The following is a 72,089-nucleotide window of genomic DNA, read 5'->3' on the forward strand; positions in this document are numbered from 1 at the left end:
TCAAATTTCTGACTTTAATTACTTGTATTTCTCCATTGATTTTTCTGGGTATTGGTTTAATTTTTTCTGGTTTGTTCAATTTAGTTGATTTTAAATTGTTAATTACAGAGTTTTTTTTAAAAAAGAATTTTGGTCAGACTTGTTGATATGTATTATTGGGTATTTTTGTTTGAATCTCAAGTATATGTGTTGCCAATATAATTGGTGGTGAGTGTTAGTGTTGGTGGATGATTTTTTTTCTAGATTAGTGGCTGGTGGTGTTTTTGCGTGGGTGTAGGCTGGTGGTGCGCGGTGGGCGTGGGTGTGGGCTGGTGGCTAGTGGTGGGCGTAGGTGGGGGCTGGTGGTGCGCGTGGGTGCTAAGTGGTGGAACAAGAACAGGAAGCCAGCAACACTTTGTATTGATTTTATTTATTTATTTTTTGATGAAAATGTAATATTACAACAATTCATTAATAAAAAATTTATGTTTATACATATGCTAATTGTTTGTGTATCAATTTAAGTGAAAAAAAAAAGCAAAAAAAAAAAAAATTATTTTTTATAGCCAAAATGGGCAGCGATTTGGCGCCAAAATTGTTTCCCATTACCTCTAAATGAGAAGCGGTTTGAACCGCTTCCCATTTAAATTGGCAATGGCAACCCCCCCAAGCCCATGCGGTTCAAAACCGCTTCCCATTAGGGGTTTGAACCACTTGCCATTTACGTTTTTCTACTAGTGCCAATTTCTATGAACCAACTTCGTCGGCTTCCAAAATTTCTTATGGACACTCATGCTGTAGATGTTCCTTGTGTTCAAAAAACTTTCTCTTGGAAACAGTGTATTAACAATAGAGTAATTTATTAAAGATTAGATAGGGCTATAAGCAATCAATCTTTCAACCATATGTTTCCTAATAACTTGGTATCTTATGGTACCTTTATGGTGTCGGACCACGCACCTCTTTTCTTTGATTCTTGCTATAACAATGCTAATTTTGTGCCACGAATGTTTCGGTTCCAAAATTATTGGACTCTAGAGGAGAAGTCTCACTCTATAGTTAAAAAAATATGGTCGCACCCTATTAAAGGTTCGTGGTTTTATCGTATCCAACAAAAGATGTCTAGAATAAAGACCGAGCTTAAGACATGGGCACATAAAAGGTATGGGAACAATAATAACAAATTATTGGCAAATGAAGAAAAAATAAAAGAACTTCATCATGCCTTCGATCACAACCTTTTAATCTTATATTAGTAAGTCATATTAATAGAATGATTCGTCAGCATGAAAAACTCCTCCTTTTTGGACAGCGACATTATGGCTCTCTAAATCAAAAGAAATGGCTAACTCAAGGAGATAGGAACACTCGTTTTTTCAATGAGGAAAAAAATAGTCTCAACGACCATTCATAGGCTAAAAAATGAAAATAATGATTGGGTTGATTCTTGTTATGAGATTAAAACCCTCCTTTTAGACTCATTTCGCTCGAGATTTAAGACATCACGTAATACTACAAGACAATTAGACGTATCCTTTATAGACCCTATAACGACAACTGAAGAGTGCAACTCTCTTCTTGCTCTGGTCTCTAAAGAAGAAATTAAAGACGCTTTCTTTAACATGAACCCAGACAAAGCCCCTGGCTCTGACGGGTTTGGAGCTAAGTTTTTTCAATCCTATTGGCAAATTATTGAAAAAGACATCACCTTGGCGATCCAAAGTTTCTTTTCACATGGATGTCTTCCACCATCATTAAACCACACTATCATTACTTTTACTCCTAAGACGGAAATGCCTGAGAATCCTAACCACTTTCGTCCGATCAGCCTAGTGAACACATTGTATAAAGCAATTTCCAAGATATTGGTCAATCGTTTGTGCCCTATTCTTCAAAAACCAGTGAGTTCGCTTCAAAACGCTTTTACTCCGGACCGTTCTATCCACGATAATATCCTCGTTGTCCAAGAAATTTTAAACACGTTCTAGAAATCTAAAAACAAAACAGGTTGGTGCGCCTTAAAACTTGACATAGAAAAGGTATATGATAGAATAGAATGGGATTTCTTGTGGGGATACCTAAAAGCTTTTGGTTTCCATTCCCAATGGATTGCTTGGATCCAAGAATGTGTTACTAAAGTTTTATACTCTTTAAAAATTAATGGTGAAACAACTGAATGGTTTAAACCCTCTAGAGGTCTTAGACAAGGGGACCCATTATCTCCCTACTTATTCATCCTTTGCATGGAAGTTCTTATTAGGAAACTTTCTTTAGAAAGTTCTAACCGCAAATCTGGGATAGGTTTCAAAATTTGTCCTAGGTCCTTTTCTATTCCTTGTTTGATATTTGTAGATGATAGCTTGATTTTCTGTAAAGCTACCGCCTCTGCTTGTACTAATCTTAAGAAGATCCTAGATTCCTTTTGTGACATCTCAGGACAACTAGTAAATTTTCACAAATCTTCAATTATTTTCTCAAGAAACATCCTTAATGGCCGAAGGACATCCTTAGCCGCACATTTTAACATGACCCCTAAAGCCTCCCTTGGTGATATTTAGGCGTTTTCTTTAGTTCTTATTATCCAATGAAAAAAGATTATAAAAATGTCATGGAAAAAACTGAACAACGAATCCAACATTGGGAAGTCGGTTTCTTATCAAAGGCAGGTAGTGTAACACCCTAGAAATTCCTTTCTTTTAAAATACCTGTTTTGCCCTGTTTAAAACTTTAAATAGGAACATCTAAGATATTACCGCCACCGTAAAAACGGCTAAGGCAACTATCAAAGACACACATCGGAAGACTCTCCTTTAAAATATTTTAAAACGACTCAACTTAGAAAGTCAACTCACGAAAGTAAAGTCAAATCAAAGTAAAACAAAGTCAAACCTACAACTTGGAACCATTGTAGGCCCTTAACAAAACAATCCAATTTAAAACCTTTACGTTAGTCTCGCAATAGAAATATCATAAAATAAATAAAAGCAATAACACATCATATACTTATGGAAACTAGCATGATTCGCTCTTCACTCATGCCCATCATGAATATGTTTCATCACCTGAAAAGCTTCTCTCTACTTGTTTCCACTACTCTCCATTAAAAATGGGTCATCATAGGGCCAAGGTAAAGACAAGGCCAACAAACACACAAACACACAATCAGCAAAGCTGAGTACATAAGCGTAATTAAACACACTAACATGCATTTACCTATCAACACACAACTTACCTTGTTGCACCTGTTTTTCAAGCATACAACATTCAACAAAACTTCTCAACTAAGTAACTAAATTTGATTACGCATCGAACGGGTTTCCCCCTAACCTGCCCCAATAAAGGGGTACTAACACGGGAGCTAACCGTGCCAGTATAAAAGAACCACTCGTAAGTGGCGGAATTCTTGCACATAATAATAAAAGGAATGTACAGCGTCCTATACTCCAGTAGAAGTTATGGTTAAATATAAAGTCGCATAACTCCCCCCATATGTTCATACTCAAGGTATATACGTTCCAAGAGTTTTGGTGTGTAATCTCTTTCACTTTACGTTCTTTACCATTTATTAAACTTGGTGATGACTCTCAAATCATAACAACATCAAACATCATGATTATTCAAACAATTAAACACTTTAATTTAATTCTTGAATAATTAGTGACCACATAATATTTAGTGTTGAACCCTTTTTAAATCTACCTCGGTGCCAAAGACACCTTCGCCAAAAATCCTATCCCTCGGTGTTAAAAACACCTTAAGTGCACTAAGGCACCAACATACAATTTATTCCTCGTGTACATAGACACTTACCTAGCTCCTTTCTCATGCTTAAAGCATCAAGAAAAATTATATGAACCATAATAAAATTCTCTTTTAATATTTCAAACCAAATTAAACATTTAGATTAATTAAACATGCTTTCTATCATGGCATAAATAAAAGTGTGGTTCATATTCAACATTCCAATCTATTATTTCCAATCATTAATCCATCACAAATAAATCATGCTTCATAATTCAATCACCAATAACAACCAAATTATAATTTCCATTCCAAATCTAGCATGATACTACTTATAATCAATTAAACACATTTAGCATGTTACTACATCAAAATTATTCTAAGTACGCGAACGTACCTCGAATACGATCTTAATATCGCCACAACTAATAGAAATCACTCACTTCGAAGTCTCCTACAATTTAAAATCATAGAAGAGTATTGAAATCCTCTCTATACAAATTTTCAGCAATATATACCATTATTAAACCCCTCATAATTTAATTAAAATAAGCTGAAATTATATTTAAAATATCATACTTTAATCCCAATTAATGAGTAATTAAAATTCCTTAAAGAAACTTGATTTTTAATGCACTACCAAAAATTCCAGCATTATATTTTAATGAAAACTTGCTGTAATTAGGCTTTAAAACACTTAAATCAAAGGTTTAAACCATCCTATATCATAATCTTTCAATAATTAATAATTTATTAATCTAGGGTTTCAAAATTGGGGCTTTTTAATTAGAATTAAAATCTGAAAATTAAATTACATACTACTTATAATCAAACATCATAATATTAATCATAAAACCCATATTTAATAATTAGATCTAAGGTTTAACAAAAATTAAAAAGAAAGATTAAGTTTTTTTTTTCAGAAAGAAGAAGAGGGGCAGCCGGACAGCTGGCCGACCACCACTACCGGCTGCCACCAGCTGCTGGTGGCTGCCGGCTGGTGCTGCTGGTGGGCGGCGGCCCACCGGTGGTGGTGGTGAAGGCCGAAAAAGGGGAAAGGGAAAAAGAAAGAAAAAGAAAAGAAAAATAAAGAAGAAGAGAGAGAAAATTTACCTTGGGTTTTCTCCACTCTAGGCAAAGTTTGATTTGCCCCAAGTGTTAAATATTTATACCCCTTTCTCTAGAAACCCTTCTTCCTAAACTTTCCCTTTTTAATCTTTCCTAATCCCTTTCCTAATAAAACTTTACTAAAATAAAACTTCCTTATATTAAACCCCAACTTAAATAAAATAATTAATTAAACAAACTTTCCTTTTATAAAATATTTCCAAACTTATTAAAATAAATAATTAAAATACTATAAATAAAACATTTCAATTTATTTAAATACTTCACAAAATACTTATTTCAAATAAAATACGTATAAAAATACGGGGTATTACAGGTAGACATACGCTTATCCAAAGCAATTTGGAAGCTTTACCTAGTTACCTATGCTCATCTTCCCTCCTTCCTAATGATGTAGCTAAAGAGTTAGACTCCCTTCACCGAAAGTTCTTTTGGAGACAAGAGAAAGATTAGCATCCCCCTTATCGCTTGGGATAAGATTTATAGACCAAAAAGTGCAGGTGGGCTAGGTCTTCGGCGAACAATGCCTCTTAACAAGGCATTCATTGCAAAGTTAGGGTGGAAAATTATCTCTAAACCTAATAGTCTATAGGTTAAAATCATTAGAGATAAATATCTTTGCAACAAATCCTTCTTTGAATGCACTCCAAATGTTAAAGATTCTCATATTTGGAAGAAAATCCTTGCCCAACAGGAAATTTTAAGAAACGAAATTCGATGGAAGATTGGAAATGGAAAGGATATATACTTTTGGATTGATAATTGGGCCACCAACCAAAGCTTACTTGAAGTACTTCATATGGATCCAAATCAAGTTGAATTAGACACAAAAGTGTCAGACTTCATTCTCCCCAACAAACAATGGGATAAACAAAAGCTATGTTCATTTCTCCCAGACAATATCGTTTCTCAAATATTAGGAATTCCATTACCAAGAAGCACAATGCTAGATATGCCGGTGTGGGGTCTCACTTCATCTGGCAATTTTACAGTAAAAACCGCCACATGGCTTGCCCATAATCATGACCTTGATGATAAATGGGAACATTGTTGGATATGGAAATTAGATATCCCTCCTAAGATCCAAATCTTCTTGTAGCAAATTCTGCATAATAGTTTAAGCGTTTGTGATACCCTTTACAAAAGAAACGTAATCCCTTTTAGTGACTGTGGTTTATGTAATGTTCATAGTGAAACAGTGAACCATCTTTTTCTCTCTTGCATACATTTTAAAGATGTTTGGAACCATACCTTAGTTAAGAATTGGTTGGATTGCACAATTCCCTACGCTGATTTAGTTGAAGCACTTTTATGCTTAAAAAACACAAACTAACTATTAGGAAATTTATCTTCCTTATTTGGAGTATTTGGAAAGAGCGTAATTCAATAATTTTCCGCCAAGAACCCTTTGATATTCCTAGAATTTACCATCGAGAGCAATTTGCGTTCAACGAGTGGCACTACAGAATTCTCACCGATACCTTTTCTTCATCAGGATCTCCTATAAATCCTCATCTACTCCTCATTCTCCAACAAACAATATCATGGTTTTCTAGGAGGCGCCACCAACAAATTTCTACAAACTCAATTTGACGGTTTAGTATTCATCAAGTCAGCAGCAACACGGATTCTCATCAGAGATAACAGTGGGACAATTAGGAGCTTGCGCTTTCAACCTCGGCACCACCAAAGTTTTCATAACAGAGGTCATGGCTCTTCATAAAGGCATTCTTCTAGCTCTTGAGTGTGGGATCAAAAATATTATAATTGAAGGTGATAATCTTTTAGTAATCAACTCCGTTAAAGGCATCTGGTCAACACTATGGCAAATTGATCATATTGTTAAAGACATTTGTTCTCTTCTTAGCAATTTCGACAACTGAAACATTCGTCATATCTTTCGGGAGGCAAATCAAGCAGCGGATTGGATAGCAAATATTTGGTCATTTAGTTGGTGATAGTATGGATATATTTCCTTGTAATGATTCTTCTTTATTTTCCATCCTTATGTCCGACACATTAGGAATTTCTCTCTTAAGGAGGGTTTCCTAATGTTTTCTTTTTTCTTACCATTGTAAAAAAAAAAAAAAAAAACGTCATAGGCCGAGCATGAGCACGTTGAAAAGTATGCCAAAGATACAACCGGCCAACTACTACACCTTCCAAAATCCTTTCCATTCTATTTGACTCCCTTTCCTACTATTCTTCTTCTTCTTCCTCTTTCCTTTCAACTAACCACTTACCCTGAACAAACTACAAACCCCGCTCATTTTTCATTTTTTCAAATTCACTTCTACTTCTTATTTTTGCAATTTCAATCATAGTAATTATGCAATTACATTCTTCTTCAGTTCTTGGATTTCCTCATGATTTGACGCTTTTTCGATCTCGCAGTTCTCCAAGAATTACTAATTCTATTTTGTTTTCTACGAATCATTGCCGTTGTCGTCAGGTACATTAATGTTTTGAATCTTTGAATTCCATTTTATTTAATTGCATGTTAATCTGCTGTTTCAATTTCATCCGTTATAATTTTAATGTGTTGCAAATTGTAATATACTGAGACATGTTTTTTTTTTTCCTTTTAGAATTTATTTTATCTTAGTTTAATTTATTTTTATTATTGAGATTCATACTATAAGTTATCTGATGGATGAACGGGAAAGGCAAAAATTTTAAAATGATGATCGGTTGTTACTCCGTATGATGGTTAATTTATGTTTTGATGTCTTAGTTCGTGCAATGTACGAATTATTTGATTTATGTCATGACCTTAATGGCTCCGATGCCAAATTTTGTTATTGTATCGACTTAAGGCGAGTCAAGAAGTGTGATGAATTTGAATTGTTTGGGGTAATTAAAGTTGTAAAAGAGGTTATTTGATCAAAAGTTCAGTTGATTGTTGGAGGCTTTGATTTTAAGTTTAACTAATACTTGTATTTAACTCGTGCAATGCACATGTTAATGTATATAGCCTTCACAACTTTGGTGCTAAACTTTTGGGAATATCATAGTGTCAATGAAGGAGGAGAGAAATTTATAAAGGATATCGTGAGGAAAGAGAAGATGTTTAAGCTATTGTAGTCTCTGGCCTTTCCACATCATTATGACGATTGCGTATGATGATTCATGTTAGCCGACTCCAAATCATTTTGAGACTAAGACTTTGATGTTTTTGTAGTCTATGGCCTCTCCATTTAGGATAATTCAAGTGTTTTGTTTTTGGAAGAGTGATGAAGTTTTTGGGGAAATAAGCGATAGTGGAATGTGAATTGATTTGATAAGATTGTTTGTTGTGACCAATTGACCATTGTATAGAGACGATTTTGGTTCTTGCTTTTCTAACACCATGGAAGAGAATGAATCTATCTACCTAGTTAAAAACTCAAACCAGGCCAATAACACCAAGTTTCCAAGTGTCAAACCAGGCCCTTTATATGTAGTGATGTTTCTTTCAAATCTCCCATAACTCAAAACTGAGTATCTTTTATGAATATATCTCAATGTTCACCTTTCCTCTCCCTACAATTAACTTTGCACGTAGTAATAGAATTCATAATATTTATTTTCCCGGATTTACTTTATACAACCTATGCATGCCAAAAGGCTAGTGTAATTAAAAGTTTAACCCCATGGTTGAAGGTTTAGTTTATGGTTTTTACCTCTTATGATTTGATTTTAACTTTGGATTTAAAATGAGCCTGCTACTTTACTAATCACTGACAGACTGACACAACAGTAATCACTAATCCGCATAATTCTTTACCTCTCTCAATCTCTCATCATTGCTTTGAGAAGCTGCCCCAAAAACCCCATCATGACATCAACTTCAGAGATTAACAATTAAACGACATGTAGCAATCAATTCTACAATTTAATTTCTGCTCTATTTTTTTAATCAAAATATTGTTACTTCACTAATTACTAATTTTATAATATCGTAATTCGTAAATAGTCAACTTGTGATATTCTTCCTTCTCATTATAAGTTTAACAGTCAATTTTCCTTGACTGGAATTTCTGATAGTTATGTCATACGACATACATATGATAAAAGATTCAAATGGGATTTTGTAGATTTTTTTTATTGATGCATACTATCAAATTTCTTAAAAATTAATAATTTGTAAAAATTAAGGATAAAAGAAAGTAATGGTCTAAAGCATATCTTAGAAATCATACATAAATAATTCTGTGCATGATGTGTATGCACGCCTGCACGGTACTTCTGGTAATGTATTTTATGGCCCTCAAATTAAAAATTCTTAAGATCCAAAATTGTCGCCTTGTCATGTGTTTTATCCAAGTGAGGATCATGTATATTATACTAGTTTCTTTTGTTAATCAACAGTTACGGGATACTAGTATTTGGAAGCAAGGATACAATTTGAAGCATGATGTGGTTCAGCTTAGGTCCATGGATGAGGTATTTAGTGTCACTCTTTCGTTTCAAAGTCCTTCTGAATGGTGCTAGTATGGCTTGATGACTATAGGGTCAGTAGCAGAGGACACCTTTGAAAGTTTGTGTTTCATTGATAAACTGCATTTATTATTTTCTAGGATTCTGTAGGTATATCCTCATTTGATGACTGGGGAAACAATGAGGGCACTAGTGACTACATGATTTTCTCAAGTGATGGAGAAGATAGTGATGGGGAGATTCTGGTGACACCCATGAACGATGTTGATATGCCACGAGTTAAAAGGCAGTTTGTTACTGCAGAAGATGCTTTAACTGCCACAGCTTCTAGACTTGCCTTGCTTGGGAGAATGCATAAAAAAGACAGGTACAGAGCCTAGTATCATTCTATATCAATCACCAATAATATACCCTTCTATCAGGAGGAGAAGGATTGGGCCAAGTAATAACAAAACCACCACCACCACCATGTAGTGAGAGGGCCTGTTAAGGCGGGGTCAGTTTATGATTTTTGTATATAACCTAGGCTCTAGGGGGTTTCTATGTCTTTTCGTTCTTGGGCTTCCTTTTCATTTAATGTTTTGGAATTTTGGATTTAAATATGTAAATTTAGCTTGAAGGAAAATAGAATTACAAATGATGAGGCCTTCAGGTCATGATAGAAATCCAAAGGCTTGGTAAGGAGGACACAGATTAATGCATTTTTTTTTGTAAGTGACTTCAAAGGAATTGAAAGGCAATTGTTGGAGCAAATAGGAAGGGACCATTTCTATATTTTTACTCCCTTTTCTGGGTTGCTGCAGTTGGGATTGACAGTGGTTGAGTACGTGAGTGTTTGACATTTTGATACTGTTGTCATGGAGTACCATGTAGGAGATCTCGTTAGCCAGAGTTTAGCGATTTATAAATAGACACGGTTCACATTGAAAATCTAACTTTTCATTCATCTTTAATTAATCCCACCTTTGGATTAATTCAAAATAGATCTAACTTTTGGGGGATGTATTCCTTATTTCTTATTATAGTTTTATGTGCTATTAAAACCTGATTGTACTTCTAGTAAATGTCCAAAAAAATGCATTCCCTCCGTCCCAAATTCTAGTGTCTATTTTTGCATGATCTTCTAGATGCATCTTTGGCCATTTATATGTTTAATTATATATTAGCAAAAGTTATAAAAGTTGATATTTTTACACTTCAAAATGAGACGAATCTGACGATGTCTCATAGGAATGTAGGATTATGTATTGTATATATATTAATGATAATCTTTAGTCAAGTTTCTAAAACATTGACCAAGAAAATAGAAATAGGCACTGTATTATGGGACAGAGGGAGTAAAGCTCGGATCACTTGTAATTACTGTCTGTACATGAACGTTGAACTCCAAAGTTGGGTTTATTCTGAGTTATTTGAAAGGTATTCAGATGTATAAATGGTGAAATTTTTTGGATTTGTTATGCTATATTTGTACAATAGATGAAGCCATGAGGATTATCTTCTCTGACAGTTTGTTTTGTGACTGTCTGAAAACTGGCTAGTTCAGAAATTGACTGCACTCAGAAACTTATTCGCTCAAAGTTACCATATCTTGCTATGGTGCCTATTTTTCATGGTACTTTTGTTTTCCTCTTGCCAAAAGATTCCAAGGGAAAATATCAGCTGAAAATTTAGATGTATCATAACTTCCATCATGTATTATATATGGGATAATAAATTCTGAAAATTGGTATCCATTTAAATGACTTGACTGAATGTGAATCAGTTATCAGTGTTGCAAAAACTTGCTGCAGACATTTCAAAATTATCTATAACAAGTTCTAGCAGTCCCATGCTCAGAGTAAAGGTTGAGAAAATATTTCTTTTTCCTGTGTGAAGACCTTGATTTTAGGTATGTGATATTTTCTAAAATTATATACCGTATGACGAAATAAATATTATATCTAGATTAGTCTTGGGTAACTTGAAGGACCATGTCATCATCCTCTGTTGCCAATAAAGCGACGTCATTTTCAGTTGCAAAGTAGGAACTTCAGATGGAAATAGGAATTTGGACATGTTATTACTTAAATATGTTGTGTCATTCATGTGGTAATGGGACTCTTGACACTTTTTCCAATTTTAATTCTATAGACCATATGATGACAGTTAAGTATTCCTTTAATAGTATTCTTGGATACCCTAGAAGGATCATGTCATAATCATTTAGGGCTAATAAAGTGAAAGCATTTGGGTTGCATGGGTTGGGGTATGGGGGAACAAGGGGTAGAAAATTATGGCAAATGGAAATCAGAGAAGGTGATTCAAGTACATATTTCTTTCATTAACTAGTTGATAGAGTAATTATGAAACCTTTGCAGGGGAATGGAAGGAAAGGATCATGGTTGGACAGTACTAGAGATAGAATCTGGGTTCATGTAGACGACCCCATCTTTGGGATTAAGGCTTTGATAGTTGTTATTTGTCATGAATTGATACAGCTTGACAGTGATTTAATGCAAAAAGATGGTGATTATGATTTGTGAACCAGAAATGTGAACAAGCAACCAATAAACACAAGCATTCAAGAGGTTTGCACTCTCCCATAATGCAATATAAAGTTATAAGAGAACTCCATAACATTCGTCATGATGAGCTCTTTCTAATTTTTACTTGTTTATAGAGCAAAACTCAGTGCATGCTTTCTCTCCAAGCTAATCCTAACAATCATATTATGAGCTTCCTATAATGCATCTTCCCTTAGGCTGGGTTCATGACATTATTCTTGGCATAAGATTATAACAATTGATTATGCTGCAAAAATTTGTCAGGGCCCATCCATCTCCATTAATCTGGTCAACTTATTCAATATATATGTTGCCACCTCAATTTTTGTAAAAGATGATTTCGAATTTCATTCTTCTATTTCCTTATAAACCTCATGAACTTATCTATACATCTTAAGGAATAACTTGGTGTTGTGCACACAACTGAAGAATAAAATTCAGTTTCTCTTACCACAATAGCTTTCTGTTTTTTTAGGATGTTTTGTGAGTTTCCCTGCCGAGATAGGACAAGATGTCACCAAAGCATTTTTAATCCAAAGTCTCAACTGCACCCATATGAATAGAATGACAGAAATGCAATGCCCTCATTAAATACAAGTTTTTCTTATCAAACTCTGTGAAATAGGATTGTGAAAAAAAAAAAAAAAAAAAAAATAGAATCGAAATGCTTTACTATGAGCCAAGTTATGTTCTGTTTGGATCTTGTAGACATACTTAGATTGGATTCCGTATCTATTTGGCTAGGGGACAGCACCATGTAAGGAGCCGTTGGCTGCTAACAAGTTGAGAGATCAGAGAAGTGACAGTTTATAATGCACTGTCTAGTGTCAATGATTGAGTGATTATCAGGGTTTTTTTTTTAATTTTAAATGCGCTTGGATGTCCCTAGGACTTAAGGAAAGCAATTGAAATCATATTTTTATTTTTAAAGGTTTATATTTGACGGTGATTGTGACCTGAAGCTTCTCCCTTATGCTGATAGATCTTTCTTTTGGATGCAGGATTATATATGGCTTTGTTAGCAATTTTGGACTGATCAGCTTCTTGACAATATGCCTGGCATTTGTAGACTGGCGTGCTTGGCGCATTGTTAGACAACCCTTAAATGCCTTTTACTTTTTGTCACCCTTTTTAGCCTCTGCATCTTTAGTAGCATTTGCAGGCTATGTCTCTGTTCCAATACTTAAAATATTTAATATTCGTCAGAAATTTCGAAGAAAATGGCCTTACAAGTATAACTCTAAAAAGGGAACGCCGACCATTGGTGGAGTGTTTTTCATACCCATTGGGGTTGCCGTTGCGAAATTTATGGGTGGTTCTTCAACTGAATTTACCGGCATTTTATTAGTGACTCTGGCATATGCTGTGATTGGTCTTTTTGATGATACAGTAGGCCTTATAAAGCCTTGTAATTTTGGATTATCTAGAGGGACAAAGCTTTTATTGGAGGTGAATACTTTAGAGGGTTCTTTTTCTTTTTCTTTTTTTTAAATTGGTTTTTCATTGGAGTATCATAAATGTCCTCTTTTTGTTTGGCTATTCTGCATTTTGGAGTTCGCTGTTGCTCACATGATTTTCTTCCACAGGTTGCTGTTGCAGCATGGTTTTCATTTTGGCTGTACACCCAAAATATATCATCACCTTACGGCATGTATACTTTCTCATTCTAGTCTAATGAATTTTTAGCTGATGGCAATTTAAATATTTTCTTATTGTAAAAGTTTCGAGACTAAGCAGTTCTTTGGATCATTTTATGGATCCGTGCAAGGTTTTTTTTTTTTTTTTTTTTTTTTTTTTTTCCTCCGTTTGTCCACTCTACATAAGTTTCATGGCATGATTCTTGAGGTGAATCAGTTACACAAGATATAAGCGACATAATGGTTTTTTTAATTAAAGACATTTACAAAATTTGGATTTTGTAGGTATTTCACGATTTGGTATAACTAGGATCTAGTAAGCATGAGTTATTTGGAAGATAGCACATCCTATAAGAATTGAACAATTGATAAATTTATGATTTGGAAATATTGTCAGAACTTTAAACAATGTATGTGTATACTAATGTTTAAGTTGCTGTTTTGATGATTATTGAGATTTTATTGAGAAAATTTGAATATCGAGTTTTGTACAACGATTAGGATCATTCTTGCTACTGAGTCAATATTACAGTTCCCTTGCAATGGGGCGTGCTTGTGAGCATATATGACGTTTTTGTTCTCATTGGTGATTAGATGTTAGTCACAAGCCTTTTCTTGCAAATCATGCTTTTATTTTATCATATTCAACTGATTTATTTTTCTGTTTGTTGCATTGAGATGCAGGAAAATGCTGGTCCCATTACCTGCACCTGTTGGCCTTTTGAATCTGGGAGGATATTATCTCTTGCTGACTGTATTTACATTTATTTTGATGACCCGTGGTCATAAAATTATTGATGAACTAGATGGATTTGCTGGAGGTATTGTGTTATAGACCAGATTTCTCACGCACAATTAATATGAAATGAAACAATAATTAAGGGGAAAGCTCGAGTATTTGATTGATTAAGGGTCGAATTACAGATTACAAGTGATAAGCATAACTTTAGGCTATGAGTCTCTCAGTGACTTGAGGTCACAACTCTCACAATGAACTTGTCTAATTTCTGCATAATCTGTCTAACATGCTACTACACTACTTATACTCAAAGCATAGCTAATACATGTGACATTTTAATTAACCAAAATGGAAACCCACAAAGAACATGATTAAAGGAAGTTGCTTTCTTTCCTATTTTCCCATTAATTAACTTTGTCCTGTTCCCCTTTGTTGCTGGGTTCTGCTGCACCTTGCTGCTTCTTCTTGGCGCGCCTCGTATACACCAATATTGGTGGCTGTCTTGCGATGTTGACCCCGTTGACCCAGTCCATAACATCACTCCCCCCTTTGAGTTTCACCTTGTCCTCAAGGTGGAATGACGGAAACCGCTGCTGGATAGCTTCATACTCCTCCCAAGTTGCTTCAAAGTCAGCCAAGTCCTTCCACTTAATTAGGACGTCCAGACCTTGAGTCGTGCCCTGTTGCTTCAGTCGAACTGCCAAGAGTTCCTCTGGTTCGACTATCATCTCCAAATCCGGAGACAAGTGGTGAGGGATGAGGGGTTGGCTGGTGAGATCACCTAGAGCACGCTTCAATTGCGAAACATGAAATACAGGGTGGAGTTTACAATTATCAGGAAGTCGAAGCTTGTATGCTACCCTTCCAATTTTCTCCAAGACTTCGAAAGGGCCATAAAATCGTGCCGCCAATTTCTCAAACGGCCTCCGTGCAAGGGATTTCTGACGGTACGGTCTCAATTTCAGGAACACGAATTCCCCTTCCACGAATTGCTCTTCCCTTCTACTCTTATCAGCGTTCCCCTTCATGATTTTCTGCGCACGATTAAGATTCATACGGAGCTCATCTAAAATGCTATCCCTTTCTCTCAATGCTTCCTCGAGGCTGCCAACCACCGTCTCATTCGCTCCTAAACGCCACAACTTAGGAGGATCTCTCCCATAAACAATCTTGAATGGAGCCATCTTAGTCGAGGTGTGAGGAGATGTATTATACGAGTATTCTGCCCATGGCAACCACTTAGCCCACGTGCGAGGTTGCTCCGCAATAAAGCACCGGAGATAAGATTCCAAACACTTGTTGACGATCTCCGTTTGACCGTCGGTTTGGGGGTGATAGGCCGTACTTCTCTTGAGGTGTGTTCCTTGTAACCGGAACAACTCTTTCCAGAAAGTACTCATGAACACTTGATCTCGATCGGAGACAATGGAAGACGGAAAACCATGAAGCCGAACAACCTCCTTCACGAAATAATCAGCCACCTTAAGAGCGTTAAAAGGATGTTTGAGCCCAATAAAGTGGCTGTATTTTGACAACCGATCAACCACCACAAGCACGGTGTCGATTCCTCGTGACAGCGGTAACCCCTCCACAAAATCCATTGATATGTCTTCCCAAATTGCTTCGGGAATTGGAAGTGGCTGAAGCAACCCAAGTGGATTTTTGGTGGTGGATTTGCTCCGTTGACAGACCTCACATTCTCTGACATATTTCCCGACGGCCTTCCGCATCCCCGCCCAAAACCAATCTGAAGAGAGACGAAGATATGTCTTGATCTCCCCATCATGACCCCCTATGGCTGTATTGTGATATTCATTCAAGAGAAGAGGAATGAATTTGGAATTACTGGGTAAAACAACCCTACCCTTATAAAAAACTCGATTTCCCTCAAGGTGAAAGCCTTTGGGCCCGTCTTTCCCTCCTTTCAGGCCCACCACGATGCTACCCAACCATTTATCCTTCTCCAGCTCTCTTTCTAATTCGGCCCAATCCACCCAATGTGAGTGGATCATCGTACTCAGCCCAATCTTACAGAACTCATCATCTTCTTCATTCCCCTGCTTCCCCTTTCTTGACAGAGCATCAGCAACGCGATTTGCTGCTCCAGGCTTGTAATGGATCTCGAAATCAAACCCCACCAATTTTCGAATCCACCGTTGATACTCACTCCCCACCTCGCGTTGTTGTATTAAGAATCTCAAGCTTTGTTGGTCCGTTCGAACCACGAACGTTCTACCCAACAAGTAATGCCGCCACTTAGTCACCGCAAGAGCTATAGCCATTAGCTCCTTCTCGTAAATCGACCTTCCTTGAGCTCGGACCCCTAAAATCTTGCTGTAATACGCGATTGGGCGCCCCTTTTGCATCATCACGGCCCCTAATCCAAAACCCGAAGCGTCGGTTTCAACCACAAACTTTTCTCGAAAATCAGGCATTGCTAGGATAGGGGCGGTGGTCATGGCCGTTTTGAGCCGATTGAAAGCTTGAGTTGCTGCCTCAGTCCAACAAAACGAATCTTTCTTTAATTGGGAGGTTAAAGGCTCTGCAATTTGTGCATAATGATGTACAAATTTTCGGTAATACCCGGTTAGGCCCAAAAAACCTCGAAGTTCCTTGAGGTTTCTCGGAATTCCCCAATCAAGAACCGCCTTGATTTTCTCCTGATCCATAGCTACTCCCCTCTCCGAAATTACGTGGCCTAAATACGCCACTTCACTCTCACCAAATTCACATTTCTTCCAATTTGCATATAAACTATGCTCCTCCAATTTTTGTAACACTAACTTGAGATGCTCACGGTGCTCCTCCTTACTCTTACTATAGACAAGAATGTCGTCGAAGAAAACCAACACAAACTTCCTCAAAAATGGTCGAAATACGTCATTCATTAGTGATTGAAATGTGGCCGGTGCATTAGTAAGCCCAAATGGCATTACTAAGAATTCGTAATGCCCTTCGTGAGTACGGAACGCCGTCTTGTGAGAGTCCTCCGGCTTGACCCGTATTTGGTGATAACCCGACTTCAAGTCGAGTTTGGAGAAAACCTTTGACCCATGCAATTCATCTAGGAGCTCGTCTATCACGGGTATTGGGTATTTATCGGGAACGGTTTCCTTGTTCAAAGCTCGGTAATCCACGCAAAACCTCCACGAGCCATCCTTCTTCTTGACCAAGAGAACCGGACTCGAAAACGGACTACTTGAGGGAACGATGATCCCTGCCTCAAGCATCTCTTGGATCATTCTTTCAATCTCATCCTTTTGGGCCTGAGGATACCTATAGGGCCTCACTGAAATTGGGTCACAACCACCCTTCAAGAGTATTGAGTGTTCATGGCCCCTTTGAGGAGGGAGCCCATGTGGCAAATTGAAAACCCTCTTAAACTGACCCAATATTCCTTCCAAAAATCCGGGTGGGCCTGACTGGTTTGGGCTCGGCCCATCACTTTCTAGCTTGTTAATCTCCACCAGAAGCCCTTGTTTCTCCTTTGACAAAACCCTCATCATTGCTTTCAAAGACACTTGGGCCTTTTCTAATGCAGGATCGCCCACAAGTGTCACCGGAATCCCCTCCACCGTGAACTTCATCACATGCGTCTTCCAATTCGTGACCACCGAACCTAGTTTCTCTAACCATTGCACCCCCAAGATTACCTCCGTGTTGCCTAAAGCTAGTGGGAGGAAATCTTCCTCCACCGTGACTCCCCCACTCAACTCCACCTTGACCCTCCTACAAACTCCATCTCCACGGATCGTGTCACCATTTCCCAAGGCCACCAAAAATTCCCCACCTCGTTCCACCTTAATGTCCTCCTCTTCCACCACCTTAGCGGAAATAAAGTTGTGAGTCGCCCCCGGATCCACCATGACTACCACCTCTCTTCCACTCACCCAACCCTTTAGCTTCATTGTTTTCGGGTTGGAAAGCCCAACCACCGAGCATAAGGACGCCTCCACCGGCGGTTCATCCATCACCTCCTCCTCGACGCCTTTGCCCTCCTCCTCCTCCGCTCCCTCACTAACGATCAAGACACTAAGCTCCTTCCGCTTGCACCTATGACCCACACCCCACCTCTCATCGCACTTGAAGCACAAACCTTTCGACCTCCTCTCCGCCAACTCGAAGTCCGTAAGGCGTCGGGTTCCTCCGGTAGAACTCTGGGCCGGGCCTGGGCTGGGTCGGCCCACGTTGACCGAACCCTGAGACTCGGGCGCCTTGGGCCAGGATCTGGGTGGCCCGCTACTGCTATTAGGTAGTCCGTATGTTTGGACTAGCCCACCCCTATTGAGGTTAGATCCTCCTTGGGCCGAACCAACTGCTGAAGGCCCACTAATGGCCCCTCCCTTCCAATTCGCAACAGGGGCTTTATTCTGTTGCACCCTGTTACGTTCCTCAATTCTACTTGCTATCTCCATAGCTCTCTCTAAATTAGGTGGATTAAGCAACCTAAGCTCCGCCTTAATCACCTTGCTCAACCCGTTAATGAACTGCCCCAACATCAAACTCTCTGGAACATCTTCCAAGGGCGCCGCCATCTCAATGAATCGCCGGCGGTATTCCAGCACCGTGCCACCTCCTTGCGACACAGCCAGCCACTGTTCATGTAGGGTGCCGGAGTGCGCGGGTCTGAACTCGTTCAATGTCCGTTGCTTGAGATCCGGCCAACCGTAAAACGGCCGCCTTTTTTGCTCCCACTGAAACCACTTGAGGGCGGGTCCATCCATCGCAACCACCGCGGCCTCCATTTTCTCCCTCTCAGTCAACCCATAAAACTCAAAATACATTTCCGCCCTTGCTGCCCAATTGTCCGGATCCGAACCCTCGAAAAGGGGCATCTCCAGCTTTCGGTGTCTCCAGTGGCCGCCGCCGCCGCCGCCTTCTCCTCCGCCTTTCCACCCGCTTCCACCGCGCCACCCGCCAGCCTCTCTAGGAGGCGAGTCCTGTTCGGAGTTACCCCCTACCGGTGTCGCCACCCGTTCACCCTCCTGTTGCCAGCTATTATCTCCTTCGTGGTGGTGCGCCGGTTGTCTGAGTGACTGCTGTGGTGCACTCTGTTTCGCCGCTCTCATTTCTTCCTGCAATTTGGCGACCTTGGCTCGGTCTATGGCCCCCTGATTGTTGATGTCGTCTCGGAATTGGTTCAAGCGAATTTCCAGTTTGGTGTGAGTGGTTTCCAAAGCGCCTTCGATTTTCTTCCGTTCTTCCTCCATTGCAGCTTGGACCGCCGCTGCGACCACTCGAGTGAGGCTATCACCCGGGGATTGCACTTGTAGTTTGTCTTCGATGGAAGTCAACTGACTTTTCAACTCGGTGAGTATCTCCTCCACGGCACTAAGCCGCTGCTCCGTGTTTCCGTCCATGAATCGTACTGCTCTGATACCAAGATGTTATAGACCAGATTTCTCACGCACAATTAATATGAAATGAAACAATAATTAAGGGGAAAGCTCGAGTATTTGATTGATTAAGGGTCGAATTACAGATTACAAGTGATAAGCATAACTTTAGGCTATGAGTCTCTCAGTGACTTGAGGTCACAACTCTCACAATGAACTTGTCTAATTTCTGCATAATCTGTCTAACATGCTACTACACTACTTATACTCAAAGCATAGCTAATACATGTGACATTTTAATTAACCAAAATGGAAACCCACAAAGAACATGATTAAAGGAAGTTGCTTTCTTTCCTATTTTCCCATTAATTAACTTTGTCCTGTTCCCCTTTGTTGCTGGGTTCTGCTGCACCTTGCTGCTTCTTCTTGGCGCGCCTCGTATACACCAATATTGGTGGCTGTCTTGCGATGTTGACCCCGTTGACCCAGTCCATAACATATTGCAGCATTGGCATTTGTTGCGATGTCTGTAGCAGTGCTTCCAATTTGTTCTGGTGAGTAGTCATATTTTATGTTGTAGCAGAGCCTTATTATATCAATTACAGAGTAAATAATAAGATCAGATTTATATCATGCCAACAAATATGCATGCCTCATTTTTTTACAATTAATTATTGCTCATATGTTAGCCTCTAGTCTTTTTTTTTTTCCTCTTTAATAGTAATTTAAGTACCACAGAGAATCAGGTCAATCTTTATTTATCCTTTGCTAGATTGCAGAGACAAGTTTATTAGTCTCCCTCCCTCCCTCCCTTTTGCCAAGTTAAATAATGTTTCCTTAACTAAACCCTTCATGTTTTTAAAATCATATTTACAAGGCTAAGAGTGTATTTGACTTGTTTAATCTCGAGACTTCCAGGGATTTTTGATGTTTTCTGCATATGCCTAGGCTTCATTCCATGGTTTGTTTAGCTGAATAGCCTCATTAGAACATCCCTACCGCATTGGCATCCTGCCCTTTGTCAGCTCATAAGTCTCGTGATGTGGATTTGAGTAGCTTTGGTCAAATCTCAAATTCATTATATGTTATTTTGGGTTGGTTATATTAGTTTTATGACTATTTTACTATAAGGGTAGTTGAATAGTATAGGAAACTTGGCATGCAAGGAAGCTAAAGCTTAATTTTAGTATAATTATGATAAGTCATATCTTTTTAATGTTTTATGAGTAGTCCTACACGGCTTTATTAGTCCCTTTATAAGGATTGGATTTTTTGCGAGTAGAAAAAAGATACTCCCATGCTTAATTCTAGTCCAATTAGTTAACACGCTTTCCTTATCGTATTCTCATCAATTTGATATTATCTTTCTCATGGAATGGGTCCCAACAATGATAACGATTAAGAAATTTAACCCCCCTTTCACCAATCGAAGTAATGGTCCCCACAAGTCCACTACCTACTAACTACTTAAAAAAAAACTTATGTCGGTGAAACTGTGTCTAATGTAATGTTACTCGGGGCCTGTTCTCATACGCTGAACTGAACTGAACTGAACTGAACTGAACTGAACTGAACTGAACTGAACTGAACTGAACTGAACTGAACTGAACTGAACTGAACGGAACTGAACGGAACGGAACGGAACGGAACGGAACGGAACGGAACGGAACGGAACTGAACTGAACGGAACGGAACGGAAAAATATGAGAACAGGCCATCAGACTCTTCATTTTACCTCAAGTACTATTGTTAAACTTGAACATGGGTATGCCACTTGGACACTTCATTTTACTTTAAAATCTTAGAATTTTTTCACAAAATAGCCGAGTCAGATACTTGAAAACGTACCCATATCAAACATGGGTACCTAAGTTCGAGTAACATAGCCTATGTTACTTGGACTCGGGTACCCATGTCCGACACGGATACGTGTCCAAGTGTCCGACTCGGCTATATTGCGAAATTGTTTTATGATTTTGAACTAAAAGTGAAGTGTCCGGGTGTCATACCCATGTCAGAGTGTCGAGGGCCCGACACGGGTACGTGAAGTGAAATTAAGAGTCTGAGTAACATAGAACATAGCCGTGTGATCTTTGTTAAATTACTTTAGAATTTATATTGCCTATATAAAATGCCGTAGATTGTAATTATGTATTTTGAAGAGTTGAGATTATTGAGAATTTGAGTTTTCGTAAAAACTTGTGGTTGTGAGATGCATTTTCATGAGAGTAGGTGTGATTCTTATTCACCCCAAATTGGTTAATTGGTAGAGTAAGCAGTTTGGTTCTGTAGTTTTAGTTTTAGTTGATCCTGACATAAGAGAGACTAATTCATATCACCTCATGCTTGTGTAGTGTTTATTAGATTAGTCAAAGTTTGTGTAGCAAGTAAAGCTACTATCTTAACAATGAGGCAGTGCAATTTTAAAGAAAAGGGCGTCGGGTTGTTCATCTTTTAATGCTTGGTTGCGACAACTATTTTTAACTGCATAATTTCATAATTTCTAGTACTTGAGCATCTTCCTCCGTTGGACTCCTTAACCCCTTGGTTCAAGGAGAGATGTATTTGCCTTTGGGTCTTCTTGATCCTATATATCTTTCTTTTCTTTCCATGTGGTTTTCTTAGTGTGAGGCTTTTGTACTATGGACATGTATCTTTTGGGTGTCGATAGTTGGTCCCTCTATCCTAGATCAGCTTGGACCCTTATCATCACACATTCTTGTAGCCTTCAGGTTATTAGTTTTATGATTATTTATTGTTCTTTTATTGACAACTAAAGGAGATAGTGGGATATACTTTTATTGAATATTCAGTGATGGGAGTGTGGAGTATCTTTTTTATTGGATGTGAGAGAATGTAAGATTCTAACTTTCTGTGGTGGAAAAACATATATATTAAAATAATAATGAGTCTTTCCAAAATTAGTATTATAAAAACTAATTTGAGACGGATAATAAAGGTAAGTATAAAAACTAATATGCGAAAGATGAAATACATTAGCAACACTTAATTCTTTTCATTGGTCATTATCTTAAGGACTCTATCTGATAATTTGGAATTTCCCTTTTTGCTTCCTTGTTCATTGCTATTAACTATCTGGAGTTTGTTTTCTTTTATCCAACACTTAGCCTCCTCCTGTTGTGCATTGAGGGTCGGAGGCTAAATTAGAGCCTTATGTACATTAGGCACCCTTTGGCTCTTTTTCTTGAATTTTTTTTAGGAAAGTTTAACGAGAATAATTCAACCTTTGCTCCATTCTCCCAAAACAATCTCACCTTTGAATAATCCAACCTTTGCTACCCATTTTCTCATAACAACCCTAGCAGGTCACCCTACCCATACAACCGGTGCCAATCCACGTGTCACTTCATTATTGGCTAAAGTTTTTATTTTAATCTTTTAACTCTATTTTTTTATTTTAATCTTCTTTCTCCCTAATCTCCTTCCTGCTCCCATCTCTCTCTCCTTTCATGGCCACCGTTAACTCTATTCACCACCGCCACTTCCATGGTCACCATTAACACCATCCACCACGCCCTACTTCCACCACCCAGATAGGAAAAAAAACCACCTCACTCGGCCACCCCCACCCCCAACCACGACCATGACCCACCCCTACCCAACACCAAAGCCACCAGCAAACACCAAATCGACAAATCCTACATCGATCATTACCATGAGCACGAAGCATCGCCACTACTAGCCTGTACACTTCCTTGCACCAGCAACCCACAACCACTGTTTCTTTGCACCACGAACCAACATCAAATCACTAACATCAACTTCACAATTAATAGAAGCAACAATGAAACTACACTAGCAAACAATCATACACTTTGTTCAAATAAGAAAAAAATCCAATATCTTAACCCAACATTAATCACATCAACAAAAAAAAATTAAAAAAAAAAAAATCAATAAATAATTCTAAAATTAACTTAAAATCAATTGAGGAATTTTCACTTTCAATTCATATGCAGTTTTTCAAATTATAAGGGTTTGGGTTTCATTACTATCATTAGTATTGCAATAAGTTTGGGGTTTTGAGGTGGTTTCAGGCCAAATTGGGCAGCGACAGAGGTAGGTTGTAGTATCTTATGGTGGTCGGAGGAGAAGTTGGAGAGGGGGTTGATTATGATTGTGGGGTCGAGGGAAGAAGAAGATGGGTGGCTGTGTTTGAAGATGGAAGGCATTGAAAAGAGGAAGGAGAAGGAGAGAGAGGGGGAGTTAGAGTAAGGAGATAGGAGGAGGATAGAATAAGAGAAAAAAAAAGGGAAAAAAAAAAACTTACCCGATCTCCAAGGTAGCAAAGGTTGGATTATTCAGGAATAATCTAAAAGTGGGATTATTTTGAGAGAATGGAGGAAAAGTTGGATTATTCTTGTTAATTTTTTTATTTTTTTCATTATAATTGGTGATAAAAGATGTCAAAAGGCTCCCAATTCTAACTTATAAAAGATCATTATAAGTTATGGCCATTAATAAAACTATAAGATTACTAAGTTAAAGTTGTTATGTTATATTCTAAATACACAAGATAATATAAAAGCCTTCATGAGTCTTTTTAATGTTTGTTCCTTATTGCATTGGATGTGAATTGGGCTGCATCCTTTTGCCACTCTCTCAGTTCTTAGGTTATTTTTTTTCATTAGATGAAAAACCAATATTAACTCAAGTTTGCCTATTTTCTACAATTTAGCCAAAGTTGCTTAACCTAGGTTAATTTTGAAGGTTAATCTGATGCTCCATATAGTCATTTTGACATTGCTAAAGTTCAATCCACTAATAAACCTAGCAATTTCCTTTGGTGATTAGGCCCATTAAAAACAATTATGTGCTTCAATTTGTTTGGTACTTGAGGATTTTGTCTACTAGAATTCAATCTATTCAAATCTTTTCAACATAAACAACAGGGTTAGTTTTTATTTTATAGTTTTTATAGGCCATAAAATTTCACTCTATATTCTCTTTTATACATGCTTTTATGACTTTCATAAACAATTATCCTATAACCTTTTGTAATCCATTACTTAAAACAGACATCTACTAAGAGGAGTCAATTGTGGTTAATGCTGTGGATTTGATAGAACTAAGTATATCCTTTTGTTTGCCAAGTATTGAGCAAAATTGCCTTAGTGGCAAGCAAGTTATATTCTTATCGCTTTGTTTGCTGTTTACGTCAGTTCCTTTTCATGAAATTAAATGGTAATGTGTATATTGCTTGTTACTTCTGAGACAAAAAGAGTACTTGAGTTTCACTGCTTGTGACTTGGATACAAATACTACCATTTCTACACCTACTTAAGAGCCTTGTAATGGTTTTCCCAGTGCAGTATTGCTTGACGCATGTGTATATTGTATAAACTTATATGAGCATGTCATTTATGATTAACTCATTGCTGTCAGCTTGTCTTTTGTGGAAATTAAACTTTTTGATGAACATAATTACGTTAGAATTTGAAAATATAACCCATTCAATTCTACTTCTCATGAACTTTTCTCTTGAAACTAGATGTTTCCGTTTTTGGAACATCAATGGCAGGTGCTTGTGTTGGTTTTCTTTTGCACAATCGCTACAGAGCATCTGTAACAATGGGTAATACTGGATCCTTGGCGATAGGTGGATCCCTAGCTGCCATGGCTTCATGTAGTGGCATGTTCATACCCCTTTTCATTGCTTCAGGAATTTTAGTCATTGAAGTGATTGCTGTGGTAATACAGGTATATGTTGGTTAATTTACTTGGCTTTGATATTTAGAGTTTTTACTTACAATATGCTGTTTCATAACATCCAATTTCAAAAATTATATAGTTCTTAATCTTCTTATTCTTTGGCAAAGACTTTTATCATTTATGTCTGTGCTTCTGACATAATAATGTAAGCTGAAAAAATATTTAAAATATGCACCTATAATCATATCACACTGAGGCTCTTCAGGCACTTCTTTCCCCTTTCTTTTTCTTTTTCTTTGTTTTTCATTCTTCCGATTAAATGTCTGTTGGATCTGAATGTTGTACTTGATTATTCATGTGTTTATGGCCTATCATTATCACACAAACTCAGTATATGGCGTTTATTTATGTTATCAAATGATTATAGCAAACCATGGATAGGGTAGAAAGTGGTTGTTTTCAATGGTTGGTGAGTACTAAGATTCGCTGGTCAATTGTCATTTGAACATCCTTGAGCCATTATTCTGTTGCCGGATATTGATGCTCTTAATGCATGATTTTAATGTATCTCCCCACCCTCCACCCCTCTCTCTCTCTCTCTCTCTCAACAAGAGGACAAAAGTTTTGTTGCACTGCACCAGCGACGATTGAAGCAGAATTGGAAACTGATTTGGAAAAGGGTCAAAGTCACTCTCTTTCTTTATTATAGTTTATAGCCATCTGTTGGACCAAAAAAATATAGAAAATGTGTATGTAGTTGGAAGTCTTGGAACAAGAAAAAAAATCTCATGGTGATTTTTCCAGGAAAGATTTGAACATAAATTTTTCCATTTGGATGGGCGAATAACTAAATAACTAAATGTAGAGTGAGATTTTAAATAGGCAAAGGATTCAGAAAAATATGGTGACTAAAGGCAAAAATAATTCCTTAAGTCCTATGTAGGCTATGTTTCATTGTTTCATCTAATGCCCCCTTTGGATGTGTTGTTATGTTTATCTCCTTATAAGTCAATGTTTTATCGCTGTAACTGGAGTAGGTCTATACACATAGCACCAAAATTAAGTTGTTGGTTCCTTCTTTGAAATTTGACTGAAGTATCATTTATGTTATAAGGAAGAATGCATTTTTATTAGGAATTAAAAGAAGGTTTTAGTGGAAAATGTAATTGCATGGCAATTTTAAATTAGTTGTTGATCAAATAGGTTTTGCTTGACTATTGATTTGAAATAGTTGGAGTGTTTTGTATAAATTTTGCAAATATTTAAATAGTACTCGTGGAAAAAAATAAAAGAAATTAAGTGCATCACTTCCTTTGACTCCCTCCGTCCCTTAATGATAGTCTCTTTTGGCTAAAATTTAATTCTAAAATGTTCACCCTATTTGTTTTTCCAACAACCATTAATTTTAATTTTTTACCAAAACTCCCTCCAATTGCAACAATATTTGTGCAAATTTAGCTTCCCCATGTAAACTTTGCATTTCCATGTTACTTTTATTACTTTCTCTCTCTACTTTTTTGCATACCCCATGTAAATTTACCTTTCCAATGTACTTTTATTACTTCTTAATTAAGTTTCTTAATTCATGTTAAATTCCACCGAAAGGGACTATCATTAAGGGACGGAGGGAGTATTAATTTTTTTTCATTTTTCTCCTATCATGGTCCTGATTTATTTTTTCACTCCTCGGAACTCATTGTCTTTCTTGTAATTTCTAATTCCCAACAGATTTCTGTTTACTCTATTCAACTCACCCTCCTAAAACTTTTCTACCATCAAAGTGATGCACTAAAAAATAAAATAAAAATGGAGTATATAGTTATTAGGAATATGTATTTTGTTTACATTTTATAGATTATAAATGGGTCATTACCACCTTAACTTTTGGCAAAGCTAAGAATTTGAAAAAAGAAATTCCTTTTATATTATTAGAACATCTTCATGGATTACCTAAATTTTGACATCCTTTCTACTTTGTTAAATTCTTCAAAATGATATTTACTAAAATAATAGGTTATGGGTAAGGTTCTTACAAAATCCTTATGGCTACACATTGGAGGATGAGTGATATTTCTTATAAAATTCCATCATTGCTTGGATATTTCATATGGAAGGGATTACACTTCACAAATCAAAATTTAAACCTTAAATACCTTTATTTTAACAATGGTTACAATACAAAAAGTTGATATTGTGCAACTTATATGTAGACGAATCTATCAAGGCTCCATATGACCATATTTTTCCTTACGCATGACTCATAATGTGATTAAAGAATGAAATTTTTTCTATGGAGGCGAATGCACCATGCTTGGTGCATCCAATGTTCTTTAAAAAAAGGCGGAATGAACATTTAGCTATTCAATAAAGAACATATAGTTGTTTTGTAAAGAACATATAGCTATTTTATAAAGAACATCCAGTTTTATATGTTTTTTTGTAAATCTAAAGAACATTTGTAATTTTAGTAAAGAACATGATAATATTAAAGAACATTATTCATATAGTAAACGTACATTTGGTATAAATGATCATGTATGTATATGAAAAATGTACATTTTACTGTATTATAATGTACATTGTATTATATTCTAACGAACATATATGTTATAATGTTGGTTATATGTTTTATATACATTGTATTATTTGCATCATATAAGTATATGAAAAAAGAACATTTTACTGTATTTTAATGTACATTGTATTATTTAGATCTACAACTTTTTCTAAATTTGTCTATTTGCTTGTTTTCTTCTTCCAAAATATATTAATTGGTTGATCTTCTTCAAGAATTTCATTTTACTTCTCATTGCAACAACAAAATTATATCAAAATCGCAATTAATTTTCAATCAAATCAAATATTACAATTTTCAATCAAATTTATAAAAAACAAACACTCAAACTCAAAATAAACAAGTATGAATGTCAAATAAACAAGTATAAATGTCGAATTTGGTCTTACCTTTGGTTTTTATTTGTCATCTTGAACAATTTTGGGCTCAAAATTTCGAATTTCTTGAAATTTTGTTTGAGGTTTGAGGAATTTAAATTGGTTTGAAGTTTTGTTTGGAGAGAGAAAGTGAAATTTTGGTAAAAAAAAAATTAAAATGATTTGTAATTAATGTATGGTAAAAAATAATAATTATAGTACTATTTATCTATTTCATTATACAAAATTTCATTTTAAAAAAAAATATACAAAATTGTTGCATAAAAAACTGATGTACATTATAAATGAACACTATGTTCTTTTATGTATATGTCCATGTACATTATAAATGACTACTATGTTCTTTTATATGACCATGTTCATTAGTATATATCTGAATGTTCTTTCCGCGTTTTTGTATTTTGGAGCGGATGCACCATGTGGATCGTGCATCCGCCTCCACGAACCAACTATTCATTAAAGAAAAGTGTGTGAATAGTTTTAAAAGTGCAAACGTTGCAATCTTAGGAATAGAGAAGTAATATCTATTGGTAAAAAAAAATTCACATATTAGATGTCATTGATTTTCTTGTTTTTCTGCTTGTTTTTCATTGTCTCATGTTTGATGATGATGCATTTGGAAACTTTCTTTCTGCTCCCTTCGTTTTCCTAAGTCTTACTATAGTTGTAGCTACGTAAACCAAGAAAAAGTAGAAATGGGGGACCATGCATGTGGTTACTATTTTTAGAGGAGAGATAAAGAATGAGTTTTATTAGATATAATTGGACCCCACAAAGTGGGATTTTATATGAATAAAAATAAATAAAGGCTGTCATAATGGGAATAAAGCAAAAGTGAGTAGAACTTAGAAAAACATATGAGATCGGAAAGTGAGCAACACTTGGGAAAAGGAAGGAAGTATTAGTCTAGATGAATAAAGTTTATATTTTGTGTATGTGTTAAATACAACTAGTCGAAAAGTCTAACACGGGATTAGGGCCAAGGAACAAGGAGGGTTTCAATTATGTTACATGAAGTTTCGTAGACTTTATATGAGAACTGCAACAAAGGACGAGTCATACAAAGTTATAAACCATACAGCCATGAGCCTATTTGATATTCGATGTAGTTTTGTGAAGTCTTCTTGTATGCAACTTTACTTTCTTTAGGATTCCACTTCCCCTAGTTTTATAAAAGCCTAGTAGAAAAGTAAAATAAGATAATAAAAGACTTTGAACTATTCTAAAACTAACTTTTACCACACTAATGCATGATAAGAATATGTTATCATGCAAAATTTTGTTAGATTAGTATCAATGTTGATCATCAAAATAACAATTTTTATAAATTAGTAGTCTGATATATTTATTATTAAAGTTGTATATTGCTAAACGTAAAAATCAAAGTTTTATAATTTGTGAATATGCCTTGAATATGTTTACCTCTGCTGATGATCCCCGGGGTTTTACACTGTATTGTGATTGTATTTTATGTTTTTGATTTGGGGATATTATATGACTCCTTAAGCTTTAACCTAGATATGGAATTAAAACTTCATCTCACCTATGTGTGAATGTAGCTAACAATCTCACACATTGTAAATGAACTACATAAAGCTTTGTATTTTTGTTGTTCGTTGGCAATACTACATTGTTATTGTCTCTTTATTTACATACCTTGATATGTTCATATTATCTAGTTCATCGTTCTTGATTTTGCTTTCACTAATCCGAACAATTTGAATCTCTCCAAATCCATATTGGATTATTGTTGTGCATGTTCAATAGGTTTATAAACGCAAAGCTTAAGCAAGTTCTTTATACTTGAAGAAATTGCTTCAGTTTTTTCATCTCAATTGGCATCATAGTCTCTCATCTTTAACTTATATGTTTAGTGCTTTGTAAATGGTGATGATTATGAAACATTTAGGTGTCAGGCATCAACTTTTAGTGTGTGTGTGTGTGTGTGTGTGTGTATCTGTGTGTTGTTTATTCTATAGGAGCTTAATTTCCAGGCAATACAAGGAGCTTTGGCAAGATCTCTGACTGATTTTGAGTTTCAGATATTTCCTTTCAGGACGACTGAGAGCTTACAGGGGAAAGCACATAGTTTTTTTCAAGTACCTCCTTTGCATCACTACCTTGAATTATGCGGAATGAAAGAACCATCGATTGTCACTGGTGCATACTTCATATCAGCCTTCTTGGCAGTTCTAGCAGGTTATGTGGGTCTTGTTTCAGCATAGCTTCAACCAGGTTCTCATTATAGCTTATTTTTTGTAAAGTTTTTCATTTACTGTTCTTATTCTTTGGTCTCTCCCCTGATAAACAATCTGGGTTACTAAAGTAGCATCATCATGAATGATGTTTATAGCATATTCTATGCCCAAGATGTTGTGATGCGGGTTGCTAACATCTAGGCAGCATTTTGTAGGGTTTGTCATAGATCAGTTAGAATGAAATTCAGAAATTTGTAAGAGATACTCTGATGTGTTGGGATTTTTTTGCTGGCTACTTATTCTTTTTGGAATGTAACTTGATATTGTTGCATGATGACATAAATCCTTAAATTTCATTTCCTAGTAGTTGACGTTGTAAAGGATTTCCTGCTAACTTTCCTTTTTTAAAATTTATGTTTGTAAAAATATGTGCAAAATATATTTTAAGATGGATGGAATTTATGCATAATTTAAGTCTTTTGCATATAACCACTTTTTTAGTCCCATTTTTGTGCAAAGAACCACTTAATTAAAAAATTGTTGTAAAAGACCACCATTTTCTAAAATTATGTTGCAACTTACCATCTAGTGCCGGAAAGTGGATATATAACCAGCTACTCTACCAGCGGCACATGACATTTAATGAGGTGTAACCCCCCCCCCCCCCCCCCCCTTTTTTTTTCTTTCCTTTTCTCTTTCAATTTCCCTCTTCTCCTCCCCTGTTCCTCTTTCCTCTTTTTTTTGTCTTCTTTTTTCTTCCTCACATCTCTGTTCCTCCTTGGTTGACTTGTTGACTCCAAAATTTCAATTACACCTTGGTTGACTTGTTGACTCCAAACTAACATGTAGTAATTTTCTGCTGTAAAACCTGTAATACACTGAAACAACTAATAGATCATCATAGTTAGTTAACTTTAGAAAACTTTCGAATATATACTGTTGTGCTTGTTGTGACTTTGGTAATGAACTAGAAATCACTAGGACATTTTATCACTTGTAAGTTGTAATTGATTCTAGTTTAATCATTCTGGATTTTGATGTACTATGTCAGGTATACTGGGCCTCATAAGGTGTAAGTTTCGTTCATTCTGCAGATTACAGTAACTTGGACAAGTGGCTATAATATCTTTTTAGGTGTTATATCTTAATGCTTTAATCTATGTTACTCGTATGAGTGTCTATTATGGGTGCATATTCAACTGTAAGATAATGGAAGTGCTGCAATTTCAAACATGGGTTTTATTAGTTTTCAGTATTGTTCTAATGAAATTCTAATAAAACAGAATAGGCCCTATTAGGGGTGAGCGAAAATTCCCTAACCTGGAACCGAAACCTGTTTCGAGTAATAAAATTGGGAACCTGTTGCAACAGGTTTCGGTTCCGGTTCCGGGTGATAAAATTTTGGACCTCGAACCTTTAGGGTACCCCGTTAGTACAGGTTCCCTATAGGACGCACGAAACCGAAACCTATTATTTAATCCCAAATATAAAGCCCTATATCAAAATTGTATAAAAGTCGTCACCTACCTCTCTCCCTCTTATTCATTTTCATCTTACTCTTAAAGGTTTAATTAATGGTATTGATACAAGTATTTGTAATATTGTATTAAATAATCTAGACAATCGGTGTTGGTTTGTTATATTTGTAACATTGCATTAAAGTTGTAAGTTTTTTATTGTGATCATTCATTTTTTTAAAAGTTTTTTGTAACAATTTATCAAGTAACTATTAAGCTTACTTTGAAAGACATGGTACCCTATTCAGGAATCGAAACCTGCAGGTTTCGGTTCCGATTCTCAATTTTCCAGAACCTGTTGATTAGGTTCCGGTTCCTATTTTTAGGAACCTGTTGTAACAGGTTTTGGTTTCGGTTTCGGGTCCTGAGATTTTTACATGCTACGCTCACCCCTAAGCCCTATATTGTTCAATGACGTTATCTTTTTTTGCTCATTTGAAATCAACAAATGTATGACTTGAAAGCAAAACAAATTATATCACAAATTCACAACAATAGTGGATAACCTATAAACTCCAACTCATATTTATAGTTGCAGTATGTTAGTTTCTGTTTTTCTAGTATGAATATGAGCAATTGAATCATTGTGTTGGTTCTTTTATTGCCAAATTGGGATTAATAAATGTCCTAATATAACTTTCAGGATGAAATTTGATTGTCGCTGCAACTTAGGAGTCCTTACGGAGTTAAAGTTCAAAATTGACAACAATTCTTTCAGCTACTTAATGCAAAACCAAAGGCTACATCTAATACCTTGGTGTTTCAATTTCTCGAGTGCTATGACGCAGAGAATAAGTGTTTTAGAGTTAAGGATCTAGTTATATCATTTGATGTGACTGATATAGTAAGAGCAAGAATGACACGGTTGAGTGATAGTGGGGACTCCCTCGATGAGCCAAAAAGTTATCTACAAAATCCATCTTAATACTATTATTTGTGTAATGAATATGTCCCTCGTGATGAGCAAGAGAAAAGGAAGAAAGAATGACCAAAACCATAAACACAAAATACAAACAAGGCGAGAAAACCAAGTCCAAACGAGTTCTGAGTGAGCTAAGCTAAGCTAGCTAAGCTTTGCTCTTTTTATGAGAGTAGAAAATTAAGAATTGAACTGAATTGAATTGAATTAATATGAAGAGAACAGGCCCTTGTACATAGAGCAACCGTGTTTAAAATTCTTACCAATATGTCAATACGTCAAGGAAGCTGAAAGCATATGACAATTTTAGAAAAATGCTATCTTTTTACTTGGTTAGCTTCTTTGTTGTTGCCTCGTCCGATGAGTACGGGGCTAAAAATACAAAAGAATTGTTGGGCGCAAGTGATACTGGACAAGATACATGAATGTGCAAAAAAATGTTGTTTCTAAAGGTCAAACTTATATTACTTGTTGTTCACCATTGTTGAGGTGAGGTACTTTCTGCTACCTTATCATATTTTTTGTTTTTTTTTTCATTTGGTTTGGTATGCATTTACTTTTTTTAATTATTATTATTATCATTATTATTATTATTATTATTATTTTAATGTGTAGGCTTTAATATATGATAATCTTGTTCTAATTGGCCGCCCCAAGGAAGGAAGGGGAGATGGAGCTGAAAATGGAAGACAGAGCTATCATGGTATTGATTTTTGGGAAATTCTACAATCTAACCTCAACTTTTTAAAATTCTACGTTGTGCCCTTACATTTTTAAACTTCTACACTGTAACCCTAAGGTACAGTGAGTTACTGTACGGTACCCCACGTCAGCATGCATTTATGACGGATTTTAGGTGGGCATTTAAGACATCACCTAACTCTTCCTTTGTACTGATGTTTTCTCTCTCTTCAAAATCAATTCTCTCCCAAATTCACTCCCTGTTTCATTTCTGTTCGAATAAAATTGATCAAAAACCCTAAATTGCGAAAAGAAAATGGCGAATTATAGAGTTGTTCTTGTTGCGATCTGAAGCGAGGAAGCAAGGGTTTTGTGGTGTGCAAAAGTTGTCATCGTGCAAGGTAGTCTCTTACGATTTTTTGTTTTTGCGAATTTTGGTAGATGTTGTTGTTAAATGTTTGGGTTGTGTCTTTGATTGCATAAAGTTGATAAATTTGATTACTTTTTTTTGATAATGTACTTGTTATTGGTCTTAATTGTGGTATAATTTAGCTTAATTATGTAATGGGTGTGGGCTGTTCGTGTTATGGGTTTTTGGCATAATTGAGTTTCAATTTGAGTAAAAGTTGTTTAATTTATTTGGTATGAAGTGATGTAGACTATAGTTGATCTGTGTTTCATTGTTATTTGGCTTGGGTTAAAAATTTGCAGATGGAAGAGGAGAAAATATTGAAAATTTGTTATGGTGCAAATTGTGTTGACTTAACAATTGATGATGTTGATAAGTGTTTGTTAATTGATGTGATAAATGACATGTGTGAGGAAATTGGTAGGAGAGGGTTTGAGTTGCCTGAATACCCTGGGTTGCACTACTATTTTAAAGAGAAAGCAATTAAGTTAGTTGATGATGGTTCAATGATAAAAATGTTTGAAAATATTGTGAGTAAAGAGATTGATGTGTGGGTTGGTTGTTTGAGTGAGCCTTCATTTATATTCACTTTGGCTAGGACCGTTAAACCCCAACCAGTTAAGCCTCAGCCGCAAGCCTAAATTTCTGCAGGCCCATCTCATCTATCTCCTATAGCCCAAACTGAACATGTTGGCCTATCTCACTAGCGCTCTGTACCAGATGGCCCATCAGTTGGTACAATTGCTATAAAAAAGGTGGTCCTTTTGTTATTTCAACCAAGCCACCTAGACCAAAGCTTCCAGTAAAGAGAAAGAGCCCAAGAATTACACCACCAAATTCTGCAACTCCACTTGATTCCCCTCCACATCACTCTCCAGTTCATAACTCCCCTCCACAAAACCAGTCCTTCCATGTCAACAGTGGTGAGAGGAGATTACCTAGGTTATTGGAAGAAATATCCCTCTTTCCTCCCCATGTATCACTTGCAGCTTCCTCTCAATCCCAATTTTCTTCTCCAACTCAAAGTAGGAGGAGTCCAAGGCTGCTTCTGAATCAAAGTCAAACATCACTTCCAACTGATGAAATAAACCCTTCATTTTCTCCTAAGAGGCAAAGAGTTAGATCTAAAGCTTTAATATTTCCTCATGGTAAAAAAATGGCTCATAGTACTATTAGGTTGAAGGGCATTAAGATAGTCCTAACCCATGAATCACAAGACATACCCACAGTGAGCAATGCAATGGGTAGATGCAGAACTAAGGATCCTAATGTGTGCTATGAGGGACAAGATAATGAGCCTAGTTCTGATTTTGAAGAAGATTACCAACCCCAACATACTGAAGTAGATGATGAAAGTGAGAGTGGGGATGATGGGGATGAAGTTGAAGAGAATGTGAGGGATTTGCTAAACCAAAATTTTGTTGATGGGAATTGGGAACCCTTTCAATCACATGAGAGGGAATTTGAGGATGAGGGTTATTTGGGGAAGGTATACAAAAATATTGAAGTTTATGATGATGTTGAGTTGGGAAAGATATGGCTTAGGAGTTAGCAGTTGTTTGTTGACAGGGGGCATTTTTAAGATGCCCTAAGAGATTACTGCATCCAGGAAGGTTTTGCCTTAATGGTGAGGACGGTAGAGTGTGATAGGTACATTGCAGAGTGTGCTGACATTAGGTGTAGTTGAAGAATTCATGTAAGCACTCTACCTGATGGATACACATGGGCTATTAAAAGTATCAAGAACAAGCATGTGTGTAACATGAATCTTATCAACAATCCCATGGCTAACTGTGAGTGGGTAGCTAAGAAGCTTTTGGAAGAGATTAGAGCTTGCCCTGACATCAAATGAAAAGCACTGAATGAGCTGATTGGGAGAGATATAGAAAGGGATTGTGTACAAGATGAAAGGGTTGTCATAGGGATGATACAAGGTGGGCATAATGATTCCTATAACAAGTTGCTTGACTACTGCTATCTGTTGAAGGATAGGAATTCAAATTCTGTTGCTTTCTGTACTTGGAAAGTATTGCAACAGCCTGATTACCTTTTTGCAATTCAAGTCCATATTCATCAGCTTTACAGCACAATTCAGAGGACTTGTGCAAGGGTGTAGAGGTTTGGTAGGTGTGGATGGCTGCTACCTAAAGGGGAATTATGGTGGAGTCTTTGTTGTCAGTTGTCTCATTGGATGGCAACAATGAGATATTCCCTGTTGCTGTTACAGTGGTGGACTCAGAGAACAAGTCAAGCTTGTGATGGTTTTTCCACCACTTGAAGTCTATCCTCACTGAAATTGGTAAAGATGACTGGACCATAATGTCAAATAGACAAAAGGTGCCCATCTTCCCTTAATTTATTGTGGTTGTTGATATGTGTAAATATTGATGTTATACTAACAAGTACATGTTATTATGTTGTCATTGCAAGGGTATTGACCCTTCATTGGATGAAGTTTGGCCAAAGGTGCCTAGGAGGTATTGTGTAAGGCATTTGTGTAAGAATTTCAAGTCAGACTACCTTAGGATGTTGATGCATAAGCTGTTCTGGTCAGTTACAAATGCATATTAGAGTTTAGCTTCACGAAGGCACTTATCAAGCTTCAAGGAGTTGCTGGCTTAGGTGCAGTCAAGTGGTTCAGAGAAATTGGGCCTCTACAAAGGTGGACAAGGTGTAAATTTGAACCCCACATGTGCTTTGATGAAAACACCAACAATTTTGTTGAAAGTTTCAACAGTTTCATTGGTGTGGACAGATCCTACCCCATTTTAACACTTTTGGAAGAACTAGGGTGTGTGTGTGTATCCATGTATGTGACCATAATGTGGTAACTGAGTATTTGCATGAATGTAGGTGTTAGGAGGATAGATATGGTGAGGCATGCTACAAGGCAACATAAAAGTGAGCAATGGGTGGATGGTGTTTGTCCTAACTTTAGGGAGACGGTTAGAGCTCTAATCAAGGAATGTAGAAACTGCAATGCGTACCCAGCTAGAAGGGGAGAGTATGAGATCTCATATGGGAAAAGGATGATGTTTGTCTCACTGAACTCAAGAAGTTGTGTTTGTGGCAGATGGCAAATAACTGGTATTCCATGTAGGCATGGAATGAGGGCTCTGCTGGATGCTCGAAAGGAACCAACTGACTATGTTAGTGAGTGGTACTTAGTGCCTAGGTAAACATTTTACCACTGCCAGATCAAGAGCAATGGCCAGAAATGGATAACCCAAAACTAGGGATGGCAATGGATCCGTATCTGACCCGAATCCGTGGATCCATATCCGTTTTCACGGATATGGATCTGTAAAATTTGGACCCGACAGATCTGAGTCAAATACGGATCCTGTACTAAAAAACGGATTTGGATACAGGTCTAACCGAAATACCCGTATCCGAATCCGTTTATCCATTTTTTTTTTAAATTTAATTTTAAAGCCCAGCCCATTTACAAAGGAGACTTTGAGTGAATTGAGTCTGACTCTAATAAACCCCAAACAACAACCCTAAAAGAACACACACTCTCTCCTCTTTCTCTCTCTACTGCCGACCAAAACAGTTGCTCCAGCCCATCTCTCCGGCGACGGTGAGTCCTTGCCGTCATCTCCAGCGACCACAAGCTCGCAAGTCACAGTGTGATTTCTAGTATACTCAACTCCTTAATTTATGTTTTAGTTTTATTTAATTTTATTTTGTAATTTTTATCATTGTTCAAACTAATTCCTTGAATGTAGTTTTAAAACTGGTCATAAATCATAATCCAAATTAGTGGATCTTTTTCATTTGTTTGCTGCTAGTTTGCAATTCTACACGCCTTTTCTTTTTTCTTTTTTTTTTCTTTCTTTTTTTCTTTTTTCCATTTTCATATGAACTTTTCTTGGTGTTTGTTATTTGATGGGTGGGGTACAAAATTTGTTTGTTATTGATGGATGGTTATACTGTATACTCCGTAGTATCTTAATCTTAGTTTTTATGAGTTGTGACTTGAAAACTTGATTTTATTTTGTTAAAAATAGGTAAAATGTGTAAGATCCGTTTTAGACCCGGATCCGTAGGATCCAACGGATATGGATATGGATCCCTCAAATTTGGACCCGATGGATCCGGATCGGATCTGGATCCTGGGTACAAAAACAGATCTGGATATGGATCCCATCGGATCCGGTCCAGATCCGACCCGTTGCCATCCCTACCCGAAACTGTTGCCACCATCAATCAAGAGAAGTGTAGCCAGACCCTCTAGGAATAGAAGAAGAGAGGAGGGAGAACATAGGAAAGGAAAGAGAAGTGCCACTGTCAAATGCAACAAGTGCAACCAATATGGACACAATATTCTAACATGCAAGGGAGGGGCAACTAAGAAAGACTTGCTGCAGCAACATGGGAAGGCACCCACCAAGAATGCCAAAGGGAAAGGGTCCACAAGAACACAACCTTCCTCAACCCAGCAAACTGACACCAACTTGATTGACCTTATGATCAGCTGTACATAATGTAACAAGGGAAAGGCCATAGCAGCCAATGCATACTCCAAGTTCAAGCCAGCCACAACCTAGACAAAGTAGGAGGGTGTTTGCTCCAAGAGCAAGTTCCAGCCAGCCAACAAGACAGAGCAGTAAACCAGCAACTGCAAAAGCTGGTGCCTCTACTCAGCCACCACCAACCATGGACTTTCACCAGAGCATTGGTTTAAAGAGGCAGAAAATTCTACAAAGGCTATCCATGCTATAAGTTGATGTATTTGGTGTTGCATCTCTTTTGTAATTATTTTGGAAGAAACATGATTGCAACGGTTAGGATTAAATGTAAATGGGGGTTAAATGTAAATGGGGGTGCTCTTTTTTTACTATCAAATTGCACTACTTAAGTACTTGAGGGGGGATTTTTTTGAAAACAATGCTTGATGTTTATAAATGCTTAGCCACCCCTTTTCTTCTATTATTGATTTGGTTATTGATTATAAACAAATGGTTTGAAAAAAAAAACAGAGTCACCAAAATAAGACTTTATTTTATTTCATAGAATTAACTTGGGTTACAATAAGCCACAATTTAACATGAAAACTACAATTAAGTTGCCCCATTTTTGAACAACATAATCACAACCAGCAAAACATACATAAAGATTCCAACTTTCACTACTTCCCTAAAATAAGACATAAACTCTATCAATTGCAAAAGCACTGACTCTATCTCATTGTTTCCCTTACAACATCTAGCCCCAAAACATCAGTTTCGTCCAGCCACTTGAAGAATCCACAATCATTGCACTTAAAAAATGCTTTCCTTGGGTTGCAATTTGTGCTTGAGATCTTCAACTTCGCAAGTTTCTGTGGCCTGCACCAACATCGAGGGCTGACAAACTCCAATGAACAAGACGAATTTGAGAGAAAGGAGCTTCGAGAGGTTAAAGATGACATGATTGGGAAAGAGGCAGAGAGAGAATGAAGAAGAGAGAGAAAACAAATTGAAGCCCTAAAAATTGTGGAAAAGGGGGAAGGGAGATTCGTTGCTATGGAGGGAAACTTTCCCACTAACCTTAACGGCTCACTCTAAACAATGGTTTAATAATAATAAACGAAACATTGTAAACGGAGACTTGACAGGCTAAAGTCGTATCACCTTATCAAAAGTAATTCCTAAATCCTCTAACTAAAGCAGATAGGGAAGTAGGGTCGAACCACAGGGAAACGAGTCAATTTTTTCCTATTTAATTAAATAATCTTAATTATTAGGTAACCAATTTATTGTTATGAAGAGAACTAACTACGGAGATTAAAGTATAAGGAGAAAATCAAATAATAAAAGCCTAGGGTATAGGTTCACCAATAAATAATATTACAGGGTAAAACACAATAATCAATCATCAATACATCAATTAATCAGATCATAAAGGACTTTCGCTACGTATTACAATCACAGAATTAATCTACCAGTATTAAATCGCATCTCTCGAACCTTGACTTAACCATTTATAAATTAACCTGCCTATTGAAACTAAGCCTAAACATCAATTCTCATCTTTCGAATCTCGAATAAATATTGCATAACTCATACAATTAAACCTGGTCAAATCTAATTGCATAGCATTAAATCAATCAATAGGAAATTAATCTAGCATTGACAATCAACAATAATAAATTACCCCTTCATATTATTTATGGATCCCCACAACCCTAGAAAATAATCTACTCACACATAATTAAATCTAAACTAATCAAAGAAATTAAGCAAAACATGATGAATAAAAGCGAATAAATTACTAATAAAAAGGGAAGAAATTGTTACCAAAGTTGACGGAAATAATAAATTGAATTAAACTAAGAGTTGTAGAGAGAAAAACAAGAGAGAAATCTAAGCTTAAGAGAGAATTAAACTAATGAAAGAAAGGTAATTGTATAAAAACAACTAAAACGTATTTATACAAAACATAAAAATCCTAATTAAAATCTAAGTAAAAAAACGTCGTCATCCTCCTCTAGAACACGCGCCCGGTCGGGTGTCATCTCGCACGGTCGGGCCCGCCTTTCTTCCTCAATATGCATCTCTCGCGCCTGGTCGGGCGCGAGCTCGGGCGAAGCAACGCTCTTCCTTCTTCCGCCCCACCCGGCCGAGCGTGCCTTCGGGAGAACCATCACCCGGTCGGGCGAAGCTTCTTGGGTAAGGGTTTGGACTTTCGACTTGGGCTACTTCTCAGCCCAAGTCCATATTTCCTCTTCGAGGATTTAATCATTCGATCCATTGCCTCGGCCTCTCATATGTCAAGCCCTTAATCACCAGTTTGATGACTCTAACCGGCCTTGGGCTATGAAAAATGGTCGTGCTCCTCCAATGCTCGTAGTTGCTCTAATTCCGGGAAAATACTTTTTTATATAATTAAATGTTTTTTTTTTGACGGGAATATAATTAAATGGATTAAATATTAGAAATCTTAGAATATTTTTTTTAAAATAGCAAGGCAAATCATTCATTAAGGATAATCAGTGTAAGCGTAAAAATTATAAAAACGTTATATTAATAAAATGTATAAATAGATAAATTTAAAAAGATCACTAATGAGTCTATAACTTTGTACTAATACATACGAATAACGATGATACGAATATTTAACTATGAGATGGTTAGATGCCATGTGTTAATAATGTGTACATATGATCGATTGAACTAATCAATATTACCTTGTTAATTAGTCATTAGTGTTTTCTTTCATTATACAAATCAAAGCACTTTGTAATATCTTCATAATTTCATGAAAATATATAATGATAAACGAGTCATAATTATCAGTCTTGTTAACTATCAAGTATCGAATTACCAAATTACAAATTTCCATTTCACAAGAACTCATCAAATCATGATTATGATACTATGCGTAGTATATAAATGATTAAATAAGAAGCATATAATAACCTAATTGTAAAAACAATAATACATTAATATACTAACTCTTATAATCTACTTCGTAATAAACTAGAAAGATCAGTATGACTAAACTGGAAACAGAACATAATATGTATTTATAAAATCAATGAGAATTTTTTTATAATATGATGCCTAAATTGTAAATATGAAATGATTCGCGACTTTATATAAAACTTGTGAACGCAAAAGGTTAGCAAGTACTATCAAATTTCAAACCAAAACCATTTAACTGCCCGAATCCAAACAACTCGATAAACAATTTATTTTTTGAAACCGAAAATCGACCCGAACCGTAATTTAGTAAACTTGAAATGGAACCGATATGAATAACGTTAAAGTGGTTAAACCATCGAAAAACCGAACCAGTTATAAACTGAACCGAAAAAGAATCGAACCAGTTAAAAACTGAACCGAAAAAGAACCGAACCAGTTATAAACTGAACCAAAAAAGAACCGAACTGTTTCTAACCCGAAACCGTTTCCAACCCGAAACTGTTTGAACCGGGATAAAAACCGTTTACACCGCACCGTTAACAAACCGCAACCCGTCTGCACCGAACCGTTTACTACCCGGACTGTTTACAACCCGAACCGAATTACAACCGCTTTAAGAATAAACCGAAACCGAATCGAACCGATAACTATTTAAACCGAACCAAAACCGACCCGTGAGACAATTAAACCGATTCCAAACCGACCCGATTGAATACCGAACCGATTCAAACCGAACCGAAACCGAACTGTCAAACCGTTTTGACAGTGCTACTTCTGCCACTTACATTATCGCAAAAAATCATTACCATGATAGCTCTGTCTTCCATTTTTAGCTTCATCTCCCCTTCCTTCCGGTCTCTAATTTCCTTGGGACGGCGAATTAGAGCAAGCTTATCATATGTCAGAGCCTACAGAATACACTAAAAAAAAATGAATGTATACTAAACTAAATTAAAAAAAAAAAAAAAATCAAAAATAAGATAAGGTAGCAGAAAGTACCTCACCTCCTAGTGAGCACCAAATGATATAAGTTTGACCTCAAGAAACAACATTTTTTGCACATTCATGTATCTTGTCTAGCATCACTTGCGCCCAACAACCTTTTCAAAATCATTAAGATTATTTACAATGAGAAATTTTTTTTAAGCCAGGATAGCAACAAAGAAGCTAACCAAGTAAAAAGACAACATTTTTTCTAAAAACACAGTTGCTCTATGTCTAACTCGTTTAGAATTGGTTTTCTCACCTTGTTTGTATTTTTTGTTTGTAGTTTTGGTATTCTCTTTCTTCCTTTTCTCTTGCTCATCCCGAGGGACATATTCATTAAAAAAAGGATGGAGTCTATAGATAACTTTTTGGCTCATCGAGGGGGTCTCCTCTATCACTCAACCTTGTCATTCTTGTTATATCAGTCACATCAAATGATATAATTAGATCCTTAACTCTAAAACATGTGTTCTAGCACTCGAGAAATCGATGCACCAAGGTATTAGATGTAGCCTTTGGTTTTGCATTAAGTAGCTGATAGAATTGTGGTTAACTCCGTAAGGACTCCTAAGTTTTTTTTTTTTTTTTTTTGACAACAGGACTCCTAAGTTGCAGCGACAAAATTATATTAAGACATTTGTTAATCCCAATTTGGCAATAAACAGAACCAACATAACACAATGACTCAATTGCTCATATTCATACTAGAGAAACAAAAACTAACATACTGCAACTATACATATGAGCAAGAGTTTTTAGGTTATCAACTTATCATTGTGAATTTATGATATAGTTTGTTTTACTTTCAAGTCTTACATCTTTTGATTTCAAATTAGTAAATAGAGATAACATCATTGAACAATATAGGGTCTATTCTGTTTCATTAGAACAATACTAATAAAACAGAGTCCCCGTATTTGAAATTTCAGCACTTCCATTATCCTACAGTTAGATATGTACCTATAGACACTCATACAACTAACATAGATTAAAGCATTAAGAGATAACACATTAAGAGATATTGTAGCCACTTGTCCAAATTACTATAATTTGCAGAATGAACGAAACTTACACCTTATGAGGCCTAGTATACCTAACATAGTACATCAAAATCCAGAATGATTAAACTAGAATCAATTACAACTTACAAGTGATAAAATGTCCTAGTGATTTCTAGTTCATTATCAAAGTCACAACAAGCGCCACAATATATATTCTAAAGTTAACAAATTGACAAATGATGATCTGTTAGTTGTTTCAGTGTATTACAGGCTTTACAGTAGAAGATCACTGCATGTTAGTTTGGAGTCAACAAGTGGTGTAATTAAAATTTTGGTACATACAAAAGCAAGAAAAAGTTCATTTTTCGCTCTCTTTCTTCTCGCTTCCTTTTTTTTCGTCTCTTCTCTAGTAGTTGATTTCGTTTAATTGAATTCGATTTGCTTTTGCAAAAAGTAGAAATTAAGGATTGTTAATTTCTTTCATAAATTTGGTACTCCTGGATCTAATGTCTCAATCTCCAGTAAGCAAAAAGTGTGGGTGTAGCGTCCCAATTACGAGGTTGAAGTCTTGGACTCATGAGGTTGAAGCCATTGTTGAGAAGAATTAAATGCAGGGAAGAAAGAGAAAAAAAAAAAAGAACATGGGAGGAAAAGAGGGAAATCGAAAGAGAAAAGGAAAGAAACAAAAAGGGGGGAGAATTAGGGCTCATTTAATGTCACGTGCCATGTGACTGGGTCAACGATGGAGTAGCTGATCAAATATCCACTTTCTGACGCTAGGTGGTAAGTTGCAACATAATTTTTAAAAATGGTGGACTTTTACAGCAATTTTATAATAAGGTGGTTATTTGCAAAAAATAGTATTAAAAGGGTGATTTTATGCAAAATTTCCATAATTTAAAGATAACTATGATGAGAAGACATCTAACGCATTACTAGTTGGTCAAAACTTATAAGTGATTCCCCCGTCCCCTCTCCTTAAAATGAGTGATTTACCACCTTAAGATCAAATTCTATTAAAAGCCCTTTAATTGTCACTAATTTTTTTCTTCTTAAAAAGGTTCATAATTAAATGGATGATTTTTTAGAGCAAGGTATCACACCACCATGTGAGATAAGAAGAAAAGCTTTTAATACTTTGTGGAGTGGCAATGTAGGCCTTAGAGCAATAGATAGAATAAACTAAAAGTCCTTATAGATGTCATTTACAATCTCAATCTTTTTTTTTTTTTAGGCAAATGTCTTTACAGTCTAATCAAAGAAGATACTATTGTTCAAAAATACACCCTTTATTCCATAATAATTGATACACATTAACATTTTTTTTTATATAATATTTATATATCAAGTTTGAGCTAGTATGTTTTCTATTAATGTATTGAAAACAATATTAAATTAGTATGTTGTTAGCCGAGTATTATTTTTTTTTATAATTTTAGCAACATATAATTGCTATTATTTATGGATAAATTAGTGCATGGACAAATGTGTCAAATGTGACTGTGTCAATTACTATAAAACTAAGGTAGTAAGTTGCATACCCCCAACTCCATAAAATCCTTCACATATGTCTTTTATGTGGTCTCTAGTTAAAGGTGAGCACGAGATGTGCCGTGTAGGCCCACATGTCATGCTAATGTGCCTAGAATAAGCTAAAAAAATTGTCGTGGCATGTCAAATGTGTGTCGATCTTTCAAGAATGGAGTCCATGCCCAACATGACTCATGTGTTATGTCGTGATATGCCAACACATCCCTTTAATAAGTTTTATAATTTTGGTAAATTGATAAAAACAAAAAAAATAGGTTGGTCGACACATAAGTCATTTGTTGTGCTCGTGACAAATTTAAAAATATGTAAGCACGGTAAAAGAGGGGCCGGATCAAACTAGGTTTGTGGGTAGCACATGCGGGTGTGCCACATAATAGGCCTTCTTTCATAAAATAAGGTTAATTTTTAAATTACCACCCAAAAATGTATTCATTTTCAAAATAACCACCCGTTAAGGGCTTGTTTGGCATCATTTTTGGTTTTCAGTTTCCTGTTTTTTTGAAAACCAAAAATAGGAAACGAGAAAAAGGTGTTTCTACTTTTCTGTTGTCAGTTTTCAAAATTATCATGATTTTAATAAGTTTAAATAATTTTTTATTCATTATGGGGCATATATCATATACTTTTAAAAAAACAAAAAACCAAAAAACAGAAAACCACAGCAATGCCAAACGAACCCTAAATTTTTTCTTTTATTTTACCATCCCTTAAATTCAAAAACTACTTAGATTACCACCCATTTCAAAATTCCGGTGGATTCCTCTTATGTGGGCCCCACCCAATGACTTTTAGTGGTAACCAAAAAAAATGATCAGTAGTAATGGCAATTCAGACAGCAAGCTCTTGGTTTTTTTAATTTAGTTGTTTTCTTTTGGTTTTATGTTGTCTTGTACTCAACAAACTGGTTTAAGGAGGAGGTGGAGTGAAGACAGGGCTGATTGTCATGCTTAGACATAGCCGTTACTAGCCGTTGGGTGGGTCCACATGACCGAAATCTACCGGAATTTTGAAATGGGTGGTAATCTGAGTAATTTTTTAATTTAAAGGGTGGTAAAATAAATAAAATAAAAAATTAAACGAGTGGTTATTTTGAAAATGGATACATTTTTTGATGGTAATTTAAATTTTTTTCCTAAAGATAAAGATGGGTTTGGTTATGGTTATGCTTGTTGCACTTTTCTCATCTTCATTTTCTATGGCTTTTGGCAATAGTAGCACCCTGAAACACTCAGATTAGCTTCACTTTGTTACATATTCAATGGCTAACATGAATCTTCGCCAAATTCATGTAAGGGGTTGTTTGGTTCATCTAAGGAAAATGGGATTATTTAAACAAAGATAAAGGGGAAGAAAATAATGTAACTCCCTTTGACTTACAATATTGTTTGTTTTAAACCAGAAAAGAAATCAAAGCCACCACACAATCACCAATTCACTTCTCTTTCCCTTTTTCTCCAGCCACTCTGAAGATCTCACCACCCACCAGCTCCTCCCCCACCCTTGTTACCACTCCCCTTCCCCCTAAACCACCATCACTTTCCCGGAACCCCCTCTCTCTCCCCTTTGAAAAACCCTAAAAAAAACCTCCTCCACCCTTGAAACCCAACCGTCCCTCCCCCACCCCTGAAACCCGAGCAGCTAGACACAGAATAGACACAAATATAAATATGGACACAACTTATTTTTTTAATGAATAAGTCATAGTAGTCACAAAACTAAATAGGAACACGACTTATTTTCCTCATTGGCCACACTAATTATTAATAAAAATGCTCGCGTTTAGCAACACACCCTATTTCTTTGCATTTTTAAGCAACCAAAGCATCACCATACAAAAAAGAAATTTAGACCAATATATTCCTAAAGCACATTGAAAATTCTAACTAATAACATTTCTAGAAACATTATTAATAAATGTCCATGCTAGTGACCCAATAGTCTATTAGATTATTGAATAACATCGGTTGGAGTGGATGGTAATATCAATATTCCAATTGCTAAGAGACATTAAAAAATAAATAAATTAAATAAAAAATTGCATAATTACTTCAAAGTATAAGCCATAAGGCCATAATATTTTAAAGAAAGGATTTTAAAATGAAAAAATAGATTTTTTTTTTTTATTTTTTTTTTGGGAAAACAAACCCCTCCGGAGAATTAAACTTCAATCATGGGAGAATTAGAAATCAAAAGAGAAGTGATACATGATGGAAAATTCGACACCCAAACCCTTCTACCGCCCTTGACAAGTAGTGTGCAAGCTCATGTGCTATTTTATTACTATACATTCACTCTTAAATGTTCAACGTTTGTGTTCCTAGAAAACTCTGTCAATAATTTACTAAATGTCCCATAAATATAAGCGAAATTGCCAAATTACTGCGTGACATGCATTTGTTTGCACATAATCGACATATAGCTAGACACCCTTTACAAAAATATTGTTTGTTAAAATACATGTCTATAACTACAAATAAAACTAAAAATTATCGATTAACATTACATTACCGATTAAATTTCAATGGTTAGAATCGTGATTAGCTTTTAAGATAAACTTGTTCTATAACATGTCTGGATTAAATAGTAAAATGGGTGACTGAAAAGGCATTCCCCTACCCCCCCCCCCCCCCCAAAAAAAAAAAAAAAAAAAAAAGAGAGTAAAAATTCTAAAACACTTTTCAAGTGCATTAACTATCAAAATTTCATTGATCTTCTATGATATTAAAAGTTAATTTTTATAATGAAATTTTAAATAGAAAGTTATCTATCATCATTACATATCTAATTATATATTTACTATAAGTGACGTAATTAGATGTCATATTACCAATGCCATGTAACACGCTAGATGGAGTTGCACACAAGGTAATGTCAACAATCAAGGTGGCATTTTTCGGTATAGAGTTTTTTTTTTTTTTTTTTTTTTTTTTGAAAATGCCCTAAGTTTTGTTGCAATAGAAATCACTAAATCATCAACCATAATGTCTACTTAATAAACTTCTAGAGAAATAACTATCATAGATAAAGAGATTTCGTAACAAAGCATAAGCATTTGATATAAACCATTTACTATTAAAAAATTTCATCCACATCCAACTTTAGTGATACTGATACAATACATGAGAATTGAATAATCTAATTTAGATTGATAAGGACAACGATATAAATATTTAAGAAGAACAAGTTATAAATTAGGTACGACGTGAAGGGCATTGGAAGCCACTAGGGAGCTTGCAGCCACAATAGTTAACAAGAGTTGTAAGACCAACATTGAGGTCAAGGCTAACAAGGTCTAAGATGTCGGCATGAATAGCTGTGCAAAGACAGGTAGCGGCATCTAGTTTAATGAGATTACTTACAAGGCTACAACATGATTCCTTCTTAGAAGATCCAATTTGAAGGTGCGCAAGGTTAAGCACATCCGCACACACATTCAGCTTAAGGGCATCCGAGGGGCACTTGTTAAGAGGTCGTGCTATATATGTAGCAAAGGCAAGGTTAAATAAGACAAGGTTCAATGCAAGAAAGAGAGCAGTAGAAAAGGTGTTTTTAAAGGACATTTCTAATGATTACTTGGATACAAAATTTACTCAGTAATGTTGATAAAATAAGGTTGAATAACACAAATAAAATGAAGTAAATTTTTGTGTTTGGTGCTAATATTTAAAACATTGAATTATTTATAAATCTTAATGAAGCAGTTGATAATGTACTCATGGATAAGATAATAAGACATTGAGTTGGACGAATGAGTGTGAATTAACAAAGAAACAGATAATTATGGGTTGGAAAATAGGTGTTGTGTTGATTAGTAGATCTATATCTCAATTCTAAATAATTTATCTAGTCATAATACATACTACATACTATTTTAAGCATGTAATATATTGTTTTATGTTTGTTGTAATTAAAGGTGCAAGCAAGGTAAAATATATCATTGGTATGACGTGGACAAATTCTTTAGCGTAAAAAAATAGTTTATGATAAAATTCAATCTTAAAATGTATTAATAGAAAAACAATTGTAATTATGTACTTCCTCCGTTTCTTTATAGTTGCAATACTTCCCTAAAATGAAAATGTCACAATAGTTGCAACACACCATAAAAGGAAGGTTTTTATGGTGAAAATTGTACTATTACCTTTATTAAAAGCACATGACCTACTTGATTATACTCTAAACAACCTATTAACTCCATTTTAAGTGTATTATATCATGTGAGGTCCACTTTTCTTAAATACCGTGATAAAATATGTGTTGCAACTATGAAGAAACGGAGGAAGTATCTAACAAAACTAGAATACTTTAAAGAAATATTAGACAGCCTATATGGAGAAGATAAAGATATCTACATGAAAGTACAAATCCTAAAAATCATATATCAACATCAAAAACTATATATATATATACAACATTAGACACTATCAATGAAATGATCATTCTAACTTTATATATACAATTATTTTTAAATTTTAGAATTTTCTCTCCTCTACACTTAGAGACCCTAATTGCTTAATTGTATTCATGGACTTATTTACCATGCACAAAGGGTTGACACTTGCATACATTGACCAGGCTATAATTTCATTTTTTTTAATGTAAATTTTTAATGTCAATGGTATTGCATGTTGGCAAAAGAGGTGGAAATGTAGAAATATTGCCATGTTGGATTGTTGGTCATGTGCTCAAAACTTCTACTGTATACTATGCTTCACTTTTTTTTTTCTTTTTCTGGTTTAAAATCCCTTTTCACTCATCTTTTATCAAAACAACAATTTGTTTAATTAAAACTAGTATATATTAGTAGTATATATCATTATATACATTTAAATTAAATTTGAATGTAATATATTTGTTCTTTAAAGTAAACTATAAATCTAAGCTTCTAAAATGGGGTTTCACTTTTATACCCAATTAATCAAATATAAGTCTTCAATATTGATTTAATTTTTCAATAAATACTACGATCGATTTTTGGAAGAAAGACCAAATTAATTGTTAGTGGTAAATTAATCCATGCACTAATCCAAACTAACCATCTTTCTACAATTCCTAATTTTCCAAATGGTATCAGTGTACCACTAAATTTTTTGCTTTTTCAAATAGTACCCTTATTTTATCTTTTTTCCAAATAATACCATTGAACAATATAATTAATCTAATAGCTACAGTAAATCCACCATTAATAAAACGTTAATTAGGCTTAGAGTATAGTTTGTTAATTATTTAAAGAATATGTTAACTCTTCCACCCACTAACTAAACCTCCATTCACTGCTTTGTTTTAATTAACGAGCAAACTTCCATTTGAAACCCTATTTTTACTCTTTCTTCCATTCATGATTATCGTATTCTTTTGAAACCATAATCTACGATCTTGCTTTAATTGTGTTCAAGACTTAAATTGCGTAAATCAAAGTCTTGCAAATTGGAATCCTGAGTTGTCCATTTTAATAATTATGGTAAGCTTTTCGTTTAAATAAAATTATTGGGTTATTACTGAAAGTTTCCTTGATTAATATCATGAGGAATGGCATTAAATGATAGTATGTTAACCAATTTTGTGCTTGAAAATTTGCCAACTCCAACTCACTTTTAGGCTCGTAGAATAGCATGTGCAAGGTGCCCTCTTGCACAGGACCCCCAATTTTAAAGGGGCCCATTTTTTTCCCTAATCTTAAGGAAAAAAAAAAAGTAAATTCTCCTTGTTTGTAACACCAAACAAGCATCGATTTTCACGACTATCAATCTATCACGCTAATTTTTCTCATTATTTTCCATCTTTATTCAAGGATTTCAAGCTTCCATCTTAATTTCTCCAACTTTCCAAATTATTCCATAATTACGTCAATCAATTACATGGAAAATTGTATTGCATATTTTTCCATTCAAGGATTTTCAACGGAAAAATAAAATCAGTCAAATTCAAACTATTTTTGTTCCATAACAATGGCAATGAGAAATCAACTTTGATTTTCCATAATTATTGTTATCAAACGGCTAATTATCTTCCCTTATATATATATATGGGTTTCCTCCATCATTCTTCAATCATCTTCATCTAATTCCTAATTGATACAAAATCAAACAAAAACGAATTGAAGCAATTTTTTTTTCTTTATTCAATTGAAGGTAAATTTTTTATTTTTAATTTTTTCTGGTTTTGATAATGTCAATTGAAGCAATTTCACTTGGTCTAGTTTCGTAGTTCGTTGTATAATTAATTTAAAGTTGTGCTAGCCTATTAATATATCTTGCAGAACATTGTAATTCGCTAATTCAATATGTGAATATCATTGCTAGGTCCACCTTCCTACATTCAACCAAAGGGTCTATTATTATTGATGTGATGTGCAATTCAATGATTTCTAGTTCATGAAGGTAATTGATAGCTTAATTTGTGTCATATTAAACTTTAATATCCAAGTTAAACTACTTTTTATCTAAGCAAATTTTTTTATTTTTGGTGAAGGTCGAAATCTTCTGAACAAAGATTGAGAATCAACCTTATCTTTAAACAAAGATTAATTTCAGTTGATCAATTAATATGAGTTAAGTGATATAAGCTTTGAGTTGTATTTAGTTGCTATTATCAACATGAATAAAATATTCGAATTTCATTTTGCGTAATTAAATATATCATTGTCATAAAGCATTTTTATTTTGTTACTGTAGGGAATATTTCAAACATCCCACACTTAAGCCCCACTGTGATCATATACTTAAATATTGTGGCGTCCAAAGGGAAAGAAGCTAGAGCAAAAGAATCGCTAACAAGTTTTAAGAACTTGTAAACCGTTCATAGGGTGAAGGTTACACCCCTTCACGGTCCATGAGATCGCTAACTCCATAGTGGTCTGGAACCATGACTGGATTTTCGGGGATGAAGGTACAAATCCAACCTAAAAGAGATTGAACCTGCCCTAAAAATGAGTCTCTACTTTATTCTTCTCATATTCATGTGCGTTTTCTGACTAACATACAATCAATATATTAATCCTAAATCTGTTTAACCTATGTTGGTTGAATATTAATGCACAAACAAATCTATTATTGGCGATCACTTGAATTATAATCACATTAGCCTAAAAAAGATTATTAATTATCTTATTAAGCGTGATTACAAGTACAAATTCCCTTTAAATCTGAAAGAGAGGGCGTGATCAAGCAATAACAACAATAATATCAAGCAACATATAAATATATTGATACAACAAATCATCACTAAAATCTCAATAAAGCTTAATAATATTAGCAAGATCCTAGGCATGATACTAACAAGATTAATAACAAATCCTAGCATGTCACTAAACAATAAAGATCAAAGCTTTGTCCCTAACATGATACTAACATGATAGAATAAAATAGGAAGCAACCTAAATATGATACTAGAAAGCCATAAAAGCATCCTAACATTATACTAGGAATTAAAATAATCTAAGCATGCTTTTTAAAGAAATAGAGAAATAAAAACTATTTACTTTGTTGCTTCGTATCTCTTTCTATCAAAACAATACACACGTTAGTAACTTCAAGAAAAATGTTAAATCAAACAATTAATTTAAAATAATTGAAATAGGGATTTGGGACCAAACCATCAGAAATTATCAACCTTTCACGTCTAGGGCGAAAGCAATTTCGAGCTTGGTTAGGTGTGTCTAGAACTCGTGAATGCGGTATTCTTATTTGAAAAGGGGAGGCTTAGAAAGAGGGAGAAAGAAAAGCTTCTAGCTTAAGAGAGAAGAGAATAGAATTAGATGATAATTTTGAATGATTGTCGATGATTGTGAATGAATAAAAACGGGGAAATACGACCTTATTTATAAGAAGAATAGTCCGAAAATGATCAGAAAAAGACCGAATCCTATTAGGAGTAAAACTGCTCCCGTCGCCAAAGACGCGACAGGGTCCAGCGCGACGCGACAGCTCTGTCGCGGAGCGATAAGGTCCAGCGCGATGCAACAACTCTGTCGCGGAGCGATAGGGTCCAGCGCGGCGCGACAACCTTGTCGTGGTGTGACAGTTTTGTCGTTTCGCGATGGTTCACGCGTTTTCTAAAAATCCGTACGGAATCCTTAATCTAATTAAATTCGATCAACAACGTCCGTACTTATCTTTGAAAATCAGATTTAATCTCTTTAAAACACTTGTTTTAATCCAAATAGAATTTCTTTATTTTCATAAAAGATATAATTATTAATCCTAATCTCATTAGAACTCAAAATAACCTTCTAGATTATTCTAGAAGATTAAAATCAATCCTAATAACTTTAGGAATATTAATTAATGGGCCCTCCACTAGATCATTGGGCCATAAAACCATTTCATGCCTAATTTAGTATTTTTGGCCATAACTTCCTCATTATTCATCGGAATTGGGCTTATAATATATCGTTGGAAAGCTCTTTTCGAGCCCAACCCAACTACACCATTAATGGACCCGTATCATGAACCAAACTAAATTGGACTGGACATTTTCATAAATAGAGTAGATTTTCGAAAACAGAAAGAAGAGTTATTTTTAATAAAAACAACCGCATCACAAGACTTTTCACACTTTCACCTCGTTCGATAATCAAGTGACGTGAAAGGTACTCATCACTGGGTTTGGTTTTGGGAAGACACCATTAGGTGTCTACAGTAACGTATGTATTGGAAAATTATTGTCTAAATTATAGATAAAAAAAATTGTATAATTTTTACATTATTAAGGGCCCCTTTTTTTATTTGAAACAGGGCCCCAAAATCATTGCTGCGGTCCTGCTTACTTTTTAACCGAAGCTTCAAGTAGTGAATATTGTAAATCTTTGATTTCAAGAAGTGGGTGGATTGTTGAACTTTCTCATTACTACTGTGAAGTCAAACAAAAGGGGCTAATACGGTAATTAGATTAACAAACCAACTAAACTCTAAGCCTAGTAAACGTTCAATTAACAGTGAGTTTATTGTAGCTATTAGATTAATAGTTCAATGGTATTATTTGGGTTTAAAAAAAAAAAAAGGTATCATTTGGAAAAGTCAAAACTTAAGTGTCACCATTTGAAAAATCCTTATTTTTAATTTTATATTTGTATTCAAAATAAGGTATTATGTGGCTACTAACTACTTTGATGGACATTACCTGAATTCGGTTCAATGAGTTGTGCACCAAATAATTTCATTTGGGATTACCAACCATTAAAATGGGATCAGAGCTACATTATTATTTTCAACGCACCATCAAATTAAAATGTTGGTAATAATCAACAACGTAATAAGTGGATATTACCAAATGTTCTTGGTCAGTATGATTACTCACTACACTGATGGTAGGGTTGGTAGTATTCAACTATGCATAGTTGGTATTCTTGGTAATGTCAAAGATTATGATTTAATTTGAGATTTATTTTGTTTATATTCTTCATCTCTCCCAATGCAATTGTTCATCATCTTATTCTCCCTTATAATACTTTGGGCAATTTACATGGATCGAAAACTTCAAGGATTGCTTAGGAACTCTAACTATATATTTACCATATACTATCTCTACATCTTATTTTATTTACAAATTTAAAATCAAGTAAAAAAAATTGAGGAAAACTTTTATAGAACTGGAGTTAGGAATTGGGTTTGTTATTATGTATAGAGCAAACAGAATTGAGAAGAGGAGAATTTTAAATGATAACTATACAATCGTGGGGTATATAAGATTTTTAATGAAAATAGTATAGTAGAGGGGGTGTACCATATGCACCCCGAAATACATTACATATAAATAAAAAAATATTGAGATAAATTAAATGTTCTTTTATTTATATGTAATGTCCTTTATTATTTTATATGTAATGTTCTTTTTTAGAAAATATGATGTACTCTATGTTCGTTTGTAATGTGTAATAAATTATAATTACGATTTTTTTTTATTTGTAGGTTATGTTCTTTTATTTATATGTAATGTTCTTTATATGTAACTAGTTTTGTACCCCGTGCGATGCCTGGGTTGTTCATTAAATTTTAAGATAATTTTTTTTATCTATATATCAAATTTTAAAATATGTCATTGATACAAAATTAGTTAGCAATTGATGTTCTTTTGTGACGATTTGCTATCTAGTAGATATGTAATGACTAATAATAATACTGATGAAAATGTTCGATTAAATACATTAAAAAATTAGCAAAAAAAAATTAAATAAAAAAAATGTTCAAAGTCCGTTGGGTTGACCCGAACTCAAAACTTTGGGCAAGGGTTGAACATTTCTTAGCCCGTAACCTAAATGACCCGACCCAAGATGACTCATGACCTGACCCGACCCTGGTTGATAGGTCTACATAGTAATAAAACTATATTAGATTGTGAAGTATACTATTTTAACCTATTAGTATAATAAAAATGGATGTTTTACGTTTTGAACTACTTCCTACGCTCCAAAAAATATTATGATATAAAAAATAAATTTATATGATAATTTTTGAGAATTATAATGTAAAATTTATTTTGAATAAAATTATAATTCAATTTGTACATCTGAAATATTGGTAATTCATCGAAAATAAAACTCTAAACTAACAATTTTATCTTAAAATTCTATCCAAATTTCATTGAAAATAGAATTATAAACTATTTTTTTAATCCTATGAAGTCTATCTAAATCTATCCAATGTGGCGTGATACTTGGCGAAAAATTAGAACGCCAAGTGTCACACACTGTCTCGTGGCCTGGCTAAAAGTTTAGCTTTATATATTAGTTATATGATGTTCATTTATTTATTATAAATTACTCTCTCCGTCCCTTAATGATAGTCCCTTATGAGAAATTTTTATGGGAATTAACAAACATAAATAAGTAGTAAATTATATTGAAAAGGTAAATTTACATTGGGTATGCAAAAAGTAGAGAGAGAAAGTAATAAAAGTACATGAAAAATCAAAATTTGCATGGAAAATCAAAATTTACATGGGAAATTTAAATTTGCACAAATATTGTGCAAATTGGAGTGAATTTTAGTAAAAAAATTAATAATAATTGTTGTTAGAAAAAACAAATAGGGTGAACATTTTGGGACTAAAATTTGGCCAAAAGGGCTATCTATAAGGGACGGAGGAAGTATGTTCTTTTACTTACAGGTAATGTTCTTTTATTTATAAGTTATGTTCTTTTATTTATAGGGTAATGTTTTTCCGGGTATACCATGCTCATGATACACCCACTTGTACGAATCACATATTGGATTTTTTAATCATTAACAATAATTAGAAGGTTGAAGTAATAGGATGAAGAAGGATTGGAGGAGAGATAATACTACCAACACTTTTTTTAAAAAAAAAAATTAAATATTTTGAAAAACAAGATAATTTTCTAAAAAGGGGAAAAAAATTTCTTATAATAAACCACTTTATATTCCGAATTCTTATATGTAGCAAAAGTTGTCTAACTACATGGTGCGACCACTTTACATATAACAAGCTAAGAAACACACGCAATATAATAAACCTATTTGAAAATGGTTGATAATAAATATTAGTGGACGCAAATTTAAAAACGTTGATAAAAAAATAAAAATTAGTTACAAAATTATAAAAATAAAAATTTTTTGATTTCACAACCACTTAACGGATTCTTGGATGGAATCCGTTAGTGGGGCTCACTTTGGACACGTTTCAATGCTATATTGGTTCAAATAAAATTACAAAATTTTTGTTAAAAAAAAAAAAAAAAACTCAACCATACTCCTCCACTGCCGGCAACCCTATCCTCCACCGCCGGTAGCCGAACTCTCTCCACCGCTACTGAAACCCGCTGCTTCACCAGTAGAACCACCCTAGCCACCCTTCCCTTTCTCCAAATTAACAAACCCGATCCTACCTCTTTTCCCTCTCCCCGAAAACCACCGCAGCAGCCACCTCCACCCCTAAACACAATCGAAATCGACAAACCCTAAAACCATAATTGCTGATAATTGAACCCATATTGCTCTCTTGAGTGCGCGAGGTTGCTGGGAAGGTGTAATGCTCGAGGTGGTTATGTGGGTTGGTGCGGTGCGCGAGGTGGTAGCGTGGGTCGATGCGGTGCACGAGGTAGTTGTGGGGGCTGCTTTGCTTTGGTGGGTTGATGCGGCGCGTGAGGTAGTTGTGGGGGCTGTGGTGGTTTTTGGGGAGGGAGAAGGGGTTGAGTCGCTGGTTTTGGTGAGGGCAAGGGGTGCCGGTGGCTAGGTTTGGGTTGTCGGCGGCTAGGGCAGGTGATATTGGTGGTGGGGCTTGGTTAGGTTAGGGTTTAAGGTTTTTTTCTTTTTTTTTATTTTTTATTTTAAACCATTAGATTATTGGCATGTGTCATTTGAGGGCCCTACTAACGGTTTTCATCCAAAAAACCATTAAGTGAGGGTGAAATGCATTTTTTGTGTTTTTTTGTAGTGTTATAATCAATGTTTTTTTTTTTGTTCGTGTTATATCCATTTTTTGCAAAATTTATGATGTTATTTTCTAAAAAAACCTTATTAAAAACATAATTGATGAAGCTAATTTTTTTTATTGAGTTTTTAAAAAACACAGTTTATAATTCTCACCATATACCCCCAAGTAATTCTTTTTATTAAGCATATACCCATGAAAAATTTCAAACTCACAATATACTCCTGACTTTCACAAAAATTTCACCAAATGCTCAACTCAGTTAGTCATTAAGGCTAATTATGTCATGTGGTATATTCTAAATGGTTCACATTTTAATTATTATTTTTAGGAAATTTTAGAAAATTATACCACAAATTTCTCAAAAATTGGATTATAACACCAAAAAATTACAAACTTTTATTATAACACCACCAAAAAAAAAAAAAAAAAAAACCAAAATTGGATTTCACAACCATTTAACGGATTTTTGGATTGAATCCGTTAGTGGGGCCCACTTAAGACACGTGTCAATGCTACATTGGTTAAAAAAATAAAAGAAAAATAAAAAAAAAACCTAAACCTAAACCTAACCCAGCCACCACTGACAACCTTACTCCCTCCACAGCCGGAAGCCCTACTCCCCCCCACTGCCGGCGAAACCCCCTGCTTTCACGGTTAGAAACACCTCACATCCATCCCTCCTTTTCTCCACCCAAATAACCTGATCCTACCCATTTCCCCCTCCTCGAAAACCACCCTAGCCACCACTCCCACCCCTATAATGACATAATTTTACAAACTTTAAACCTAGATTTTCCGATTCTAGTAAGGAGAGAGTGTGCGAGTTTGATGGGCATAGTAGGGGAGCCCAACTTGGTTGCGTGGGTCGATGCGGTGCGTCAGGTGGTTGTTACGGGGGCTACTTTTCTTTAGTGCGTTGGTGCGGTGTGTGAGGTAGTTGCGACGGCTAGGGTGGTTTTCGGGGAGGGGGAAGGGGGGAAGTGGTGGAGTCGGCAGTTTTGGTGGTCTAGGGGGTTCCGACGGTTGGGTTTGGGCTGTCGACGGCTAGCGCAGGTGGTTCCGGTGGTAAGGCTGGGTTAGGTTAGGGTATATGTTTTTTTTTTCTTTTTTCTTTTTATTTATTTATTTTTAAACAAATCTCTTATTGATATGTGTCCAGAGTGGGCCCCACTGACGAATTCCATCCACGAATCCGATAAGTGGTGGTGAAATTCAATTTTTCGGTTTTTTTGTGGTGTTGTAATAAAAGTTTTAGATTTTGTGGTGTTATAATCCATTTTTTGAGATTTTGTGGTGTTATAATCCAATTATCAAATCAAGTTTGGGTCGGGTCAATTTTGAGTCAGGTACGTTCAGGTCAAACCATTTTCGGGTATAACTAGGGGTGATCACGGATCGGATATCCGATCCGAAATTGGATTTCGGATCGGATATCCGAATCCGAAAATTCCTAAATTCGATATCCGTATCCGATCCGTTTTCTGACGAAAGTTTTCGGATCGAATAGTTCGGATATCGAATATCCAACCACTTTTAATGGCTTAATGCTAGTATTTTAATAGCAAATTTGATTTTTTTTTTTTATAAAGGTAAATATACAGTGAACAAGATTAATTGAGACCAAGCAAATACAGTAAGAATAATAACAAAAATAATAATAAAAAAATAAGTCAATGTCAGATTATCATAAAACCCAAATAAAATCAAGTTCTTAAGCCAATTAGAACGGCCAACTGCTCATCAAATTATTTACAAATTGAATAAAAAAACAACCCCAACTTTTAGTAAAATCAAAATGCAAATAAATTACAAATAGCAATAATAAATTAACAATGATACACAACAATTAAAAATCAACGAGTATATATAATCTCTAAAGTAGATTAATTGGAAAAAAGATAATACTATTACTCAAAAAGTTCGAGAAAAGTAAACTGATCGAGCGAGGTCGCTGCTCGTGATTCGCTATGAGGAGGATAGAGTCGATTGTCATGAGGAGGGAAGCCGCTGCAAGGAGATCTGAGAGGAGATGAAAGAGAGGGAGTACCCGTGAGGAAGAGATCTGAAATTAGGAGAGAAAGAGGAGATCAGATACAGGAGATCGGAGAGAGAGTTAGAGAGAGATGGGTAAGAAGAGTGAAAGAAATTGGCTGAGTATATTTTAGGGTTTGGGTGGGTATTGGGCCTATTGGGCTGTTGGGCATTAGGTATGTGTTTACGAAGTAATTAATAAAAAAAATTGTTGTATATTTCGGATTTCGGATCGGGATATCCGATATCCGACTTTTTTCGGATATTCGGATATCCGAAATCCGAAATTTCGATATCCGATATTCGAAATTTCCGGATCGGATAAAATGTTTTCGGATCGATTATCCTAAATTTTCGGATTGGATGCAGATCGAATTATCGGATTATCATATAGTTTTGTTCAGCCCTAGATATAACATGTTCAAGTCATATTCGGGTGGGGTCATGTTTGGGTTGTTACATTTGTGGATTAAGTTCAAATTGATAATTTCATATTTTGTTATTGTTGTAAGAGTAATAAGAACTATCAATTTGGTTTATGAGCTTCACCATGGTTGGAGATGAACAATTTGAGTCATTTTTGACACCAGGAATTTTTAGTTCAGTAGTAAGGTAATTTGTAATACCCCTAATTTTTAAACAAATTTAATTATTATTAATTATAATTATTAAGCTTAACTATGTCTTATTTCGGATCTTATAATCCCGATTATAAAAATGGACGAATAATTTTCCTATACGCTTGTAAAATATTTTCTTAAGATATTCAGATTATTAAATTATTATTTTCCTATAAACATATTACAACTTTCAAGTGGATTTTTAATAAGAAAATTGTACATAATTTCCTAAACTCTAATTATAAAGTTATTATTTTTAATATGAGCCTTATTTCATGAACATAGTTTTAGGAGAGTAAGCCATTTATTCTAACCCATATGAGTACTTACAAGCCCAATTGATACTTACAACCTAACTCGTACTTTTAGCCAAAAAAAAAAAAAAAAAAAAAAAAAAAAAAACACACGCACACACACACAAAAAAAAACAAAAAAAGGGTGGGGGGAAAGGAAATAAAACTTCATCCCCAATCACCACAAACAACGTTCATCTTCTCCATTCCTCCATAAAAGCTTCATCAAGTTAGGGTCTTCCAACTAACACCTCTTCCAACTATAATTTCTGACTACATTCACCCTCACCCTCCACATGTAACTCATCTACTCCATCACCATTATCAAACTTGCTCCCAACCATTAGATTTCACCTCCAAATTAACCAATTGCAATTCAAAGTTTCACCTTCAAAACAACCAATTGCAAATTAAAGTTTTAATATTTAATCTTATTATAATCCCTAGTTTTCCCTATAAATAGAGTAAGGATTTTGAACAATTTTCTTACAAATTCATTTACAAATAATACCCACAAAATTTCAGCAAATTAAAATACCCCAAATCCCATTTTTTTCCCCCTTTTCTCTCTCCTCCACGCCACCACCGACCACACCACCACCCCCTGGCCGCGCGCCACCAGCCGCACTACCTCCACCTTGCCGGCCCACCATCTGTTGCCCAACCAACCTCACCACCCCTCCCTTCTTACTTCCTTCACAAATAAAACCAAAAAAAAAAAAAAAAAAAGAATGTTAAGTAGTTTGGTCTTTTAATTTACTCATATACAAAACCCACCAAAAATACTTAAAAGTAAGTGGGGTTTTTCTAAAATTTAAGTATGGTTGTACACTTTTATATTGGACTAGTTTTTTTTTTAAACATAATAAGGAGATATATTGGATTAAAAGGCTAAAGCCTTAATATTTACATAGTACATCACATAGTTTTTACAATGAAAATTGATGTAACTACAAAAGCTTATATGATTAGCATGCCAAACATCCGAAACTAAACTCCCTTGGAGTTGATTATATACATCATATAGAGTCCCAAAAGTTATCCACATTCATAACTAGATCCCCAAAAGCTAAAGACATCCATAACAAAGACCACCTGATCATCAGTTTTGCTGGTTTGAAGATGATGCAGCACGAGCTTGAGCTTTCTCCACCTCATATAAATCTGAAACGCAATCAGGAACAAGGTAATGGGTCTTATATCCAACAGCCATCTCCCTTCCAAGCATTGCAAGACGATGTGCTAGCTCATTCTTCTCTCGAGGGACATGAGTAACAACAGCAACTTCAAAGGTTCTCAGAACAGCATCAACATCACAGATAGCTGCTGCTAACTCGTGATGGGGATTTGGACCAGTTGCCAGAAGCATATTACAAAGGGCTTTAGCATCAGTTTCAACAATGACTTTCTTAATTCTCAAATCCTCCGCAATGGATAAACCATCATTCAAAGCATAAAGTTCAGCTAAGAAAGGAGAGATCGAGTCATATTTGCATGAAAATCCCACATACCAAGAACCATCTGATCTCCTAATCACCCCACCACCTGAAGAAACTGCAGAATTCAGCCATGCCCCATCAGTGTTAATCTTGAAGTAACCTTCCCTTGGAGCCTCCCAAATTGAACTTGAGCCAACCTTGTCCTTTCCCTTCCTGCTGTTAGATTCCTGTAAAATTCCATTGGAAAGTTTAAAATCAAAAAGAAATTTGGTAAAGAGAGAAATTGGACCAATTAATTTTTCTTCAAAGATATTGGAATTTCTATGCAACCAAAGATGTCATAAAGCAGTTACAAAAATCAACTTCCATTTTTTATCCAAACCAAGATTGTAATTCATCCAAATATTCCAAGATGAATTTTTAAAAATATTGAAATCAAACTTTTTTGGAAGATAAACCTTGGCAAATATATCATTCCTTAATATCAAAGAAGAAAAACAATCCCTAAAGATATGAATGTGAGATTCCGAATACAAATTGCATCTAGAACATATAGGAGATATTAAGGGCATGTAGGTAGCTAAGATTTCAGCCACAGGTAAAATAGCATGAGCACAATTCCATAAAAACATCCTATATTTAAAGGGGGCTTGAATCTTCCAAATATTCTTCCAAGAATTAATGTTAGAAGAAACCGTACACTTTCCTTTTAAAAGAAAATTATAAGTCGATCTAACATTAAAAATACCATCCTTACTTAAGTCCCAAGTAATGAAATCCTCCATTATTGTATACTTAGGTAAAGGAGTAGCTTTAATCAAATTAATTATATTAATAGGAAGAAGGTGTTCAATATCCTTAAGATACCAAGACTTATTTTTTATTATATTAGAAACCATCCAAACATTCATATGAGAGGGAATAGGGCTTATGATAACATCTTTCAAAGGTGAATTTCCAACCCAATGATGATGCCATAGAGAGGTGGAAACCCCATTACCTATACCTACCCTAAGACCCGAGGCAAGTAATTCTCTACCTTTCAAAATATCTTTCCAAATTTGAGAATGATTAGGGCTAACATGACAATCAAATAGGTCGTTTTTCTTTAAATATTTCTCATTAAAGATCCTAACCCATAATTTATGAGGCTTAGTCAGAATGATCCAACCTAACTTAGCCATGAAAGCAATGTTCCACAATTTCAGTCTTCTTATCCCTAATCCCCCAATTTGCATAGGCTTAGTGACATGACTCCAACCTATTCTAGTAGAATATTTAGCTTTATCAACTTTATTCCACAAGAATTTTCTACAATTCCTTTCAATATCTTCACAAATAGAAACAGGAAGTAAACTAGTCTGCATCAAATAAACAGGAGAAGCAGAAAGCACATACTTTACCAAAGTGCACTTACCTGCCAAGTTTAATAACTTGGATTTCCAACCTTTAATCTGATTGAAAGTTTTATCAAGTAAACCGAAATAATCACATTTTTTCAGTTTATTAGGATGAATTTCAACTCCTAAATATTTACCAAAAGAAGTAGTGGAAGTGAAATCGAATTCTGTGATTATATCTTTTCTTATGTTGTGATTCATCTTTCTAGGAAAAATAGCAGTTGATTTGCTTTGATTAACTCTTAAACCCAAAATGTCTCCAAAATCTTGTAAAACTTGCATGATTATTTGGATGTTACTTTTAGATGCATGTCCAAAAAGGAACACATCATCTGCATAAAAAATGTGAGACAAATAAATTGAATTTGTTACCTTAATTGGCTTCCATAATTTCTGATTAACTTTGTCTTCTATCATTAGAGATAACCTCTCCAAGCACAAAACAAAAATATAAGAAGACATTGGATCACCTTGTCGGATCCCTCTTGTTGGCTTAAATTCCGATGTTATTTCTCCATTCCATAAAACCGAGATTTGAGGAGAAGAAATACAAAACATGATAAGCTTAACAAAATTGATAGGAAAATTAAAGCCAATTAAATTTTCTTCAATAAAATTCCATTCAAGGCTATCATAAGCCTTAGTCAAATCAAGCTTTAGGGCCATAATGTGTAGGAGTTTATAGGTACTACGCAGCGGAAATAAACATGAATCATATTCATATAGTACCTAATCCAAGGATCTAATGCATAACACATAAAGCACAAATAATTGTACCTTTGAAGCGTGATTCCACGTGCGATCGAGCAAGAACAAAAGGGAGATAAAGAACCCCAAGCGTGATTCCTCTACTTGGTCCACGGGCTCAGATTAAGACCTCCACTAATGCTAGTTAGTCGTGACTGAACGCTTCAATCAACCTTCAACGGAGAGGAGAGACATACTAACCAAGAACCACCACGATAACCACCACACGCGCCACCAAGGGGTGGCCGGCCGTACGGACGTGAGGGGAGGATGAGGGCCGTGAGTTGGAGAGAGGATTAGGGTTTTGGGATTGGTTGCATTGATGTCAAAATTCACAGTGTGTGAATTATGACTGCTCCTTACAAACCCTAGGCATGAATCTTATTTATAGATCTCATCTCTAAATAAGAGCACATGTCAAAAGCCCAAAACCTAATTCCAATCTAACTATGCTAGCCCAATCCAATTCATGATTAGTTAATTGCTCATGAGGCCCATTAATGGGCCTCTTACTTGCTTAACCCAATACCCTTGTTGTGTGACCAATATATGATCCATTCTAAAGGGCTTTGGGCTATTTGACTAGCCCAAAGATCATCTCTCATAGTCTAGCAACAGAGGATGACGCCCCAATAGAATGAACTTATTATCTCCATAATAGTGATCCTTGATATATCTAGTAATTGCACTTATCGAAGACATAATTCCTTCAATCTCCCACTTGTCTGAGACAAGTGCGCAATATTCAAATTCCTTAAGTCAATGTGTGTCGATTTGATAATATGATTGCATCTTATGTCGTGATCATATTAATCTACAAATCTTTCTTGAAATCTGAGTTAGAATTACAAAACAAATGGTTACTATGTAATCCATTTGAGCACGACCATGCATTTTCTGAATTCTCCCTCTTCAAGGGGCCAAGACACATTCCTAATTAAATAGGTAGACTCAATCCAATCTTATGGCAACCAAAGCTCCCACTCAACTTCTGAAATAACCGGGAAACACCCTTTATAATCTCCAGTTACGGGAAGACGTTTGAATGTACCACAGTTATATCATCCATTGAATGAAACCAATGTTCCACTCATGTCAAAGGAATCCACTAATATATCCGGAAGTTCTATACTTGAACTTCAAAGTTGGTCTATAGTTCGATCATGCATCATTCATGCATATCCATGTGATTGACCGAGCATCACTACACTCCCATAGCCCATGAAACTGCGCTATCCAATCAATCTTAACATGCTAGTCCATTATTGGAAATCATTTATGTCCAGTTTAATGATTCCGAAATAGGAACTTAAATAATATATGAATTTAGTTCACCTGTGGGGTTTCATTCAAAAGGTCATTAACCTAGTGAGCCCATCAATTCATAATTATTTTGGACATTTTATTTAATCTTGTAACCACGATTAAATAAGATTAAAACTTTGTTCCAATTGATAAACATAATTCTGCAAGCTAATGTATTTACTTTTGTAATATGCTTTCTCAAAACATACACAACTAAAATTACATAACTTGCTTCAATCCAAAAACCTTAGTATGACTCTCATACCTTGGTCGTGGAAGGGGTTCAGTAAGTAGAGTTCATGAGACATTCTCATAAACATGAACTTTGCAATTTCTAAATCTTATAATCATTTTTATCTCCATACACTAAGAATTTTCCTTCGCCCTTTCGCAAGGAACTTAGGAATTTCTAATTTGTATTCCAACGTTACATTGGATTTCGATTGAAATCTATCATCACTTGTTCTTTAAAACACGTGAATCAAATAGACGAGTATAGTCCATGGCACGCATGATGCGTCCTTTGCAAATTGCATAAGGATCATCACTCAAATCCTTAATTTCATTATCCCTTTCTCAAGGTATTGAATCATTAAGCAACGTGCCATGTCACAAGGGATTGAAACTCTTTTCAATATAATGTTGACCTTATAAGAATCTTATCAATATAAGCTTCTTAACCAAAACTCAAACATCCTTCGAGACCTATCTATATAGATCTTGAATTCCAAATGTACTCATCTTCTTCAAGATTTTCATACAAAATGCATTACCCACCACTTGACTCTTCAAGCAATGAATAATTGCTCTTTATACTAGACCAAGAAGACTTCATAGCTCCCACTAAACATCTTGTACACACAAGACCTTTTCTTCATTTTACAAGAACATCAAACGATTTGATTAACTCACAAAATTAAGAACATTAACTCCCTAATGCTAACTTCAATCCATTATGGATCTTTTATGCATCCCTAGGATTATTGGATCTCCAAACTTTTGATTGTATCACATACAAATCTTATTTCATGAACAATTTCAAGAAAGTGTTTTGAAATCCATCTACCAAATCTTATAAGGTAGAAATCACTAAATATCTTTAATAGATCTTTGCAACATGTAAAGGTTTCATCGTAATCATAGTCATACTATGAATTAGTTGAATCCTTTAACAAGTCTTTGCTTTAGTTAGAAAACATTTTTCTTTCTTGTCTGCTTTGCTTACAATGGGTTTCACCCAATTTAGGCAAATTATTCAAGTGTCATACACTTGCTTACAGACTTAGGATCTATTTCAGACTTCCTGGTTTTAAACCACTTGGAGTCATAACTTGTCAAATCATCTTTATTACTTGCATAATCATCATGTTCCAAAATAAATATTTTAGAACTCTTAGTCAATATGAAATCATATTTCTTTGGCTAAGTTTTACGTATGCTAGTCATCATTGTGGGTTTTTATGCAACAATTGAAACTCATACAACAACTTTGTTTAGTTTTCAATGAGAAACGACAATAGAGGATGTGCACTTGGAATGTACTACCTTCGACACATGGTTATTAATCCCATTACACTTAATGAGACCACGCGTTGTCATTTGTAACATGAGGTGAATCATGCTCATATTGTTGCTGTTATTCGATAACTTCTCAAATTTCTTCGAGAATTTCGAAATCACTTTTCTTGAACTCTTTCAAGGCTCTCGAACTTTTCGAGATTCTTATACTCCCACTTGCCTTTTGAGGAGGCATATTTAGCATAGGGTGAACCAACCAAGGTTTTGAACCATGTTTGTTTGTTGCTTTTCTCGAACTCTTTTGAGATTAACACTACTCCCACTTGACCTTTTGGAACAATTTCCATAAGGGCACCTACTTGAGCAACAACCATTTTGTGCTAAGTATGGTTTGTGTAGTAGTACGTCGTGCTCTATATAGGAATCGAACATGCATCAAACGGTTTAATACATGTTTTATTCCTTGCTTTGTAGAAGGACTTAATAAGAACTTTTCTTATCCATATCACATATGAAGCCTTTGCTACATTTGATTTGACGTATGTAGTTTGTTTAGTTTTGTAGCTTTTCTTAAAAGTATATCCCTTGAACAATGGTTGGAAGATAGGTAATTTACATCCATTATCAAAATATATCTCATATAGATTGATAGCTTCCTTCATAAACACTTCACAAGGTTTTCTTTCGGAGTTTGTTGTAAAACGATTTCACAACTCTTGGATGTTTATCAATGTCTTGGCTTAAATTCTCATTATTACGAGCATATCGCAATATTTCGAATGTGTTGCCAAGTACATGTCTTGACTTAAATTTTCACAATTACAATCATATTGTAATGTAATCATTTTCTTGTCAAGTTGATACTGAACTTCATACTGAACATTTTGAACTTTTCAAAATCTTCACTTCCATGCTTCAACTAAGCATAAGTAGTGATCGTATCACAAATGAAGTTTCGTTGTCCGTCTCTAGCCTTTGAACCTTTGGTTTTCTTACATCAATATGTATTTGACCTCGAGTTCACATCATCATTTCTCTAAATGGTGACTTAGTCATAATTTCAAATTAGAATGTAAATTACATATATCAATAGATTCATAATCTAATGATATTGAAAGTCCATCCCTTTGGATCTTCCGCATGCAATTTTTTTTTCATTTTCATTCGAATTAATTGACATATTAGAGATAACTTTTATATATATATATAGAAATGGTTTAATTATTTCTATCATATAGAATTTTTAAAACTATTTAGCAATTCAAAACACATTATGACTCAAAGAGCATAGAATAACATTTATTCTACGTTTTGAATCTTCGATGTTTAGTCATTACTAACATTGAATGGTGTTTTGATAATGGCAAGAATGAATAACATTTATTTAATCTAGTCAATTATTAGTGGTGAAATACTAGTTCTACTTGTAAAGTTGCAACTTTTGCTTCCAAACTTGTAGATTCTACTTGTGAAGTAGCAACATTTGCTTCTAAACTTGTAGATTTATTCCTCCTTTAGCTAATTTCTTCCTTTAGTTCAACCAAATTGTGCAATGAATGATCTAAACAAGACATCATATGTCCAAGAAGTAGCAATATGCTAAATCAATTTCTATAGTATACTTCTTAAATTGGAACATTTCCATTCTTTACCTTCCAACTATATGAGGTAGTTTCTAATCAATTGGAATTCATTTATTTAATTTTAAACATTTGTTGTTCATAACAACCTTTAGCATGTAAGTAGTTCTAGGTTTGAGAAGTAGCAACTTGTTTGCATTTCTTGGCCTATAACTTCTTAATGTAATCCTCATATATTCCTAAACCTTTCCCGTTTGAGCCACCTAGAACATTTCTCTTAGGTTCAAAATGATACTTTACTTAACTACTTTAAGCATATTTCTTGATTTTGCTAGGTCTATTCAATCACTTTCATATTTGAGTTTAATCAAATATTAAACTCTATATAAAGTGGATGAAGAATAGCGTCATTTGATCAACTTTTGATCATAGAGATGTCCAATCATTTTCTTATATTCAATCATATTGAAGATAAGAGATTTTATTGGACTTGTACACTTGTCTTTTGAGGGATTGTACCTCTCATCTCATTATATCCCTTGAAACATTTTTCAAAATGAAGATGTGTTGATATTTTACTCAAACATTTTGAATAAAACCAACTTTAGACATGTGACATGAATTTCTAAAACTTGCCTTTTAGAACAATCTTAGCAAAATTGGAATATAGGTTTGTGGATTATCTTTTAAACCCTTTTGAGAACGTTTCTCAACTTTATTTTCAATCGAGGAAATTATATATAATAATAAAATTAGAACGACATGTTACTTATAAGTAAACGCAAAAATTCAATTATGTTTAATAAATTTAAAGTACCATAAGCAAATTAAATTGGTAACTTTAAAGCATTTCATTCAATTTTAAATTGATCCCTATTGAATTAAATGATTCCAAGATCCTTTATTCGTGCAATAATTAACCGGACTTTGGCCTTGCCATCAACCATTACATTTTCAAGGTGAGTAAACTCTTTACTGATTACAACTCTTTGTAATTCTTGGTTGAATAATTAACCATCACATGTTTAATTATTACCCTTAGCTTCAAGGTTCTAAACTTTATCTTTAGGTAACCTTGTTGAGTATAACCAATTAAAAGTGTAGAATTTGTCCTACCCCCACTCCCCAATGAAAAATATGATGCCCATCTTTGGCATGACCCATCATAAATGTCAAAGGTTTCATCGGGTTTTTAATTGGAAAAGCTGCCTCAATATTACTGGGATCTAGATTTATTATGTTGTGATTAAATAGTGAACTCTAGCGCATCATCACAAAACATCAATAAAATCTAACATGCATAAAATACTGAATGCATAAATAAGACATAGCATGGCCCCTAATCCTAAGAAAACTAATAAAGTAAATGCTCCCACTTGAATCATCATGGATCGCATCCACCTTGCTCCTTTGGGCCTTCACTTCATGGGCTTCTTGGATTAACTGCAACCTGTAATTCTACTCTATTCTATCTACTACTTAAATAAAATAAAATAAAATTACAAAATACTTTATCGGTACGTAGACCGTATTAAGATTACAAAAATACATCACGATGCGCAGATCGTATTTAGCAATCTACTGGGCCATTCTAGTCATTATATAGCAATAAACAACATCATATATTATAAAATTGCCACATAATAAATCACTCATCATGCTTTCCTAAACTATAACATCGAATGATCATAATTAAGGAAACATGGCATCTAAATACTCATATTTTAATTAATGTAATTAGATAATATCATATATTATTCATGATCATCAATAAAATATCATATATTCTAAATTGGTCATGAGATAGAATCAAATCTTATTTTAATCTTAAAAGATAAATCATATTTATCCTCAAAGATTATCCTAACAAAGTTAGGAAATTCTATCCTAATTACTAGCCAATCACAATATTTTAAATCAATTATATCCAAAAATAATTATGGGATAATCACATTATTTAAATCAATTATTATCCTTTTGGAATATGCTCAGAATATCCTAACAAATCTTATCCATAATTAACCACTTTAATTTAGGATAATTACCAATTTAACAACTTAAATATGGATAATATCAAATATAACAACTTTTGAATATTTGATTTTATCCTAAAATAAAAGATTTTATCCGAATAAAACCAATTTCATCTTTTAAAATAAAAGATCATATTTTCAAAATATTTTAACTTATCCAAAATAAAACTGATTTTATCCCAAAATAATTCATAATTATCTTGAAATAAATTTTCAAAAACTGATTTTTTTTTTTTTTTTTTTTTTGAAAAAACCGTGACTGCACGGTTGCTGGCCACCGTGGTTGGCTAGCCGGAGCTAGCCACGGTGGCTCGCCGCTTTACAGCAGCCACTGCCGCAAGGCAGCAGCAACCAGCAGCAGCGTGCAACGCTTGCACAGCTGCTGCCCCAGCCACCAAGACCGCCGCCCTCCCTTCCCTTCCCTCTTGGACCAACGCCTGGTCGGCAGCCGCCGTGGCTGCGCCACCCAGCCGCGGTTGCCGACCTTATATAATTTTTTTTTTTGTGTTTTAATTTAATTAAAATAACATTTATCCTAATTAAATTAAATCAGTCCATAAGATTAAAATTAAATCACATTCAACTTTAAAATTAGGGTTCATCATAAAATTAATCCCAATTTAATTCTAACATTTAAAATTAAATCTATGATCATACATAAAACATTTTTATGCATAAATCAACCCAATTAAAATTATGAAACATAAAACAAATCGAATTAAATCAAAATCAAGCACAAAAATCATATTTTAGGGCTAGGATTTTCGAAAATATTCGAAATTAGGGTTCTAGGGCTCGAAATTTTCGAACATATTAGGGCTTAGTTCGGTCCTCTTCATGGCTATTTGAGCATAATTAAATCGCATTTAATCTATTCCAAAAGTTTAATCACATTAAATATAATAATTGAACCATAATTAATTATTCTCCCTCCTAATTGAATTAAAATTGTGGATTATCAAAGAATTATTGGCAATATGCGTAAATGCAATAGGCTAACTGATACCACTGTAGGAGTTTATAGGTACTACGCAGCGGAAATAAACATGAATCATATTCATATAGTACCTAATCCAAGGATCTAATGCATAACACATAAAGCACAAATAATTGTACCTTTGAAGCGTGATTCCACGTGCGATCGAGCAAGAACAAAAGGGAGATAAAGAACCCCAAGCGTGATTCCTCTACTTGGTCCACGGGCTCAGATTAAGACCTCCACTAATGCTAGTTAGTCGTGACTGAACGCTTCGATCAACCTTCAACGGAGAGGAGAGACATACTAACCAAGAACCACCACGATAACCACCACACGCGCCACCAAGGGGTGGCCGGCCGTACGGACGTGAGGGGAGGATGAGGGCCGTGAGTTGGAGAGAGGATTAGGGTTTTGGGATTGGTTGCATTGATGTCAAAATTCACAGTGTGTGAATTATGACTGCTCCTTACAAACCCTAGGCATGAATCTTATTTATAGATCTCATCTCTAAATATGAGCACATGTCAAAAGCCCAAAACCTAATTCCAATCTAACTATGCTAGCCCAATCCAATTCATGATTAGTTAATTGCTCATGAGGCCCATTAATGGGCCTCTTACTTGCTTAACCCAATACCCTTGTTGTGTGACCAATATAGGATCCATTCTAAAGGGCTTTGGGCTATTTGACTAGCCCAAAGATCATCTCTCATAGTCTAGCAACAGAGGATGACGCCCCAATAGAATGAACTTATTATCTCCATAATAGTGATCCTTGATATATCTAGTAATTGCACTTATCGAAGACATAATTCCTTCATAATGTTCTTCCCAACCTTAGCTTTATGAAAAATATGTGACATTTCTTTGATAATTATCACATTATCTTCAATTCCTCTCCCTTGAATAAAACTAGATTGTAAGGGA

The 72,089-nt window shown here is 35.0% G+C and overlaps 1 pseudogene across 1 annotated transcript; it reads left to right on the forward strand.

Annotated features, from left to right (window-relative positions):
* Positions 1 to 7,105: 7,105 nt before the first annotated feature.
* LOC145578017 (phospho-N-acetylmuramoyl-pentapeptide-transferase homolog) lies at positions 7,106 to 30,695 on the forward strand (annotated as a pseudogene). The gene is made up of 9 exons (XR_014098844.1): positions 7,106 to 7,300; positions 9,199 to 9,273; positions 9,408 to 9,634; positions 12,815 to 13,262; positions 13,400 to 13,464; positions 14,135 to 14,278; positions 20,015 to 20,079; positions 25,038 to 25,246; positions 30,193 to 30,695. The product of XR_014098844.1 is annotated as a phospho-N-acetylmuramoyl-pentapeptide-transferase homolog (transcript).
* Positions 30,696 to 72,089: the final 41,394 nt, after the last annotated feature.

Source organism: Chenopodium album, chromosome 14 (genome assembly GCF_948465745.1).
Source record: "Chenopodium album chromosome 14, dcCheAlbu1.1, whole genome shotgun sequence".
NCBI classification, from domain to species: domain Eukaryota; kingdom Viridiplantae; phylum Streptophyta; class Magnoliopsida; order Caryophyllales; family Amaranthaceae; genus Chenopodium; species Chenopodium album.